This window comes from Lolium rigidum, chromosome 3, assembly GCF_022539505.1.
Source record: "Lolium rigidum isolate FL_2022 chromosome 3, APGP_CSIRO_Lrig_0.1, whole genome shotgun sequence".
In the NCBI taxonomy this organism is placed as follows: Eukaryota; Viridiplantae; Streptophyta; class Magnoliopsida; order Poales; family Poaceae; genus Lolium; species Lolium rigidum.
The window spans coordinates 126,145,639-126,213,495 of record NC_061510.1 but is presented as its reverse complement, the minus strand read 5'-3'; the positions used below and the strand labels follow the sequence as shown (position 1 = coordinate 126,213,495).

General features: G+C 43.4%; 5 protein-coding genes and 1 non-coding gene across 7 annotated transcripts; 3 read left to right on the top strand and 3 right to left on the bottom strand.

Moving 5' to 3' along the window:
* Window positions 1-954: 954 nt before the first annotated feature.
* Window positions 955-2,206, bottom strand: LOC124695487 (UDP-glucuronic acid decarboxylase 1-like). Its single transcript, XM_047228327.1, has 3 exons — window positions 1,628-2,206; window positions 1,212-1,359; window positions 955-1,052 (listed from the first exon to the last, which is right to left on the bottom strand). The coding sequence occupies exons 1-3, from the start codon at window positions 2,204-2,206 to the stop codon at window positions 955-957; spliced, it is 825 nt and encodes a 274-aa protein (XP_047084283.1).
* Window positions 2,207-2,466: 260 nt separating this feature from the next.
* On the top strand, window positions 2,467-2,540 carry TRNAR-UCG. The gene has a single exon. It is a non-coding gene; the product is annotated as a tRNA-Arg (tRNA).
* Window positions 2,541-3,515: 975 nt separating this feature from the next.
* Window positions 3,516-6,115, bottom strand: LOC124695486. The gene is made up of 4 exons (XM_047228326.1): window positions 5,192-6,115; window positions 4,917-5,114; window positions 4,493-4,841; window positions 3,516-3,954 (listed from the first exon to the last, which is right to left on the bottom strand). Exons 1-3 carry the CDS (start codon window positions 6,113-6,115, stop codon window positions 4,533-4,535), a joined length of 1,431 nt encoding a protein of 476 aa, XP_047084282.1. The 3' UTR covers window positions 3,516-3,954; window positions 4,493-4,532.
* A 42,687-nt stretch (window positions 6,116-48,802) lies between these two features.
* LOC124702295 (ankyrin repeat-containing protein ITN1-like) lies at window positions 48,803-51,745 on the top strand. Its single transcript, XM_047234420.1, has 4 exons — window positions 48,803-48,828; window positions 48,931-49,677; window positions 50,124-50,533; window positions 50,622-51,745. Exons 1-4 carry the CDS (start codon window positions 48,807-48,809, stop codon window positions 51,450-51,452), a joined length of 2,010 nt encoding a protein of 669 aa, XP_047090376.1. The 5' UTR covers window positions 48,803-48,806; the 3' UTR covers window positions 51,453-51,745.
* A 3,661-nt stretch (window positions 51,746-55,406) lies between these two features.
* LOC124695485 (ankyrin repeat-containing protein At5g02620-like) lies at window positions 55,407-57,979 on the top strand. The gene is made up of 3 exons (XM_047228325.1): window positions 55,407-55,478; window positions 56,197-56,533; window positions 56,618-57,979. Exons 1-3 carry the CDS (start codon window positions 55,407-55,409, stop codon window positions 57,904-57,906), a joined length of 1,698 nt encoding a protein of 565 aa, XP_047084281.1. The 3' UTR covers window positions 57,907-57,979.
* A 1,591-nt stretch (window positions 57,980-59,570) lies between these two features.
* On the bottom strand, window positions 59,571-67,224 carry LOC124702293 (DNA (cytosine-5)-methyltransferase CMT2-like). 2 transcript variants are annotated; one of them, XM_047234418.1, is made up of 20 exons: window positions 67,095-67,224; window positions 66,911-67,004; window positions 66,482-66,589; window positions 66,214-66,333; window positions 66,024-66,117; window positions 65,529-65,722; window positions 65,380-65,445; window positions 65,040-65,273; window positions 64,506-64,564; window positions 64,371-64,437; window positions 62,963-63,292; window positions 62,780-62,848; window positions 62,399-62,485; window positions 62,233-62,320; window positions 61,266-61,396; window positions 61,085-61,189; window positions 60,953-60,996; window positions 60,791-60,860; window positions 60,606-60,709; window positions 59,571-60,258 (listed from the first exon to the last, which is right to left on the bottom strand). In XM_047234418.1, the coding sequence occupies exons 1-20, from the start codon at window positions 67,166-67,168 to the stop codon at window positions 60,087-60,089; spliced, it is 2,310 nt and encodes a 769-aa protein (XP_047090374.1). In that variant the 5' UTR covers window positions 67,169-67,224; the 3' UTR covers window positions 59,571-60,086. The 2 variants fall into 2 exon arrangements, with proteins under 2 accessions (XP_047090374.1, XP_047090375.1); XM_047234419.1 differs by lacking the exons at window positions 66,214-66,333; window positions 66,482-66,589; window positions 66,911-67,004; window positions 67,095-67,224 and having other exon boundaries at window positions 65,529-65,605; window positions 65,691-65,722; window positions 66,024-66,106.
* Window positions 67,225-67,857: the final 633 nt, after the last annotated feature.

Here is a 67,857-nt window from a genome sequence, read left to right as displayed (position 1 = left end):
TGCCGGATCTAGGCACTATCGATGGTACACCCATGAAGTATACCCACAACAATCGGCCTCATCGGTGGGCCGAACAGCTGGAACAAGGATGGGCGCGCCCTATTCTGGGGGATCCGGGGCGCACCCTCGGTAGCGTTATCCGCGGCATCCGCAACGGCGCTCCAAGGTTGGAGACGCCGCCCTCACCGCCAGCGTCTCCTCGAGGAGGACCACCGCAATGGCAGCCGAGGAGGACCACGTACTCGTCCTCCTCGAACTCTTCTTCCTCAGGACCGGCCCGATCGACGCTGTCCTCGTCGTACCGCTCGGCGCCCTACATCGTCCCCAAACGGAAGGTGAAGGAGGAGCCGGCGACGCCCATCAACACGAGGCGTAGCGGCAGCGGCAGCCGGCGGCAGCAAGAGAGGCGTGGCGGCGCCCTCCTCATCCCGAAGCCGGAGGTGAAGGAGGAGCCGGAGGAAGAGTTGCAGGCGGCAAGCCATGTCCATCCGCGACTCCGACAAGCCGCTCGTGGACCTCACCGACGACGGCGAGGCAGGACCAAGCGGCTTGGTGAAGGACGAGCCCATCGACGAGCCCGACGAGCGCGTCAAGCAGGAGGTCGTCACCGACGACATGTCCAACTTCCGCCAGTACTACGATGGCTCCGGCCGCCGCAAGTACTTCTAGATTAGGTTTAGGTTTAGTTTAAATTTAGTCAAATTTCGTTCGAATCTATGTAATATATGCCAAGTTTGGATGAATCTGGGGATCGACGTCCCCCAAACGCGGCACGAACGAAACACGTCCCCAAACGCTCAATCCGGCGCGGTTTGGGGGACGATTTGGGGACGTGAGTGGAGATGCTCTAAATCATACACAATTAATACACGCTGATGGGTCCGGTGCAATTAATTTCAGGCAGCATATAGCCTTGCCAACGAGATAGTCTGTAGTTAGACCGAGACCCCTATTCTACAAGTGCAGCTTTACCTCAACGCCAGCACCACGATGGTAATCCATGGTGAGAGTTTCTGCTGTTCTTTTTCCCTCATCATAACAACTCCTAACACCTGCACATCACCACGAAATTACAAATCACAATGCAGTGGAGTTGGCAGACTAAACTGTGCAATAGTTGAAAGATACTTCTTGGCTTCTTGCATATGAAAAATGTCATCTCTTATATTCTGGAAAAAAAATGCTATCTCCTCCAGATAAAGTTAGCACACCTATTGGATTAACGTGGCCCCAGTAGCTCTCCTTCTGAGGGTGCTCTAGAGGATCACCATACACCTCACTGGTACTCGTGAGCAAGAACCGTGCCCCGACCCTCTTCGCCAGTCCGAGCATGTTCAAGGTCCCCATCACATTCGTCTTGTGCATCATCATCAGTTAAGGAACCCACTCGAAACAGAATGGCATCGAAACAAACAAGTTCAACATTCAGGCAATGCAGGGCACAACGTCCCAATTTTCCTTAGGTGGTTGTTTGACCTATCTAGTACCACTACTTCTCAAGAGATACTTTCCATATTCGCATTCCAATAGAGGAAACGAAGAGGAGAAAGACACTTTGTTCTACAAAACGTGAGAACATTCATTCATGTATAGTGCAAATACGAAATGGAAAAAAAAGAAAGGATATGATGGTCTTGATTGGGTTGAATTTGTAGTGTACGGGTGAGGCGGGGCATGCGAGGTGGTAGATCTGGTCGACCTCGAGGAGGATGGGCTCGACGACGTCGTGGCGGATGAGCTCGAAGCGTGGGTTGGCGAGGTGGTGCGCGAGGTTGTCCTTGCGGCCGGTGAAGAAGTTGTCGACGACGATGACGCTGTCCCCGCGGGCCAGGAGCCTGTCGACGAGGTGGCTGCCGACGAAGCCGGCGCCGCCCGTGACGACGACTCGCAGGGGCTTCTTGCGGACGCCGACCGGGAGGCGCCTCGCCGCCGCCACCGCCGCGTTGTTGGCGGCGGTGGTGGAGAAGAATGCGCGGGGGTTTCTGGTGACGGCGCCGTCGGCGTCGCGGGCGGAGGAGGCGGCGGAGAGGGAGCTGGGGTGCGGGGCGAGGGAGGGGTAGAGGAGGAAGAAGGAGGATGCGAGGAGGAAGCCGAGGAGGACGAAGAGGAGGCGGTGCTCGCGGACGAGGTAGGAGGCGAGGGAGCGGGTGCGGTGGTGCGCGCGGTGCTGCTTGCTGAGGCTCGCCTGCCGGTGGAGCTGCTTCATTGTCGGCGGGCGGCGGTGGCGGCGGATCCGCTCGCCGGCCGAAGCGGAGGGGGGAGTAGCGACTAGCGAGAGTGAGGAAAGGGGCGGGCTGAGGAGGCGGCACGTGTGATGTGGGGGCCCGCCAGACGGAGCAGTGGTGGCTTCTTCCCCGCAGATGCCGCACGTGCGTGGAAATGTTCTTTGCCGCTTTGTTCGTTATCACTTTCGCAGACCTGTAAATTACATGATCATTATCTAAACACGAAAATAGAAGACATAGTGACCGCATAGCGCAGTGGATTAGCGCGTCTGACTTCGGATCAGAAGGTCGTGGGTTCGACTCCCACTGTGTTCGCTTTTTCTTTTCCTAATCTTTTTTGCAAGCAGCAGTAGCAATTTCTGTTGCTTTTGTTAAAGTTGTGGAGGTGATCATGTCAAGTTGTCGACGTGTCGAACAAGAACGAGCCCTACGCAGAACGCTTCGGTACTCTGGGGCTACTGAAAACTGCAATGGGTCTTCGTTAGGTGGGGAACAAGAAGAATGTTCAGCCAAAAAGAACAAACTGGAAACCACTGGATTTAATCTTGACAGCAATGAGGGCACCTCCGGGTGTGGCAGAAGAAGTATAGCTAGGAAGCAAATAAAAGAGAGACGAAGACCGAAGATTCAGATAAAAATAGTCTTCAATATCAGCCAATTCTCAACTAAGTCAGTCGACGCATATAGTCTTCTTGGCGGTCTGTACAATGATTCGGCGACAGAGGCAGTTGGGCCCAAAATTATGCCCTCTATTCCCTGCTGATATTGTACCGACATCTCAGACCATGAAGCGCTGCTCCTTTTCTCAGTTCCCTGGTGAAGGACTCAATCGGGGACCGGAAAACAGTGATCATATCTTTGGGCATCGTCGTCCCCAATAATCATTTTTCTTTTGGGGAAACCATGTCCCCAAACCCCAATAATATCCCAACATTCAGCACTGTGTAAGAGCCTGGAGCCGGTCTCATCTCCAACTCCCCGACGCCCCTATGCTGTGCAATCAATCATACCTCACACCGTGGAGCAGCAAAGGAGCGATCTGTACTCTTCAGATCAACACATGCAGGATCACTCCATTGATGTCGGTGTTGGGGTTACATTAAGCATGCTTTCACTGTATACACATACTATATCCAAATCAGGTACCAGCAATCAGTACAGCGTGAGTTTTTCCAAGACAAGTATGACTAAACTCTTGACAGCAGTGTTTTTACCTAGGTGCATCCTATGTTCATCAGAAAGGGTGCAGTTTATACTTGAGAAAATTAAGAGAGGAAACCGAGAGCAGAATGAACATATCACAGCGCTAATTTGGTTCATATATATATAAGCATAAAGAGCTTAAGAGGGAACATCCGCTCCATCTGCTTTTGCCAGTGCGTCGTCAAACACTCGAAACGAACAATCGCAGGAAGCAACTGAAACCGTACGCTTAATTAGTATCACTAGCTTAGCCTTAGAGTACATGAATCCCATAACTGAATGGCATAGAAGCCATTAAGAAGTTCAGCAACAGAACACCACTTAGAGCCCTACATATATACATAAAGTTATAGAACGCTGACTGACGAAACATAACCTCAGTTAACTAGTTGAAGCAACAAAGCAAAATCCTAAGATCAGGTGCGGGACTGGTAGATTGTCATGGGAGAGTACGATATTTTTAAATCCACAGACGTAAGGATGTCAACAGACAACTTTCGCTGCCGGGCATCCACCGGCATCCACCCTGCAGAGGAGACAGATTGAAACAATCTCAGGTCAGTATTCATAATAGGCAAACCTAGAGTCATTGTCTGAGTAAACATTGTTTCTGTTGTTATTGTTGAAGGATAAAAGACAACTGCAGACGGCGGAGAGGAATACCAAAGTACTCATCCAAGAGAATTTAACTGTATCTAAATAACTAACTTCTAGTAACCCAGAAACTATCTTTTTGGTACTGAATTCAGATGGAAAATACGGAGCCATAACCAACAATTCAACGCAGAAGATTAAATAATACAAAAGTGTGACTAATTAAGGTACGAAGCCTGCACAAAACTATTCAAATTGTTTTTCGCTCACTACGCCATTCAACTTCTATGTGATGAAAATATGAGGGTTTGCATACACAAATACACCAGTAGGCACATTCTGCTAATAACAGGGGTACATCTGCCACACTTTAATATTATCATATCCACGAGACATTTGCAACCACGCTATAGACTTTGCACGACATGAAAATAACTAACAGCTTGATTTTAGATTTTGAGAAAACTTACGAGGATTATCAACTATATCCTTGTGGCATCTAGAAGCATGTTAATCAAGCCTGCAGAACATATACTCATCTGAGGTAAAAGAGACATAGAATTCGACGGGAGAACAATCCCTGAAGATATCGTATATTTTTCTGCGTCCAAAGTTACGCAGTGAGGCCTCATGTGACAGCTTGACAGTAATTCTTCTAAGCATCGGCGATCGTTTGAATATGAGTTTCAAGAAATCAATCTCGTGTTCGTCTCCTTCGAAGCCACTGATCTCCACTTCTTCAAGAGCAGGCAAGGAGATTGTTTGGGATCTCCAGTCCGTGGGCTCACATGGACAATCTGGTGGGCATACGTCTTCTGGCTAAATAAAAAAATTAATATATGTAACTTGTTACAAAATATATTATTGAGATACATGACCAGAGGAGAGAATTACCATTGATCTTTGTAGGAGGACCTTAAGTCTCCGCATAGAACTGCGAATTCGATTAATCCCAAGGAGTAGAAACGCGAGTGCTCCAAAAACATGCCCCCAAGTATCGAGATGTAACTCCAAAATAGAGAACTCGGCAATCATATGTTTATCTATCTCATGCGTAAAGTTCTCCACTTCACCTTGAAAAATAGGCCAGCTCTGAAAAAAAGAAGATATATCATCAAAATCTAGTTTACTTGAAACTTGCCGCAAATTGCGCAGGAAAGGGGACAGACGATGCAGGCATGAATGTGCAGCGACAGGGGCATCTCTGCCGCCGCCTGTAGGCTGAGCTGCGCGAGCCGCCAAAGACCAAACGCGATAGAGTGCCCGGAGAAACGGCAGTCCCACGAGACATTCTCCATCGTTGGTGCCAAAATGGAAATGGTGAGCTCCTGGTAGGTGTGTAAGGACATGGTCAATTGCTTTAGCACGGGGGCAACAATGGTTGCTTGGTTTATCCATGCCCCAGCCACGACAACTAGCTCCTGCAGAAAGGGTGAGTTGACCCTGAAGGCACCCTTATAGAAACAAACATCAGCGAGCCGGAGCGTGCGCAACCGGGGGCAGCAGGAGAGCAATGCACCGAAGTCGGCGGTGCAGCAGGACAGGGACAGCGACTCGAGCGCGGGGAACTCGACGCCGGCTAGGATGGTGGAATAGTCCCCGAAATTAGAAAGGTCCAGCTTCAGCACGATGGAGGTGGCGCGGTGGAAGCAAGGCAGGTCGAGGACGAGGCAACAGTCGACTAGGCCCGAGGGGAAGACCAGGAAGAACTCCTCCGGGTCGATCTGCGCGGCGGCGCGGAGCAACGAGTTGACTTCGGCGGAACCGGCCAGGTCCTCCTCGGAGATGGGCCCGCTCGGCTCGGGGAGGCAGATTTCGAGGAGGGAGATCGCCGGAGGGGGAGGAGGCAGGCGGGCGAGCGCCGGCTCGAGGGAGTAGAAGGGGAGGTCGCGGAGGACGATCCGGCTGAGGCGCGCCCAGAGGCCGCGCCACCGGCGGGAGAGGACGCCGGTCCGGGCGGCGGCGGCGGCGCATTCCAGGCGGGCGAGGACGAGGAGGAGCAGGTCGTCCGGAAGAGTGCTGATGAGGTCCGGCCCGCCGCCTAGGGCTTGCAGCCGAGGGGAACGCCGGCGAGGCCCCCATTTCAGCTGCATCGAAGCTGTGGAAAGGAAAAACCCGCCGTTCCCCTTTCACTGAACAGCAAAGCTACCAGTGGATGCTGTAACCACTGATGTACCGTACTAGTGACCTTTCTCATGCTCGTCATATTAAAATTCTGTCATATAATAACTGCTACCTTCGTTTTCTAAAATATATGCAATTTTTTGTGAAACATAAACTGATTTCTTAATTTTAAAAAAATTAGAACAAAGATAATAATAATTAGGCCAGCCCGAGCATATAGCCGGCTCAAAAAACAGAAATTATGAGCCCCGGGCATAACCACAACCGCGTCTATTTCCTCTGTTGTGATTATCATGTCTAGTTGCATTGGCTTCAGAAAACCACTTGGAAGCGACTTATGGCTTTTCATCAAAAGCTCATTATTTTGTTCAGCCACTAGTAACCAAAAAACAAGCTCATAATATTTTATGAACCTTTCCCACTATATTGTTGCTCAAACAACACATTTTAGGCGTGGAATGTAGAGTACGTTTTCTCTAATATTTCTTCATCACTGACTTTTTCTCTGCAAAATAACAATTGTGAAGTGATTCTAAACATGGTTGAACTGTATTTTAAAACAGTTTTATAATCTTGCTGCCTTAGGTGGAACTAATCATAACAAGCTTTAGGGACAGTCACTGTTTTTTATGACCATGCCTTTCTTTCAGCTTGTTCCAAAGAACAAGTGGATCATTATATGTAAGGTATTTAGCATTTAAAACTTTGTGGAGGTGGCGTCGAATAAAAATCATAGGATCGGCTTTATTTTGGTAGATTCTTCATTTCCTTCTTTGATTGTTTCACCAAACCCATTGGCATTTAAATAAATTTCAGCATCTAGTACCCATGTTAAGTAATTTATTTCAGCATATAGTACACGTTGGCAAGGATACAAGCAAATATTAATTCCAAGCCCCTAAATTTCAAAAAAGAAAAATCCCCTCAACACCTCCACCAACCTCAAGCGCGCAGGGACGGAGACAAGGGGGGACGAGGGGGGCTGCGCCCCCCCCCCATGCTCATGATTTTTCTTTCAATAAAAGCTATGTCAAATTATTATTTGTGTGATTTTAGCTAGTTCTGCCCTCCTCATACTAAGATTACCCACTTATACTTCATTCCTAGCTCCGTCCCTGCAAGCGCGTCTGTCGTTGCGGGGGTTGGCCGACAGTTGTGCTCCTCATTTCAAAGTCTTGTGTTTCATTTCCTTCTCTTGTAAGGATGTTCTTGTGAGGGGTTGTTTCACATAATACATATTGGCCTTTCCCGCAAAAAAAGAAAAGTCTCTTGACATTGTTAGCCAGTGCGTAGGCGCATGACACTGACAGGGGATGAGCTCTGCTGAAGCTGTCATGTTTCCTCTGTCTCAACCCCTTATCAGATCAGCACATGGAACGCAAACCACTGATTTTGTTCTTAGCGACCCGATCCTCGTGGTCTGGAGTCTGGACAGTGTACACGGACGTGGAAATGGATAATGATCTCGTAGCATCTTGTGCTACCACTTGAGTACGATAAGACCATCGATTCAATATTGTTACCACCGTTCATGTCCTGCAGACTGCAGTGCTAAATTTTGTTTGTGTCCTGCAGATTGCAGGTGGCTGCGGGACGGTGAGAGCGTTAAATTATGTCTTCGAGTGGCTGCGGCAGAGTGATAGTGGAGAGTGAGCGACCTCACCAACCGGCAGGTCAAGATGAACCAATGTCGTCGTCAGGACTCGGGATGGTGCTCGTGGCGACAGCCGCACATGTTGAGCGATGATGCCCGCATCTGCAGACGGAATGTGCAATGCTTCTGGACCATAACACGCCATTTACGTGGGTCATGATCGCACTTAATTAGGGCGTGTCTAATGTTATGTCTTAACATACTATCCACAGGTTTATGTCGGTTCGAATGTTTTCAAGCTAGAAGAAAAAAAGCAAGTAAGGAGAGTATAAAGAGCAAGGGAAAGTGAGGCAAGAGAAATGGTCATTTGGTCTTTGTTGAGCTCATCAATAATTGTTGGTTTTAGGTGTAAAAAAAATGCTATAGTTTCATCTATTCATACTTAGGTAGTTAGGTGGCTATACTGGGACGACATAAACTTACCGCTTCCATTGCTCGTGTTTTTACCTGCGAGGCCAAAATCGAGGTTCAACGCGCTATCGCAAGCGGATCGCGTGAGGCCGACGTTGGGTTGGGATTGCAGCACCACGGACAACGCGCAAGAGGAGAATGTGTCTGCCTCGGGCCCGGAAAGCGTCCACGCTTACTCTTCACCCAGCCGCCACCCCCGTGCCCTAGCTCGATCCATGGAGGATGCAGCTCGTGATGCTGACATGCTCGACGTCGCGGTCGAGGCGGCGGCGGTCGGCGCCGCGTCCGATGATGCAGTCACATATCCCGTTTCCCAGGTGACGGCTCGGCCACATGCACGCGGCCGCTCGAAAAAAGCCGGCATCCCCGGTGCGGCGGTCAAGCCAAAGAAGGGGCTCACGCCGGAGCAGAGGAAGAGAGCCAACCGCCGGGTGAATGTGAGGACCAAGCTAGCGGCCGCCCAACTCGCCCAAGAAAGGGCCGATGCATTGGCCAACACAGCCACAGTCTAGGTGTGCACGAACGCCAAGGCCCTAGCAGCCCAAGCGGCGCTCATGGTGAGCGGCCAGGCGCTAGCCAAAGCGTTGGTCACGAGCTGCGGCTCGACCGCATCCCAGTCGTCGATTGCGAGGAGCCAGGAACCGATGGTGTCGTTGCCTACTCGACGGTACCCCGGAGGAGGGATCCTCACGAAGGGGGGGAAGAAGTAGGGGCCATTGAGCGGAAAGCTTTCGGTACGGTGGTACGCGATTTACCCAGTTTCGGAACACTTGCTCGAGGATAGGGCCTATTGTTGCTTGTCTGGAATTATCTGGGCGCTTTCGCGTTGTTACAATGAGTTGTGGCTGTGCCTCTAGGACTCCCAAGATACGGCTTATACAGGCATCCGGATCTAGCCGGAATACAAGATGCCTAACTACGAAATATACATTGTAGTGCACGTCAAGAATCTACCTAGATTTAACTTGCCGTCATGGATCCAGACACTTCATGAGCCTCCATGGATCTGACTCCTGACTTATGTCGGATCCGGCTCCTGTTCCTGGACTGGACTTCCTCCATCTTCTATCAACAACAACTGGACCACCTGGTGGGCCATAAGCCACCACCATCAATACTGTGGACCACCCGGGCTTGCCGGCTCTAGACCATGGTGTAGTACACAAGTCGTTGACATAACACAAGTGAAACACCGTTCCACCCATATTACATCTCTCAGAGTGGTACAACAGAAACATATGCGAGTCCAAGGTATGTCTATAGAAGTACACACGAGCTGTTTACATAAGATCAACACAGCCTCCTACTTTACAGTGAGGTAAAACTTCAAATAAAGCTCCAGAAGAACGACTCGTAGTCTATCGGATTGCTAACTCAAGCTTAAGAGCTACTTGGCTTGCTATAGAAATCTAGCTACTTAGGTGCTAGGATTAGGGAAAGGTTCCCTTCTATTACTAGTCTAGGTTTCCATTATAGCTGATGCAGAAGTTGACTTCATTGACTTCTTTGACTGGATTCTTCATCTTGTTGCAGTTGACTCCTTTGTCTTCGAGTTCCACGGTAGTTTCTCCTTCGGTGCCTTGATCTAAGAAGGGGGTTCAAATGGGATAGAATGAGTACGAGCGTACTCAGCAAGTTCATATTAGGAAATAGGTGTATCATGCACTAGCTACAGCCATAGACCATAAAGTCATAGGCCAATGCAAGTTTTTGTAATCATTTCTTCAAAAGGTTTATTTTATTCGAAAACTATGCCCGTCGGTCTTCACAGGTTGACTAGAACTTCGTGGAGTTCCTTTCTGCCCGCGTTCGCAGCTTCCTTCCCGGAACAGGAGTGACAAGTCACAATTCTTGATACCCTCTGCAGAGGTGCGTTACTTTACCCCACAAGAGATCTTAACTTTGTTGCCGGCCGAGAGTATGTCCCCGTCCACACTTCCTTTGGTGTGAGGCCCGAGTATAAGATCCAAGCCAATCACTCGCCTTCTCCGCGACCCCGCAAACCCACCCTTTTGTCCAACCGTACACCTCCCAGTAGACTTCCCCCGATAATACGGCTTTACTCATGGTGTACTCCGGACAATCCATCATAGATCGTAGAGCCATCATCACTAATGGATGGGGATTTAAAAGGCTATCCCAACCTACGGCAGTGCCTCCAACACCCCGCCAGCTCTACCAATCCGTTGGCGTGCGAAGGGAAAAGATACAGGCTGACTTCCCAGAGCCATTATAGATCTTATGGATAACGCGATATGTACGGCGCTAGAATCACTGGACGGCATTGGTAATTAATCCTAGGGTGATATAACCCATGCAATAGAACCTCCACCATATCAACACATACCATGGTTCCATTGCCCACCACATAGTCATATTCATAATTGTAAAATAATACTTTGCTTTTCAATGCATGAGTGATAAGTATAGTACTTTGCATATAGTTTGATACAAATAATCAAATGACATGAGCAAGCGATGAACTTGCCTTTCTTGACTGCAAGAGTATGCAGGCAAAAGCTTCGATACGTGATAACTCCAAATGCTGAAATACCATCATCGTCCGGTAAGGACAATGTTTAAAGAACTGGCAAAGATGCTATAATGCATAATATGAGATGCAATCGTCCCGAGCGTAACCTAACCTCGATGATTTAATATGGATGAGTTGTAAAGATTTCTTTAGGGTTGGTTGCACTTTTAGAATGGTTCCCAAACAAGGTTCTTATTAGGGTTTGGTTATATTAGCATCATAATCAAGTGATATAAGACATCATAACAATCATATACATAAAGAATAGTGGTGGAATAATATATAAAGAACAGTTGTCAATTTTAAGTTCTACAGAACATGGTTGATGATTACTTATACTATACTTCAAAAGAATAACTTTTTAAGAACATGTTGATTAAGATTTAATGAGTATTTCAAAGAAGGATAGGGCTTCTAAGGTTTGATTGACATTTGTACTTCAAAAGAATAACTTTTGAAGAACTGGTTAGAATAAGAATATGAACTACTTTAGATATGAGCTAAGTGCTGTTAGGGTTTACTAATAGGACTGGTTGGTGTTTAAGTAGAAGTGATCTACATGTAGCAAGTATTAGTAGGTTTATTACTATGGTTTCTCCTAAGCATCATATCAAAGGATGGTTATCAAGGTGTTGCTATGAGTTAGGTTTTACTATGACTTCATATTTGCTTTACCAAATAATCTCTAATAGTTTCTAAGCTAAGTGGTTTATCATTTCCTAAGTAAGGTTTAGTTGGATAGGAACATGTGATGTGAATTGCTACACAAGGTTGGTACTAGGGTTTATCCTTATGGTTCTACTAGATTATGATGGTTGAGGTTGATCCTAATGGTGTGGTATATAGGATAGTGGTCAATGGTACTAATTCAATTAACAAGCTAGGGTTTCTACCTAGGTGATATTAGTGGATCATATAGGTTTTAATTAAGAATAGGAACATGAAATGATAATCTCAGGTGACTTGGTTTTATGCTAATGGATCATGATTATGCATTCATTGGTTACTTATCAAGGTTCTACAAGTAAAGTTGAAATTCACATGATCACATGTGATAAGCAACTAGGGTTTTAGAGTTACTACTAAAGTGTAATGATCACATGGGTTAAATCCTTAGGGTTTTAGGTTTGCAACTACTATGGATGAACACATGAAATAATGAGATCAATGTCTTACTTAAATTAAAACTAGGGTTTCTAAATTATGGTACAACTCCTAGAATGATAATTGATAATATAGTTGTGGTTACTAACTACTTTGAATTAAAATTAGTGATGGTTTTGACATTGATTAACTTCCACAAGAATTAATAATTAGGGTAACTCCTATTTAGGTTTTAATTAAGAATCAGAGTTTAATAATTGTTATTAGGTTTTAAATTATTTAATTTGTTAACTTAAGAATGTTTAAGTAAATAAGTTTTGATTTACCAAAATAATATTGGCTTATAATATTTTCTTGAGTTATTACTATTTAAAGAAAATAGAAAATAGTAATTTACAAATTAGGGTTTATGAATTACCACTAATAATTAATTTAATGTAAATATGATAAATAAAATTAATCCTAACATTTTACTTAGTTACTGAATAGATAATATTTAATTTTTATAACTTCACTAATTATTGAATTCAAATTGTATTTTGAATAATTGAAATGGCATAATTAATAAGGTTAAAAAAATAAGTAAATTTTTATTTTGACACACATTTTTGTTTTATATTTTATTTGAATAGAGTTTATTTTTGTGAACATTTTGATATATTATTCATATTTTTCTGAGTTGAAATGAATTTTCTATGATTTTGCAAAGTTTTAGCTATTTACTGGAATTTGAAATAAACCTAAATACTAAACATACCGGTTCATACCTAGCTATAGACACTGACGAGTGGGGCCAAGTTACACGTCAGGTGCCACGTCGGCAAGGTCTGGTCAAAATTGACCGTGGCCTTTGACCTCACCGGCGTTTAAACGCCGGCGGCTAGAGCACAGTGGCGCCGCCGATTTAGGGTTCCCCGGGATGCGTGGTTGGTACTAAACGAACGAGAAGAAGACAAGGAACACGATGGTGGTGATGGTTTGTCGAATAGTTCATCGGAACTTCGCCGGCAGTCATGTCCGCGAGCGGAGCTACTCCGGCCAATATACGAAATAATGCTAGGATGATCTTTAGGAAGCAAGAAATGGCTCAATCAACGCGCCTGCTCACCTTGATGCTTCCCAGATGCTCGACGGAGCCTGCCAGAGACGAGGACGACGACAATCTTCAATGTTCTACGGGATACCGATCAAAGGGAACGGTCGATTGGCTGCGATTGAGACCTCCTCTCCTCGATTCCTTCCACGAGGATGCTCCCTGAGACACGGCGCTTCTCCTCGACTACGCGGTGGACTTCGGGGTGGCTTCTATCGATGACTAGCCGGAGAACTGGCCGGCCATGGCGGTGGTTCCAGTGAGAGATAGAGAGCGATTGAGAGAGAATGGATGGGCGGCGAAGAACAAGGATTATACGGTGATGATCTCCAACTATTTATAGGCCGAGGGAAGCCCTGTGGCCTCGACACGGCGACGACCATGGTCGGAGAGGTGGCGGTCTCTGGAAGCTTCTAGCTGGCGAAGATATTTTCTTCCGCGGATAAGCTCGGACGCGAGAGAGGTTGGGCGTGAGTGTCTGGCGACGTCCGAGGCGTGCTTATCGTCGACGAGGATCGTGGCCTACTGGCGCAAGCTCGCTGTCGACGCCGGGGAAGACGACGGTCGTTTTTTCCTCTCGCACGATTCTTAAAGCAACCCAAACGGTAAGTGGCTTTGGGCTGGCTGATGCTGGGCTTGGTGGACGTGGTGGTAATGGGCTGCCACCAGGGTAAGTTTCCCTCCATTTCTTATTTCAAATTTTCATTTCTCCTTTTTATTTACTGATTTAAATTTGCTATTTGCTTTCAAATTTGAATTCTGTCTTATTTTGCAGGTCCTAAATTATTTGAATATCAAAACAATTTGATATTCATGCTTACTGTATAATGTTGTTGTTTAAACAAACATTTAGTATTTGATTAAAGTTGTGTTGTTGTGAAAGGTATTCAATATTTCAAGTTTATATTGGTTAAGTGTTTGTCTCAATTACTTTTATTTAGAAACCAAATATATTCCAATGGTTTGAAAATTTATAACCTCTGCATAATAAACTCATGATTAGGTTTTACTAGTACTTAGTAATATGAATTGTTTACATATTTTAATTATGACTAGGGTTTAGCAAATGGTAAAGGAAATGTGATTGGTTCATGATTTTATGTGAATAATGGTTCTTAGGGTTTAAGAATTTGATGATGCTTCATTAATTGAAGTATAAAATAGGCATGAGGCATGGCAGGGTTTTACTTATAATCCAAAGTGATACTTGGATTGAAATGCAAAGGTGATCTAGGGTTTTAGTTGTGATTACTCAATTCATACACAACCAATAATTAAGATATGAACATAAGCTTTGATTATGTTTTATTGGCTAGCTAGGGTTACTCTAAGGTTTGGATAAACAAAGTTTAGGTTTAATGCCCTTACTCCTTCATACAAGGCATGAGGATTGGTTTGGGGTTAACTACTAGTGATATACTTTTTATTTTATGTGATAGATGAGATCTAGTAATCATATGATTTAACTTATTATCTAGGTCTACAAGATATGATCATGCATTAGACAAGATCCACTCATTCCTCACTATTCCCTCTTTAATATTCTTCTCATCTCACTCATCCTAGATTCTTAGGTTTTATAATTAATACCAAGTTGTGATGATTATGGAATTGGTTTCCTAAGGTATTGCTATTGGAATAGGGTTCTCACCTCCAAGATCAAATAATGACTTGAACAACTAGGATTAGTACTTTTCTAATCTTCTTGTATGAACATGACTATGGTTAGTATTATAACTTCTCTCACTTCTCGGTGTCTTGGAATATCCTAAGGTCCTACTCAAGAGATGATGATATGATCCTTTAAATATATGGTTTGCCTAGGGATTCTACCTTGCAATCTTCTATAGCTTGTTCTTCAGGAAATCTGATAAACCTATATCTTGTGGTATGCCTCCACCTCCTAGCTTCTTCATCTTGATCCTAGCTAATTTACATAAAGTGGCTCTATGTGTTTGTTCACATGTATCATGCTACAAGATGATGAAATGGATGAAGGGTGTGGCTCTATTTATAGGCTTGGGCAAGCTATAGTATCATGACACATAAGTGGTGACTCTTGTGTTGGTTTGATGAGTAAGGTGCTTGGTTGTCATGCCCTCATCCATAGCAATCCTTTGAGCATGAGGTGGCAAAGCTTGGGAAGCAAGTCATGTAGATATTTTCATCCCATGTGGCATAGAGATTATCCTCTCATATGATTTATTTTTGGATAGCCAAGTAGCATTTGCTACTAAATATCATGTGGATGGTTTTATTATTGTGGATGAGTCATCATACCATCTTTGATTGGATTTACATTATAATATTGGTCAAAAGGTTAATGTTCAGGGTTATTTCTCAAGTTTGGATAGCTGGGGTTTGAATTCACCAAGGCATGATCATATGAGTTTCAAAATACTCATAGTTAATTTTATTCAAATGGTTTGGACTATAATTCGTAATGTAAATGGATTTAGTTTTATGATATTCCATGTATTTAATAAGTTATGATTTAAATAAGAATGTGTGGCTTTTATGCACTTTAGACCCCGTGGTTTACCTTATTTGGTAATAAGTTTAGAAGTGAATTACACACAAAGGTAGTTGCTAACTTTTAAGTGTTAATAAGTTAAAGTTTGATTCTTAAAGAATGTGTTGTTGTAAAACTAATTCCATTTGATCTAATCCATAGATCAAATCATATCTACCCAAAACAAGGTTTTAGCAAAGATCACAGTGAAGTTTATAGCGCTTGACTTGATGATCTACTTCGGTTCCAAGCAAGTCAAGTGAAACTTCAGTAACTGTGGTAAGTTTTATTTGAAAGCGCGAAAATCCCCCGGATTTTCTATGCATGAATGCAATGCACACTTTGGTGTTCTCTCATTTTATAGCCTCTAAACCTGGGATATTACAGCCTCTCCCCCTTAAACTGAACTTCGTCCCGAAGTTCGAACGCTCTCATGTTTCGGAACGTGGAACTGACTTGAACAGATCACCATCCTTCAACTCCATGGTGATCACACTATATATAATTGAATATATCCCTTGTCTAGATCCTTCATGGAGTCTTCTAATGTCTGGCACTGATACTTTCTTCAATTCTATGATTTCTTCCAACACTCTAAGCTTATAGGCTTACTATCCAAAAATTCTTGGATTAAGACATCTTATTGTGTTAATGGACTTTCCTAATAGTTGTGGTGACATCTTCTTATTTGGGTACTCAAAGCTTGGTTCTACCAGACTGCGGTAATCCAAATTGCGGTGTAATATGGCACTACGATTTACCAGCTGCGATACTCAAACCTTAATTTTAAAAGATTTATTTAAGGTAGGGTATTGTTTTCCCTTACTACCATAACGAAAGTAATGGTACTTGGTAAGGTATTACGATAGGGATGGTCCTGGTTGTTTAGTCCTACGAATGGATTAGACTCATTTAGTCCATCCAATCATGGCTTCTAGTTTTAAGCTAGTTATCTTCCTTTTGGTTCTTTAGGTTCCATGAAAGGAATCTTTCTAATAATCATTAGTTTTGGTATGGTCAAACCCTTCGGTCTTTTGTCTTCTTAGGCTTCGATTGTCCTCCGACATCTACTTCCTCCAACTTCATTAGCTTAGACTTACTTGAGCTCTTTTACTTCTGAGTAATTAGTAATTACCCACTCAAGTGAAGGTCTAACCCTTACTTCTTCGAGATATGAACCTCGGCTTCTGGTCTGACATCCTCCTGAGAGTACTTTGGTATGGATACATCCCAACAACCTTATAAAAATAAGATTGGACTTCCTCTCAGTTCAGACCTTTTTCTTTGTCTTTCATACTCCAAATAATAGCTTAATACTTCTCCTTCAGCCTTCCTCTCCCCCTTGGAGTTTACTAATGATCTTCAATATTCCTTTCTTCTAATCATTAAACTCCAAGGTTAGGTAGTTGGTCTAAGTCTAGTTTATATTTGTACCTTTCTAAGGTCTCACGAAGAATTCTTTGCGGTGTATCCACACAGTTGTGGGTATCCATTATGAATCCTCCAATTAAAAAATTTACCAGCTACGAGATACCAGCTGTGAAATACTAGCTGCGGAATCCCCCTTTCTTTTAGGTAAAGAAATGTTCAGGCTGTGGCTATCTGGTACCAGCTGCAGACTACCTAGTACCAGATGTAGCTTATTGGATACCAGCTGTGGGCTATATATGGTTCTAGTCAATATCTACCTACCAGTTGTGGCTACTTTTATAGTTTTAGTTAAGATATAACTCACTTTACATTCTTTCTCTTCATGGTTATCCTATATCAGCTGCGGTCTGATCATACCAGCTACGACTTCACTTGTCTATTTTCCTTCTTCCAGGGTTTGTTTTACAAGATAACCACTTGTTAACACTATGAAAATAGTATTGTAAGTGACTTCACTTGCATTCCCTTCTTCCATAATGAATATGGCTCTACTTCTACTGCTCCATATTCACTATTTTTCTCACTTTCATGGTACTTCCATGTTGAAATACTCCTTGATTAAGGATAAAAGTGAGTTTTGATTGGTCTTTCCTTTAGAGTATTGTGGTTGCTTCCCACAATTTGACTTCCTTCATCTAGTGAACCTTCATCTTTTCTTCAAAATCTCCAGAATTCGTCACTTCCTCACACGAATACCTTTACCCTCTAGACCTATAACATCAAGTAAGAGCTTGATATCGCAACATGCATTTGCATATCAAAGTCAAACTTCATGTATGGATCTAGTCAATCAATGAAAATCCAATAAAATCCAAGAAAATCCAGCTTTGTGCTTATAATACACATCCTTATAGGCCTGAATATAATAGTTGGGTAAGACATCCCTAAACATCAGGCTCAGATGTGTAGTATATAACACCACATAAGATAGGTTTAGGTCGTGATACTTAGCACGAATACGTGAATTTCTACTATTTGTCTCAACATTTATCTCAATTTCACATTTGCAATGAGACAACTTGAAACAAAATGGCCTGGGATAGTTGAAGTTAACCTAGTTTTCTTTGGAAGTACTAACAAAATAGTATACCATATATATGTGCTATTGAGGACTACTTCCTATAATACAATTAGTTCTAACATGTCTACTCTAAACACATGATTGTTTAGAATATACCACCTATAACTCTAGGATTTCTCTATGTGATATGCTCTAAATAAGCCTTCTTTAAATTAAGGACTATGGTTTTAACATACTTGGTACAGTTATTAGGATTTTAAGGCCTAAGCTTTCGAACTATTCCTTAAATCCTACTCCTCATCATACTTCTGTTAACTCACTTATGATGTTCTCCTCCCTCACATCATGATTCTCAAGTGAATCATATATGATTACCAACTCTACCATGAAAAGTAGACTTAAATACTCCTATCACTCTTCCTTACCTCCTATGATTGACTCATCATAGACCTATACTACCTTACATAACTTATCTCCTTTAGTTATCATCAGGTATTTGACATTTTAAATGACTCCTACATAACCATAACTAGCATTGGTATACTTCTTCCAATAGGATATCTTCCTTATGGTTGTATCCTCTCTTTGGACTACCATGTATTGTATACCAACTGTGGTCTACTACCACCCATTATCTTATGCTTCAATGGGGTTCTAGTTATTTGGAATGAAGCAAGATAACTAACTAACTTCACTTAAGAAAGATAGATAAGAAGGATTGACTCAAGTGTGTCAGGATTATTCCCAAGTGAATACCCATCTCAAGTCAAAAGAATATTTGGTTTAGCATAGTTGACTTAACTAATACACTGCCTATAGACACTACCAAACCTATAGGTCTCCTTTAAAGGGTTTTAATCCTAGGGTCAAAGCATTTGCTCTGATACCAGCTGTGGTGACTGTGGTGACCCAGTGTACCACTGCATGGTGTAGTACACAAGTCGTTGACATAACACAAGTGAAACACCGTTCCACTCATATTACATCTATCAGAGTGGTACAACAGAAACATATGCGAGTCCAAGGTATGTCTATAGAAGGATACACGAGCTGTTTACAGAAGATCAACACAGCCTCCTACTTTACAGTGAGGTAAAACTTCAAATAAATCTCCAGAAGAACGACTCGTAGTCTATCTTATTGCTAATTCAAGTTCAAGAGCTACTTGGCTTGCTATAGAAATCTAGCTACTTAGGTGCTATGATTAGGGAAAGGTTCCCTTCTATTACTAGTCTAAGTTTCCACTCTAGCCGATGCGAAGTTGACTCCATTGACTTCTTTGATTGGATTCTTCATCTTGTTGCAGTTGACTCCTTTGTCTTCGAGTTCCACGGTAGTTTCTCCTTCGGTGCCTTGATCTAAGAAGGGGGTTCAAATGGGATAGAATGAGTACGAGCGTACTCGGCAAGTTCATATTAGGAAATATGTGTATCATGCACTAGCTACGGCCATAGACCATAAAGTCATAGGCCAATGCAAGTTTTCATAAACATTTCTTCAAAAGGTTTATTTTATTCTGAAAACTATGCCCGTCGGTCTTCACAGGTTGACTAGAACTTCATGGAGTTCCTTTCTGCCGCGTTCGCAGCTTCCCTTCCGGAACAGGGAGTGACAGCCACAATTTGATACACTCTGCGAGGTGCGTTACTTTTCCCACAAGAGATTCCACCCCTTTTGCCATCCGCAGGGACTTGCCCCCGTTCACACTTCCTTTGGTGTGAGGCCAGGTATGAAAATCCAAGCCCACACCGCCTTCTCCGCGACTGCAAACCCACCCTTTTGTCCAACCGTACACCTCCAGTAGACTTCCCCCGATAATACGGCTTTACTCATGGTGTACTCCGGACAATCCCTCATAGATCGTAGAGCTTATCATCACTAATGGATGGGGATTTAAAAGGATATCCCAACCTATTGCGGCAGTGCCTCCAGCACCCCGCCAGCTCTACCAATCTGTTGGCGTGCAGAAGGGAAAAGATACGGCTGGCTTCCCCAGAGCCATTATAGATCTCATGGTCAACGCGGTTTGTACGGCGCTAGAATCACAGGACGGCATTGGTAATTAATCCTAGGTTAATATAACCCATGCAATGGAACCTCCACCATATCAACACATACCATGGTTCCATTTCCCACCACATAGTCATATTCATAATTGTAAAATAATACTTTGCTTTTCAATGCATGAGTGATAAGTATAGTACTTTGCATATAGTTTGATAAAAATAATCAAATGACATGAGCAAGCGATGAACTTGCCTTTCTTGATCGCAAGATTATGCAGGCAAAAGCTTCGATACGTGATAACTCCAAATGCTTGAAATACCATCATCGTCCGGTAAGGACAATGTTTAAAGAACTGGCAAAGATGCTATAATGCATAATATGAGATGCAATCGTCCCGAGCGTAACCTAACCTCGATGATTTAGGATGGATGGGTTGTAAAGATTTCTTTCGGGTGTGTTGCACTTTTAGGATGGTTCTCAAACAAGGTTCTTATTAGGGTTTGGTTATATTAGCATCATAACTAAGTGATATAAGACATCATAACAATCGTATACATAAAGAATAGTGGTGGAATAATATATAAAGAACAGTTGTCAATTTTAAGTTCTACAGAACATGGTTGATGATTACTTATACTATACTTCAAAAGAATAACTTTTGAAGAACATGTTAATTAAGAAATAATGAGTATTTCAAGGAAGGATTAGGGCTTCGAAGGTTTGATTGTCATTGGTACTTCAAAAGAATAACTTTTGAAGAACAGGTTAAATAAGAATATGAACTACTATACACAGGAGCTATGTAACTCTAGGGTTTACTATTGGGTTCATTTAATTTCACTAATAGGAACTAGTTGGTTCTTAACTTGGAATGGGTTTCTATATAGCAAGTATTGGTAGGTTTATTGCTATGGTTTCTTCTAAGCATCATATCAAAGGATGATTATTAAGATGGTTCCATAGGTTTGCTATTAGGTTTACTATGACTTTACAATTGCTTTACTAAGTAATCTCTAATGGTTTCTAAGCTAAGTGGCTTATCATTTCCTAAGTAGGGTTTAGTTGGATAGGAGCATGTGATGTGAGTTGCTACACAAGGTTGATACTAGGGTTCATAATTATGGTTCTACTAAATTGTGATGGTTGAGGTTGATCTTAATGGTGTGGCATTTAGGAGTGGTGATCAATGGTACTAATTCAATTTAACAAGTTAGGGTTTATACCTAGGTGGCACTAATGGATCATATAAGTATTAATCAAAAATAAAGGCATGAAATGATAATCTCATGTGAATTGGTTTTATGTTAATGGATCATGAGCATGCATTCATTGGTTGCTTATTAGGGTTCTACATGTGAACTAAATCTCCCATGATCACATGTTATAAACCCCTAGGGTTTTAGGGTTGCACTAATTTAGGATGATCACATGAAATAATGGGATCAAGGTTTTACTCAAATTGAAACTAGGGTTTCTAAGCTATGGTATAACTCCTAAAATGATAATTGATAATAGAGTTGTGGTTACTAATTACTTTGAATCAAAATTAGTAATGGTTTGACATTTTATTAATTTTCACAAGACTTAATAGTTAGAGTAATTCTTATTTAGGTTTAATTAAGAACCAGGGTTTAATAATGGTTATTAGGTTTAAAGTATTTAACTTGTTGACTTAAGATGTTTAAGTAAATAGTGGTTGGGCTACCAAAATGATATTGGCTTTTACTATTTTCTTGAGTTATTACTATTTAGAGAAAATAGAAAACAGTAATTTGCAAATTAGGGTTTATGAATTACCACTAATAATTAAGTTAATGCAACTATGATAGAGAAAATTAATTTTAACATTTTAATTAGTTACTGAATAGTTAAAATTTAATTTTGAAACTTCACTAATTATTGAATTCGAATTGTGTTTTAAATAAATGAAATGGCATAATTAATAAGGTTAAAATAAGTGAATTTTGATTTTGACACACATTTTTGTTTTATATTTTATTTGAATAGAGTTTATTTTTGTGAGCATTTTGATATATTATTTATCTTTTTCTGAGTTGAAATGAATTTTGTATGATTTTACAATGTTTCAGTATTTTTCTAGAATTTAAAATAAAGTAAAATGCTAACTGTACCGGTTCATACCCTAACCTAAGACACTGACTAGTGGGGCCGTTGACTAGGTCAGTTGCCACGATGGCAACGACCAGTCAACATCTGGGACCCCACCGCCACGTTGGCAACGTCGACGGGAAGACGCCGGCGACCAGTAGGCGACGGCGCCGCCGTTTTAATGCCCCCCAGGACGGCCTAGTGATATATTCCGACTCTCCTCGACTCGTTGAAGCTGATGGTGGTGTTGGTTTCGTAAGGGGATCACCGGAGCTACGCCGGCGACCATGTCCCGCGGCGGTGCTCTCCGGCGAAGTGGCTAAATGAGGCTACAGATGTCGATAGGATGCTAGAGAAGGATCTACAGACGCGCAAACTCACCCTGAATGTGATGGCGTGATCGGCGACGACGATGGATGACGGAGACGGCGAGGACCTCGCCATTCCCGGCGATCTGCTGCAAGGGGAAAACCCAAAATTGGCGTCGCTCCGAGCTCCCCTGGATGCGTAGCTTTGCCAGTAGAACGGCGACGTCGAGGCGCATCTCCTCGACCAAACGGTGAGCTCCGGGGTGGTCTCAATTGACGGCTAGCCGGAGAAGGACTGCCGGTGATTTTGGTTGATTGAAAGAGATAGAGATGGGCTGAGAGGAAATGAAGTGGCGGAGGCGAACAAGGCGTGCACGGCGATGCTCTCCATCTATTTATAGACCAAGGGAAGCCCTATGGCTTCGACACAGCGACGGCCATGGTTGGAGAGGTGGCGTCTCTGGAAGCTTCTAGCTGGCAAAGATCTCCTCGTCCGCGGATAAACTCGGACGCGAGAGATATTGGGCGTGCTTCTGAGAGGTCTGGCGACGTCCGGGCAAGCTTATCGGCGAGGAGGTCGTGGCCTACTGGCGTCGCAGCGCTGTCGACTCCGTAGAGGAAGACGACGACGACGAATGACCTCGCACGAATCTTAAGGCAATCGAAACGGTATGGTGGTGGTGGGTCGACTTCGTTCGCGAGCTGGCTTGTTCTGGGCTAGCTCCTGGGCTGCTACTGGGCTGCTGAGGTCCACCAGGGTAAGTCCTCCTCTCTTCTATTTCCTTTTCATTTTCTGTTTTTATTTTCTGTTTTTTAATTTTGTTATTTGAATTCAAATCTGATTTCTATTTTGTTTTGCAGGTTCTAAACTATTTGAGTATCAAGATAACTTGATAATCATGCTTACTGCATGGTTTTGTTGTTTAAACAAATATTGTATTTTGATTAGAGTGACACTTTGTGAGGTTTAATTAAAATGGAAATGGTTAAGATATTGATCTCCATTCTTTTATAATTTTGGAACCATTTCTGTTTAAATGATTTGAAAATTTAGAACATGTGCATGGTGAATATGTTATATTATTCTAGTGCTCATTCATAGTGATTACTCACATACAATTTAATTATATCTAGGGTTTAACAAATGGAATAGGGTATGGAATTGGTTCATGATTTTATGTGGAGAATTATTCCTAAGGTTTTAAGAAAATGGTTAATTAAACTCTATAATTACTAATCTTGCTTAGCAACTTCCAGCTTGGATTATACTTGTGATCCATGATACACAAGTTAGGGCATATCATTTTATGTGAGGTGGATCCTATGTGAAAGGGTTTAGGGTTTTTCATACTCTTCCTTAAATTGCAATATAAGTAGGCATGAGGCATGGCAGGGCTCTACGTATGATCCAAAGTGATACTTGGATTGAAATTCAAATGTAGTTTAGGGTTTTTATTTGGGATTACCCATGGAATACACAAGCCAGAATTGGGTATAAGTATAAGCTTTGATTATGTTTTATTGGCTAGCTAGGGTTACTCCTCCATACAAGGCATGAGGATTGGTCTGGGGTTAACTACTAGTGATATACTTATTATTTTATGTGATAGATGAGATCTATTAATCCTATGGTTTAACTTATCATCTATATCTACAAGGTATAATCATGCATTAGACAAGATCCACTCATTCCTCACTAATTCCTCTTTAATATTCCTCTCATCACACTCATCCTAGATTCTTAGGGTTTATAATTAATACCAAGTTGTGATGATTATGTAATTGGTTTCTTAAGGTATTGCTATTGGAATAGGGTTCCCACCTCCAAGATCAAATATTGACTTGAATAACTAGGATTAGTACTACTCTAGTATTCTTGTATGATCATGGCTATGATTAGTATTATAACTCCTCTCACTTATCAATGTCTTGGAATATCCTAAGGTCCTACTTAAGAGATGATGATATGATCCTCTAAATATATGGTTTGCCTAGGAATTCTACCTTGGTATCTTCTGTAGCTTGTTCTTCAGGAAATCTGATAAACCTTCTTCTTGTGGTATGCCTCCACCTCCTAGCTTCTTCATCTTGATCCTAGCTAGTTCATATGGAGTGGCTCTATGTGTTTGTGCCCATGTATCATGGTACTTGATGAGCAAATGGATGAAGGGTGTGGCTCTATTTATAGGCTTGGGCAAGCTCTAGTATCATGACACCTAGGTGGGTGACTCTTGTTTTGGTGGGATGAGTAAGGTGCTTGGTTGTCATGCTCTCATCCATAGCAATCCTTTGAGCATGAGGTGGCATAGCTTGGAAAGCAAGTCATGTAGATATTTTCATCCTATGTGGCAAGATCATTATCCTCTCATATGATTTATTTTTGGATAGCCAAGTGGCAATTGCTACTAAATATCTTGTGGATGGTTTTATTATTGTTGATGAGTCACTATATTATATTTGATTGGATTTATAGTATAATATTGGTGAAAAGGTGGAAGTTGAAGGTTAATCCTCAATTTTGGATAGTTGGTGTTTGAATTCATCTAGGCATGATCATATGAGTTTCAAAATACTCATAGTTAGTTTTATTCAAATAGTTTGAACTATAATTTGTAATGTAAATGGATTTAGTTTTATGATATTCCATGTATTTAATAAGTTATGATTTAAATAAGAATGTGCGGCTTTTATGCACTTTAGACCCTGTGGTTAACCTTATTTGGTAATAGGTTTAGAGGTGAATTAATTTACACACAAAGGTAGTTGCTAACTTTTAAGTGTTAATAAGTTAGAGTTTGATTCTTAAAGAATGTGTTGTTGTAAATCTAATTCCATTTGATCTAATCCATAGATCAAATCATCTCTACCCAAAACAAGGTTTTAGCAAAGATCACAATGAAGTTTATAGCGCTTGACTTGATGATCTACTTCAATTCCAGCAAGTCAAGTGAAACTTCGAGTGATCGTGGTAAGTTTTATTTGAAAGCGCGAAAATCCCCCGGATTTTCTATGCATGAATGCAATGCACACTTTAGTGTTCTCTCATTTTATAGCCTCTAAACCTGGGATATTATAGCTTTGTGACCCAGCGTACCACTGCATGGTGTAGTACACAAGTCGTTGACATAACACAAGTGAAACACCGTTCCACTCACATTACATCTCTCAGAATGGTACAACAGAAACATATGCGAGTCCAAGGTATGTCTATAGAAGTACACACGAGTCTGTTTACATAAGATCAACACAGCCTCCTACTTTACAGTGAGGTAAAACTTCAAATAAAGCTCCAGAAGAACGACTTGTAGTCTATCTGATTGCTAACTCAAGCTTAAGAGCTACTTGGCTTGCTATAGAAATCTAGCTACTTAGGTGCTAGGATTAGGGAAAGGTTCCCTTCTATTACTAGTCTAGGTTTCCATTATAGCCGATGCGAAGTTGACTTCATTGACTTCTTTGACTCGGATTCTTCATCTTGTTGCAGTTGACTCCTTTGTCTTCGAGTTCCACGGTAGTTTCTCCTTCGGTGCCTTGATCTAAGAAGGGGGTTCAAATGGGATAGAATGAGTACGAGCGTACTCAGCAAGTTCATATTAGGAAATAGGTGTATCATGCACTAGCTACAGCCATAGACCATAAAGTCATAGGCCAATGCAAGTTTTTGTAATCATTTCTTCAAAAGGTTTATTTTATTCTGAAAACTATGCCCGTCAGTCTTCACAGGTTGACTAGAACTTCGTGGAGTTCCTTTCCTGCCGCGTTCGCAGTTCCCTTCCCGAACAGGGAGTGACAATCACAATTCTTGATACCCTCTGCAGAGGTGCGTTACTTTACCCCACAAGAGATCTTAACTTTGTTGCCGGCCGAGAGTATGTCCCCGTCCACACTTCCTTTGGTGTGAGGCCCAGTATAAGATCCAAGCCAATCACTGCCTTCTCCGCGACCCTGCAAACCCACCCTTTTGTCCAACCGTACACCTCCGATAGACTTCCCCGATAATACGGCTTTACTCATGGTGTACTCCGGACAATCCATCATAGATCGTAGAGCCATCATCACTAATGGATGGGGATTTAAAAGGCTATCCCAACCTACGGCGAGTGCCTCCAACACCCCGCCAGCTCTACCAATCCGTTGGCGTGCGAAGGGAAAAGATACAACCGACTTCCCAGAGCCATTATAGATCTTATGGATAATGCGATATGTACGGCGCTAGAATCACCTGGACGGCATTGGTAATTAATCCTAGGGTGATATAACCCATGCAATGGAACCTCCACCATATCAACACATACCATGGTTCCATTGCCCACCACATAGTCATATTCATAATTGTAAAATAATACTTTGCTTTTCAATGCATGAGTGATAAGTATAGTACTTTGCATATAGTTTGATACAAATAATCAAATGACATGAGCAAGCGATGAACTTTCCTTTCTTGACTGCAAGAGTATGCAGGCAAAAGCTTCGATACGTGATAACTCCAAATGCTGAAATACCATCATCGTCCGGTAAGGACAATGTTTAAAGAACTGGCAAAGATGCTATAATGCATAATATGAGATGCAATCGTCCCGAGCGTAACCTAACCTCGATGATTTAATATGGATGAGTTGTAAAGATTTCTTTAGGGTTGGTTGCACTTTTAGAATGGTTCCCAAACAAGGTTCTTATTAGGGTTTGGTTATATTAGCATCATAATCAAGTGATATAAGACATCATAACAATCATATACATAAAGAATAGTGGTGGAATAATATATAAAGAACAGTTGTCAATTTTTAAGTTCTACAAAACATGGTTGATGATTACTTATACTATACTTCAAAAGAATAACTTTTGAAGAACATGTTGATTAAGATTTAATGAGTATTTCAAAGAAGGATAGGGCTTCTAAGGTTTGATTGACATTTGTACTTCAAAAGAATAACTTTTGAAGAACTGGTTAGAATAAGAATATGAACTACTTTAAATATGAGCTAAGTGTTGTTAGGGTTTACTAATAGGACTGGTTGGTGTTTAAGTAGAAGTGATCTACATGTAGCAAGTATTAGTAGGTTTATTACTATGGTTTCACCTAAGCATCATATCAAAGGATGGTTATCAAGGTGTTGCTATGAGTTAGGTTTTACTATGACTTCATATTTGCTTTACCAAATAATCTCTAATAGTTTCTAAGCTAAGTGGTTTATCATTTCCTAAGTAAGGTTTAGTTGGATAGGAACATGTGATGTGAATTGCTACACAAGGTTGGTACTAGGGTTTATCCTTATGGTTCTACTAGATTATGATGGTTGAGGTTGATCCTAATGGTGTGGTATATAGGATAGTGGTCAATGGTACTAATTCAATTAACAAGCTAGGGTTTCTACCTAGGTGATATTAGTGGATTATATAGGTTTTAATTAAGAATAGGAACATGAAATGATAATCTCATGTGACTTGGTTTTATGCTAATGGATCATGATTATGCATTCATTGGTTACTTATCAAGGTTCTACAAGTAAAGTTGAAATTCACATGATCACATGTGATAAGCAACTAGGGTTTTAGAGTTACTACTAAAGTGTAATGATCACATGGGTTAAATCCTTAGGGTTTTAGGTTTGCAACTACTATGGATGAACACATGAAATAATGAGATCAATGTCTTACTTAAATTAAAACTAGGGTTTCTAAATTATGGTACAACTCCTAGAATGATAATTGATAATATAGTTGTGGTTACTAACTACTTTGAATTAAAATTAGTGATGGTTTTGACATTGATTAACTTCCACAAGAATTAATAATTAGGGTAACTCCTATTTAGGTTTTAATTAAGAATCAGAGTTTAATAATTGTTATTAGGTTTTAAATTATTTAATTTGTTAACTTAAGAATGTTTAAGTAAATAAGTTTTGATTTACCAAAATAATATTGGCTTATAATATTTTCTTGAGTTATTACTATTTAAAGAAAATAGAAAATAGTAATTTACAAATTAGGGTTTATGAATTACCACTAATAATTAATTTAATGTAAATATGATAAATAAAATTAATCCTAACATTTTACTTAGTTACTGAATAGATAATATTTAATTTTTATAACTTCACTAATTATTGAATTCAAATTGTATTTTGAATAATTGAAATGGCATAATTAATAAGGTTAAAAAAATAAGTAAATTTTTATTTTGACACACATTTTTGTTTTATATTTTATTTGAATAGAGTTTATTTTTGTGAACATTTTGATATATTATTCATATTTTTCTGAGTTGAAATGAATTTTCTATGATTTTGCAAAGTTTTAGCTATTTACTGGAATTTGAAATAAACCTAAATACTAAACATACCGGTTCATACCTAGCTATAGACACTGACGAGTGGGGCCAAGTTACACGTCGGTGCCACGTCGGCAAGGTCCGGTCAAAATTGACCGTGGCCTTTGACCTCACCGGCGTTTAAACGCCGGCGGCCAGAGCACAGTGGCGCCGCCGATTTAGGGTTCCCCGGGATGCGTGGTTGGTACTAAACGAACGAGAAGAAGACAAGGAACACGATGGTGGTGATGGTTTGTCGAATAGTTCATCGGAACTTCGCCGGCAGTCATGTCCGCGGCGGAGCTACTCCGGCCAATATACGAACTAATGCTAGGATGATCTTTAGGAAGCAAGAAATGGCTCAATCAACGCGCCTGCTCACCTTGATGCTTCCCAGATGCTCGACGGAGCCTGCCAGAGACGAGGACGACGATAATCTTCAATGTTCTGCGGGATACCGATCAAAGGGAACGGTCGATTGGCTGCGATTGAGACCTCCTCTCCTCGATTCCTTCCACGAGGATGCTCCCTGAGACACGGCGCTTCTCCTCGACTACGCGGTGGACTTCGGGGTGGCTTCTATCGATGACTAGCCGGAGAACTGGCCGGCCATGGCGGTGGTTCCAGTGAGAGATAGAGAGCGATTGAGAGAGAATGGATGGGCGGCGAAGAACAAGGATTATACGGTGATGATCTCCAACTATTTATAGGCCGAGGGAAGCCCTGTGGCCTCGACACGGCGACGGCCATGGTCGGAGAGGTGGCGGTCTCTGGAAGCTTCTAGCTGGCGAAGATCTTTTCTTCCGCGGATAAGCTCGAACGCGAGAGAGGTTGGGCGTGGTTCTGAGTGTCTGGCGACGTCCGAGGCGTGCTTATTGTCGACGAGGATCGTGGCCTACTGGTGCAAGCTCGCTGTCGACGCCGGGGAAGACGACGGTCGTTTTTTCCTCTCGCACGATTCTTAAAGCAACCCAAACGGTAAGTGGCTTTGGGCTGGGCTGATGCTGGGCTTGGTGGACGTGGTGGTAATGGGCTGCCACCAGGGTAAGTTTCCCTCCATTTCTTATTTCAAAATTTCATTTCTCCTTTTTATTTACTGATTTAAATTTGCTATTTGCTTTCAAATTTGAATTCTGTCTTATTTTGCAGGTCCTAAATTATTTGAATATCAAAACAATTTGATATTCATGCTTACTGTATAATGTTGTTGTTTAAACAAACATTTAGTATTTGATTAAATTTGTGTTGTTGTGAAAGGTATTCAATATTTCAAGTTTATATTGGTTAAGTGTTTGTCTCAATTACTTTTATTTAGAAACCAAATATATTCCAATGGTTTGAAAATTTATAACCTCTGCATAATAAACTCATGATTAGGTTTTACTAGTACTTAGTAATATGAATTGTTTACATATTTTAATTATGACTAGGGTTTAGCAAATGGTAAAGGAAATGTGATTGGTTCATGATTTTATGTGAATAATGGTTCTTAGGGTTTAAGAATTTGATGATGCTTCATTAATTGAAGTATAAAATAGGCATGAGGCATGGCAGGGTTTTACTTATAATCCAAAGTGATACTTGGATTGAAATGCAAAGGTGATCTAGGGTTTTAGTTGTGATTACTCAATTGATACACAACCAATAATTAAGATACGAACATAAGCTTTGATTATGTTTTATTGGCTAGCTAGGGTTACTCTAAGGTTTGGATAAACAAAGTTTAGGTTTAATGCCCTTACTCCTTCATACAAGGCATGAGGATTGGTTTGGGGTTAACTACTAGTGATATACTTTTTATTTTATGTGATAGATGAGATCTAGTAATCATATGATTTAACTTATTATCTAGGTCTACAAGATATGATCATGCATTAGACAAGATCCACTCATTCCTCACTATTCCCTCTTTAATATTCTTCTCATCTCACTCATCCTAGATTCTTAGGTTTTATAATTAATACCAAGTTGTGATGATTATGGAATTGGTTTCCTAAGGTATTGCTATTGGAATAGGGTTCTCACCTCCAAGATCAAATAATGACTTGAACAACTAGGATTAGTACTTTTCTAATCTTCTTGTATGAACATGACTATGGTTAGTATTATAACTTCTCTCACTTCTCGGTGTCTTGGAATATCCTAAGGTCCTACTCAAGAGATGATGATATGATCCTTTAAATATATGGTTTGCCTAGGGATTCTACCTTGCAATCTTCTATAGCTTGTTCTTCAGGAAATCTGATAAACCTATATCTTGTGGTATGCCTCCACCTCCTAGCTTCTTCATCTTGATCCTAGCTAATTTACATAAAGTGGCTCTATGTGTTTGTTCACATGTATCATGCTACAAGATGATGAAATGGATGAAGGGTGTGGCTCTATTTATAGGCTTGGGCAAGCTCTAGTATCATGACACATAAGTGGTGACTCTTGTGTTGGTTTGATGAGTAAGGTGCTTGGTTGTCATGCCCTCATCCATATCAATCCTTTGAGCATGAGGTGGCAAAGCTTGGGAAGCAAGTCATGTAGATATTTTCATCCCATGTGGCATAGAGATTATCCTCTCATATGATTTATTTTTGGATAGCCAAGTGGCATTTGCTACTAAATATCATGTGGATGGTTTTATTATTGTGGATGAGTCATCATACCATCTTTGATTGGATTTACATTATAATATTGGTCAAAAGGTTAATGTTCAGGGTTATTTCTCAAGTTTGGATAGTTGGGGTTTGAATTCACCAAGGCATGATCATATGAGTTTCAAAATACTCATAGTTAATTTTATTCAAATGGTTTGGACTATAATTCGTAATGTAAATGGATTTAGTTTTATAATATTCCATGTATTTAATAAGTTATGATTTAAATAAGAATGTGTGGCTTTTATGCACTTTAGACCCCGTGGTTTACCTTATTTGGTAATAAGTTTAGAAGTGAATTACACACAAAGGTAGTTGCTAACTTTTAAGTGTTAATAAGTTTAAGTTTGATTCTTAAAGAATGTGTTGTTGTAAAACTAATTCCATTTGATCTAATCCATAGATCAAATCATATCTACCCAAAACAAGGTTTTAGCAAAGATCACAGTGAAGTTTATAGCGCTTGACTTGATGATCTACTTCAGTTCCAGCAAGTCAAGTGAAACTTCGACTCATCGTGGTAAGTTTTATTTGAAAGCGCGAAAATCCCCCGGATTTTCTATGCATGAATGCAATGCACACTTTGGTGTTCTCTCATTTTATAGCCTCTAAACCTGGGATATTACATTGCCATACCCATGAAGTATACCCACAACAGACGGTGTTCTGGTTCTCAAGGGACACATTGCCTGAGTTCGGTGAATCTTCCCCGGCCACGCCGTCACTCCCGAACATCGACCTCAACGCCTCGATGAGGGGCTCTCCAGGGACCGGGTAAAGAAAGCCCTCGGACGATGACCCTGTCCTCCGCAACCTGCTCGAAAAAATGCGACCCTCACCGGTTTGCCCTCGCACCCGGTATGAATACATTTTTCGCGCCATTTGATGCCTTCATCGAATTAGTAGTCATAACCCAACCCCATGACATGTGTGGCAGTCCTACTATGATGGCGACGAGACCAGGGAGGCCACCATGGCAGACATGATCAATGGAGAGGGCGGCACCCGGATGCAACATGCCCCCGAAGGTGGCACCGAGACACAATGTGATGCCACCCAAGGTGGCACCTAGGCTGCCCCTATCTCCATCGACGAGGTCCCCTTGTTCGAGAACGAGCAACCTCAAGTCACCAAAGGAGCGTCTCGTAGAACCGCAACTTCACCGACCTTGAGGATGTGTGCCTTTGCGAGGCATGGATGGAAGTTGGACAAGATCCAATCTATGGCACCCAACAAAAGGGTGGCACATCTTGGAAGAAGATCCACAACTTTTTCCACGAGCATAAACATTTGGTCGATAACTCTTTTGTGAGCGACCGGAGTGAACCCTCGCTCGCAAAAAGGTGGGCGTGGATCCAAGAGTAGGCCACCAAGTTCAACACCGCCTACGACAATATGAAGAAGCGTAAGGTGAGTGGACTTGGCGTTGCCGACTTGATGACCCAATATTGGGTCAATTCAAGGTTGCCAACGATCTAAAGAACTTCATCTTGGTCTCAAGGATTGCCCTTAGTGGCACGACCTATATGCATCCTATGACGCCAACATGCCCGACGAATCCAATGTCATCGATGTTGATGGCGAGGCCCCAAGTGCACCACTGAAGAGGCCAAGAGGGCGGACCAGCTCCAAGGCGGAGGCCAGGCGAGATGCCTCCTTGCTAGCCGTGATGGAGACGATCAAGACGCTTTTTTTCTGACAAGGAGGTGTTGAGCAAGAAGAGGGACGAAAGGAAGCGGCGGGAAGAAGAAGAGACCATCAAGAACTACTACGAGATACAAACAAAAAAAAACTCGCGATTGAAGAGATCAATGCTCGTGCGGCCCCAAAGAAAGTGTATAACAAGTAAAAGGAGTTGGAGATCATCCTCAGCGAGGAGGCCAAGATCATGGAGACCACGGTGATCGACGACATGGATCCTACTCACTGGGAATGGCTCGAGAAGAAGATCTTTTTAGCTTGGATATGTGATTCGTGTGTTAATGCTTTTGAAAGTCTAGTGCGTCCACATGTTGTATTGGAACTCCTTATGTTGCAATTTCGATTTCTATCATTTTTCATAAATTGTTAGCTACTTATTTGTACCCGGCAACGTTAAATACGCAATTTTTATGCGGCCACGTTAGCCTTATTAACTTTTTTTGAACTGTACACCCGTAGGCATACATCATTTGTATTCATACGTCAAGGAAAACATGATACAGACTCGTACAAATACAAAGACAGAAAAGGATACAAACGGATCTGCTGTTGCAACCAAACTAAGGAGAGGACCCTCAGAGCATCTCCAACAGGCGCGCTAAAAGCACCGCGCGGCAAAAAAACCTGAAAGTGCATGGAGCCCCCATGTGTGGTTTTGGTAATTAATGACAATCCCTATGGACTAATGTTTGCATTGAGTTATATTTGTAGGAGTTGTTCATAGGCAATGCTTGAACCATATGTTGGCTTCAAGGTTGCAATAAGAATAAATTGATGAAGGATATCAAGTGTCAAGTATGTCTTGAAGATAAAGATGAAGTGAGCCCTCAAGTTATCTTAAGACATCAACATGATGAAGAATGAAGAAATGAAGTGCAAGTTCAAGATGAGCCAACTCGAAGAGATCATATGCTTGAAGCTTGCCATCCATATGGTGTTCATGGATTTGAGAAGATGCGTCGAAGAAGAAGCTCTCCCATGGTGGATTATGGGGGAGCAATCTACAAGACTTCGTCAAGCAAGCACAATCAAGAAAGGCGTTCCATCTTGTTGCGGTCAAGACCATCATCATCAAGCTCAAGTGGTATGCGCAAGGTTAAGGTTTGCTCTTGATAGGGTTTCTTTCTCACCGGTCTCATGGTGTAGTTGGAGACCGGTTCATAGTTTAGTTGCCGTACTATCAAGAGGGCTCTCGAGTGAGTAACTCGATCGTATCGTTCGCAGAGAGCTCAAACCTTTGCATCCTTGCATCATCTTTCTTGGTTGTTATTTAGATCTTATCCATGTGATGTTTTAGAGCTTGTGCTTATTCTCATGACAAGCTCTAGTTCATCGAAAACGGATTTTGCATAGATCACTTGTTGCGTTTTCGAGTTTGGTGATTTTCTCGGTTTCTCATGTTGAGGTATTGCACCTCTAAAAATCATAGAAAATCACCCCCCACTGATTTCCATATTGGGTAGCTCTTGTTGTCCTCTTTCCAACAAAATTAGTTTCATCTCGTTCTGATTCTTCAATCTCAAGATATTCGCATTTCCATATTTGAGTTTAAAAGAAAGAAGAAAAAGAGAAGAAAAGGAAAGAAGAGGAGGGGTGGTCGCCGGCCGGCGGTGGTGCGGGCGGTACCACCGGCCACGCAGCGGCCGGAGCCTCCGGGCTTGGTACCGCCCGTGGTACCGGGGAGCCAATTGTGGCTCAGTACATGTGCCAGGGAGGTTGGAGCCCCGGCGGTACCTTGGCCGGTACCCCGGCCGGAGGCTCCGGCCTCCCCTCCCGGCCCGCGCGCCCCAAGCCTCGCCGCGCTGCTCTACCATGGCCGGTAGTACCGGCCCTTCCTGGCCGGTACCTCCGGCCTCCCCCTCCCAGCCCACAGCGCCTCCAACGGGCAGAAAAATAGGGCCTGTTATTTAAGCCCCTTTCTCTCACCTTTTTGGGTTGCTTCTTCCTCCTCTCTTCTCAAGCCTCTCTCCATCATTGTTGCATCTTGAGAGCTCCTCCTCTTCCCCAATCTCTCCATGATTCTTGCTCAAATTTGAGGAAAAGAGAGAGGTGGTCTAGATCTATATTTGCACCAATCAAATTCCCCTCTTTGTGAGGGAATCTCTAGATCTAGATCTTGGAGAGAAATTTTGTGTTCCTCTTCTTATTGTTCTTCCTCTCTTATTCCCCCAATAGCTTTAGTAGCTTTGTTGGAATTTGAGAGTGGAGGATTTGGACATCTTTGTGGTGTTCTTGCCATTGCATTTGGTGCATCGGTTTGAGTTCTCCACGGTGATTCGTGGTGGTGAAAGTAAGAAGGTTGTTACTCTTGGTGATGAGGACATCCCTACCTCACTACTACCTCCGTCATTAACAAATGAAGATGAACATCTTTGTGAAGCTCAAGTCCAATGAAGTTCGGATTGGACCAATTACAAGAGCTCGTGCGAAGCTACTTAAACAACAGGTGAACTTGTTTCTAAACGATACTTTGATTGATGAGAACTTTATACTCGCCTAAGTCCTATTACTTATGTATCATCGGGTATCAAGAGGAGACAAGCATCGCACGAGGAGAGGAGCAGTTGGACATGAAGACGGACGTCAAGAGGGCCGTGAAGGCTGGACATGGAGCTGGACATGAAGATATCTCATGGACGCGCGAGGGAGGAGCGGGCGGAATGCGCGAGAGGAGAAGAAGAAGTCCGGGCCGGTCCAGAGCCCGGTCGGGACCGCCCCCGAACCGGCCAGCCCGGTCCTCGGCCCGGTCGACCGGTCGTAAACCGGCCACCAACCGGAGGAGCGTATCGTACCGGACGAAGCCGGAAACCTCGCAGTTTTCCGGTTTCCGACCGGTTGACCGGACCACCAACCGGACCGCCCGGTCCACGGCCCGGTTGACCGGACCACGAGACCGGACCGCCTGGTCCACGGCCGGTCGGACCGGATCCCGGACCGGACCAGTCCGAGTCCGTCTCGACCGGATCTATTCGGGTCGGTTATTTTTGTATCTTTTCGACCAGAACTCGTCCCGGACACCTATATAAGTGCCCGGGACGCCCCCTAGTTGCTTTAGACCACGTTTAAGATAAACCCTAGTTCTTAGTTGTTTGCTCGCAAAACTATTGAATTCCCTACACCATATTGCTTGGATATTGTGTAGATTCTGTTTAAGTCTTGTGTGATCTGCTTGTTCCATTGGGAATTAGACGGTTGCAACTTACCGCTTCGTGGTCGGCGGCTACGTGCGCAAGTGTGTGGAGTTGCGAATATCTTGCGGGGTTGAGAGCTATTGCATTGGCGACGAGGACCAATCGAGAGATCTCGTTGCGTCATACAAGTTATCATCCACTACATCGTCGTGTTTCTCCGCTGCCATCGCCCCGTGATCATCATCACCACCATTGCTTATGCGAGAAGATCGGGCCACCCCTTATCATCTTGGTATCGGATTTCCAGATTTTCCTCGGTAAGCCATCCACAATCCACCCCATAGTTGAGTTGTGAGTGTTTTCCTATCCAGAAAAAGCCATAAAAAGTTAGGGTTAGGGTTTGCCATAGCCTTAGATTGCACTAATTTCAAGTTTTAGTTGCTTTTCGTAGTTGTTTTTGCGTACCTTTTTATCTTTCTTCTAGTAGAATTGTTAGGGTTTGTGTTTTCTTTTCATCTAGTTTGTCATCTAGAGTCAGTTTTTGTTTCCTCCGAGTCCACATAGCATACAGTGTGTTTGTCCAAACCATAGCTACAGCCTTTAGATATACGTGACTAGGAACTTCCCCAGAAGAGACTAGTTTTACCGCTCGACAGGCTGCTCATTAGGGTTTTGGTGCTTTGCATATCTTGTTGGCCGTGTTATCAAGGAGTTGAGTCAAAAAAAAAGAGAAAATTGAAAAGAAGCAAAAAGAGCTACATAGCTGCGTGTGTTATACAAAAAGAAAAATACAAAAAGAGAAGTGTCGTGCTAGTTGAATCAAGTGAAAGGCCTAAGTTTTCTTTACTGCACCTGTAGTTGAGCAATCTTGTGCCTGTCTCGTTGAGCTTTGCTAGCGTCTTTCTAGTGCATTGCAATCTTTTTCCTCCATATTGTTGCATTGCCCCATTATATCGCCTTGTGTGAGTATCTTTGGTTGTCTACGGTCAGCGCTAGAGCTTGTTATTGGTGCAAATAGGTAGCCTACCTACAGCCCCACATATATCCTGCTTTGTCGTGTGATTGTTCTTATACCCTTGATATTCGCTTCGCTACATCCGTGCACTAGTTGTTACTACAAGTGGTAAGCAACACTAATTTACTTTGGAACGGTAAGATTTCCTTTTCTTATCGGTTTTGAGTGAGTTGTGAGAGTACCACCATATATTTTTGATTTAGTGCACTAACCTACTAATCATGTCTGCTAGTGATAATAAGATTGTTAATCAGGAAAACAAGAATTCGGCGAGATATCATCACATGGAGGGAGTATGAAGCTCTTCGTAACGAGATGCGACGTGAATTCCGCACTAAGGATGATGAGCTTAAGGGTGCGAGTTGACGAGATCAAGCAGACGTTGGATGCTACTAATGTCACCGTCACCTGGATTGGCTGATCAAATGACCGATATACGAGCGCAATCTTGCCGATATGCGCCTCGCTATTGAGAATTTGACTGCACACCAACAACAAGACGATGATGAAGATCCTGAGCTTGAAGATGACGCACACAATGCTCGTGGTGCGCCTCGTGGTCATCGTCCGCGTGGTTGGGCTCCACTTGGCCGCAATGGTCGTGGGCAAGATGAAGAAGATGGATTGGGTAAGCCCAAGTTTTCCATACCCAAGTTTGAAGGAGGAGCTGATGTTGAAGAATATCTCACTTGGGAGCTCAAGATTGAGAAGTTATGGAGCTTACATCCCAACTACTCGAAGATAAGAAGATCAAGCTTGCTTCTTCGAATTTGATGGTTATGCATTACGTTGGTGGGATTCTTTGATTCGTAACCGCGACGAAGATGGTGCACAACCTATTCGTACATGGCGTGCTATGAAGGAGGTTATGACTTCTCGTTTTGTGCCTACAAATTACATGCGGAATATATTTGATAAGCTAACACTTTTGAGGCAAGGTGTGAAGACTGTTGATGAGTATTACATGGAGATGGAGATGCTTATGCAGCGTGGTCGTGTCCGTGAGTCTCTAGAGATGACAATGCAGCGTTTTCTCAATGGATTGAAGTATGATGTTAAAGGCATTGTTCGTCATTACACCTACACCAATATGAATCAATTGTTACATCATGCAAGAGAAGCTGAATCACAGTTGGCTGAAGAAGCAAAGGTTAAAGGACGTGCTACGGGAGCTGGGCGTTTTACACCCCGCGCGCCCTCTACGGCGCCGGCACCTTCGACGCGCTCTGTTCCTTACTCTACTCCGCCTAGCAAATCGGTCTCCAATATATCTAATGCAAAGAAGTCCGAATCTGCGGCAAGTACGAGTGGTTCTGGTGTGTCTACAACGCGCAACCGCGATATGCTTTGCCATACATGTGGTGGCAAGGGTCACTTCAAGAGAGATTGTCCTAACCGCAAAGTCATGTTTATCAATGAGGACAATGAGTATGAGACTGGAGATGATGTTGATCCAAATGCTCCAGGACGATGACGCCTATGACACTGATGGTGAAGATGCATATCCTTCGATGCTCGTACCATTGTTGTGTCGCAGCGTGCTCTTAATGTGTTGCCTAGTGCATCTACTCGGCGCTGCAATTTGTTCCAAACCAAAGCTTTGGTTGGTCCTGACAAGGCTTGCAAGGTCATTATTGATGGCGGGAGTTGCCGCAATTTAGCAAGCAAGGAGTTATGTACCAAGCTGAAGTTGAAGTACCTACCGCACCCGCATCCATATTATATTCAATGGTTGAGCGACAATGGTGAGATGAAGGTAAACCATATGGTGCGTGTTGAGTTTGAGATTGGACCGTATAAGGATTGCATTGATTTTGATGTGGTTCCTATGACGGTTTGTCATCTCTTATTGGGTCGGCCTTGGCTCTATGACCGTTCTGTGCAACACAATGGCCGAGCCAATACATATCACTTGGAGTACAAGGGCAAGAAAATTAACTTACAGACCTATGTCACCACAACAGATTGTCAATGAGTCTCGTCAGAAGATTGAAGTGAATTTGGAGGATGCACCTCTAGATAGGCGAGAGAATTGTAATGTCGTGAGTGATATAACGAAAAGTGAGAGAGTGAATTCCTTAGTTTCATTAGCCACCAAAGAAGACATGAGAGAATTTAGTGAGGATCCTACGGCCATGCCTCTTGTGCTTTTGTACAGGGGTACGGTTTTGGTTTCTAACGACATGACCCCTCTTCCTCTTGGTGTTTCTAGTGTTTTGCGAGAATTCGGCGACGTGTTTCCGGAAGAGGTACCCGCAGGACTACCACCATTGCGAGGTATTGAGCATCAAATTGACTTGATTCCCGGAGCATCGCTGCCCAATAGGGCGCCATATCGCACTAATCCCGAAGAAACGAAGGAGATACAGAAGCAAGTACAAGCGCTACTCGACAAAGGTTATATCCGCATAAGCCTTAGTCCTTGTGCTGTTCCTGTTATTCTAGTTCCTAAGAAAGATTGTACTTGGCGTATGTGCGTAGATTGTAGAGCTATAAACAACATTACTATTCGATATCGTCATCCTATTCCCCGTTTAGAGGATATGCTAGATGAATTGAGTGGTGCCGCTGTGTTCTCTAAAATTGATTTGCGTAGTGGTTATCATCAAATTAGGATGAAAGAAGGGGATGAGTGGAAAACCGCCTTTAAAACAAAATTTGGTTTATATGAGTGGTTAGTAATGCCTTTTGGTTTGACTAATGCACCTAGCACTTTCATGAGACTGATGAACCATGTTTTGCGTGATTTTATTGGCAAATTTGTGGTTGTGTATATTGATGACATATTAATCTACAGCCGCAATGAATCTGATCATATTATACATATTCAACATGTTTTGCAAGTGTTGCGTGATAGTAAACTCTATGGTAATCTTGAGAAGTGCACATTTTGCAAAGATAAGGTCATATTTCTGGGTTATGTTGTCTCTAAGCATGGAGTAGAAGTAGATGTGTCTAAAATTGAAACTATTCAAAATTGGCCTACTCCCATGAATGTGAGTCAAGTTAGAAGTTTTCATGGTCTAGCTGGGTTTTATCGCCGTTTTGTGCCCAATTTTTCTACTATTGCTGCACCTTTGAATGAATTGACTAAAAAGGGTGTTGTCTTTGAGTGGGGCGTTGCCCAAGATCATGCTTTTGATGAACTGAAACGATTGTTAACTTCGCACCGTTGCTTGCACTTCCCGATTTCAATAAGCAATTTGAGATTGAATGTGATGCTAGTAGTATTGGAATTGGTGGTGTGTTGATGCAAGAGGGTCGCCCAATTGCATATTTTTCTGAGAAACTTTCCTGGTGCTAAGTTGAACTATCCAATATATGATAAAGAATTGTATGCTTTAATTAGAGTTCTTGAGGTTTGGCAACATTATTTGTGGCCAAAAGAATTTATCATACATTCCGATCATGAAGCTTTGAAATATCTCGAAAGCCCAATCTACTTTGCATAGGCGTCTTGCTAAGTGGGTTGAGTTCATTGAGTCTTTTCCGTACATTATTAAGCATAAAAAGGGAAAAGATAATATTGTTGCTGATGCTCTATCTAGGAAAACTATGCTATTAACCCATCTTGATGTTAAAATTCCTGGATTAGAGGTGTTATGTGATTTATATGCGACTGATCATGATTTTGCTGAACCGTACCGCTTGTGTGTTATGGGTAAAGCATGGGAAAAGTATCACATACACGATGGGTTCTTGTTTCGAGCTAACAAACTATGTGTTCCAGAATCGTTCAGTGCGTTTGCTCTTATTGCGGGAATCGCATGCTTGGAGGTTTGATGGGTCACTTTGGGCGTGAGAAGACGCTACTCATGCTCGCCGATCATTTTTATTGGCCAAAGATGAGGCGGGACGTGGACAGGTATGTGAAGAGGTGCATTACTTGCAACAAGTCCAAGTCCAAGCTGAAGCCTCACGGTTTGTATACTCCGTTACCGCACCTACTACACCTTGGGAAGATATTAGTATGGATTTTGTGTTGGGTTTGCCGCGTACTAAAAGGGGCCATGATTCTATATTTGTGGTAGTGGACAGATTTTCTAAGATGTCACACTTTATTGCTCGCCACAAAAGCGACGATGCGTCGCATATTGCTAACCTCGTTTTTCGGGGAGATTGTTCGACTACATGGAGTCCCGAAGACTATTGTTTCGATCGTGATGTGAAGTTCATGAGCTACTTCCGGAAGACACTTTGGGGAAAGCCGGGGACAAAGCTACTGTTCGGTACTACTTGTCATCCCCAAACCGATGGTCAAACTGAAGTGGTGAATCGAACCTTGTCACAACTGTTGAGATCCATGATCAAGAAGAACCTGAAGGAGTGGGAAGAATGTTTGACGCATGTGGAGTTTGCTTACAACAGGGCGGTACATTCTACCACGGAGCTGTGTCCTTTTGAGGTGGTTTATGGTTTCAAACCCATTACTCCACTGGACTTGTTGCCTTTGCCCATACATGAGAGAGTTAATATGGAGGCATCCAAGAGGGCAGATTTTGTGCGTAAGATCCATGTGAAGACTAAAGAGTTGATCGAGAAGAAAGGCAAGAGCAATGCCGCAAGGATGAACAAGAAGCGCAAAGAGATGTTGTTCAAGCCTGGTGATATGGTCTGGGTACATTTTCGCAAGGATAGGTTCCCGAAGCTGCGGAAGTCTAAGTTGAAGCCTCGTGGTGCTGGTCCTTACAAAGTGCTTGCCAAGATCAATGATAATGCATACTCAATAGATCTTCCAGAGGATGAGTTTGGTGTCAATGAATTCTTTCAATGTTGCTGATTTAACACCATATGACGGAGAAGACCTTGGAGCGTCGGGGTCGACGCCTTTTGAAGGGGAGATGATGAGGACATCCCTACCTCACTACTACCTCCGTCATTAACAAATGAAGATGAACCTGCCGTGAAGCTCAAGTCCAATGAAGTTCGGATTGGACCAATTACAAGAGCTCGTGCGAAGCTACTTAAACAACAGGTGAACTTGTTTCTAAACGATACTTTGATTGATGAGAACTTTATACTCGCCTAAGTCCTATTACTTATGTATCATCGAGTATCAAGAGGAGACAAGCATCGCACGAGGAGAGGAGCAAATTGGACATGAAGACTGGACGTCAAGAGGGCCGTGAAGCTGGACATGGAGCTGGACATGAAGATATCTCATGGACGCGCGAGGAGGAGCGGGCGGAATGCGCGAGAGGAGAAGAAGAAGTCCGAGGCCGGTCCAGAACCCGGTCGGACCGGCCCCGTGACCGGCCAGCCCGGTCCTCGGCCCGGCCGACCGGTCGTAAACCGGCCACCAACCGGAGGGAGCGTATCGTACCGGACGAGAACCGGAAACCTCGCAGCTTTTCCGGTTTCCGACCGGTTGACCGGACCACCAACCGGACCGCCCGGTCCACAGCCCGGTTGACCGGACCACGGACCGGACCGCCGGTCCACAGCTCCGGTCGACCGGATCCCGGGACCGGACCAGTCCGAGTCTGTCTCGACCGGATCTATTCCGGGTCGGTTATTTTTGTATCTTTTCGACTGTAACTCGTCCCGGACACCTATATAAGTGCCCAGGACGCCCCCTAGTTGCTTTAGACCACGTTTAAGATAAACCCTAGTTCTTAGTTGTTTGCTCGCAAAACTATTGAATTCCCTACACCATATTGCTTGGATATTGTGTAGATTCTCGTTTAAGTCTTGTGTGATCTCATTGTTCCATTGGGAATTAGACGGTTGCAACTTACCGCTCGTGGTCGGCGGCTACGTGCGCAAGTGTGTGGAGTTGCGAATATCTTGCGGTGGTTGAGAGCTCGTTGCATTGGCGACGGGGACCAATCGAGAGATCTCGTTGCGTCATACAAGTTATCATCCACTACATCGTCGTGTTTCTCCGCTGCCATCGCCCCGTGATCATCATCACCACCATTGCTTACTGAGAAGATCGGGCCACCCCTTATCACTTGGGTTCTTGGAACCCTAGACGGATTCTAGACCTTTGTGGTGATTTGTTGGGAGCCTCCAATTAAGTTGTGGATGTGTGCCCCAACCTTTGTGTAAGGCCCGGTTTCCGCCTCGAAGGAAATCCCTTAGTGGAACCGTGACCTAGGCCTTTGTGGCGAGGGTCACCGGAGATTTAGGTGAGGCGCCTTCGTGGCGTTCGGTGTGTGGTGTGAGTACCGCATCTTGGGGTGAGGCCTTTGTGGCGTTGGTGTGCATCGAGCAACCACACCTCAAGGTGAGCCTCTTGTGGCGTTCGGGAGCACTAAGCAACCGCACCTCTCCACCGGAGATTAGCACTCGCAAGAGTGTGAACTCCGGGATAAATCATCGTCTCCCGCGTGCCTCGGTTATCTCTATACCCGAGCTCTTTACTTATGCACTTTACCTTGTGATAGCCATCGTGCTTGAAGTTATATATATCTTGATATCACATACTTGCTTGTATTGCTTAGCATAAGTTGTTGTTGCACATAAGTGAACCATTGCTTAGAATAAGTTGTTGGTGCACATAGGTGAACAATAGTATATAGGCTTTGGGCTTGACAAAGTAAACGCTAGTTTTATTCCGCATTTGTTAAGCCCATCTCGTAAAAGTTTTAAATCGCCTATTCACCCCCCCCCCCTCTAGGAGACATCCGTGTCCTTTCAAAACCGCCGTTTTGGCGCGCGCGGACGCTGCCGCGCTGCTCCAGCGGACGCGGGAAAACGGCGCGCGCGCTAAATTTTTTACCGCCCGCGCGCTTTCGCGCTATCCCGCGCGGGAAATCTGGCGCGCGTGTTGCCGCGCGCGCTATATAGACGACACACGCGAAAGCGGCAACTGGCACTCCACCCACGCGTCTTCCTCCCGCGCCCTCTCTCTCCCCGCCGCTCTCCCTTCCGCGCCGCTCCACCTCCGGCCGTTCCTCGTCGACGCGAAGATGCCGCCGCGCCGCCGCTCGTCCTCCGGCTACCGCGGCGTCCGCGCACGGCCGAGCAGCCGATTCGACGCGGAGATCCGCTCCGGCGACGAGCGGATCCGCCTCGGCACCTTCGACACAGCGCACGAGGCGGCGCGCGCCTACGACGCCGTCGCGTGGCGGCTGGGCCGCAGCCGCCGCGCGATGAACTTCCACGACGTGTTCACGCGCGAGCAGGCGGAGATGCTCGCGCCGCCGCCGCCGATGATCACGCGGGAGGAGCAGCCGCCGACAGCGGGAGCTGGAGCGGCGCTCGGTCATCGCCGAGCGCGACGAGGCGTTCCGCGTCGAATGGGCGCGCCGCTTCCGGAGGACGTCGCCGCCACGGCGGCCTTCTACGCGGAGAAAGAGAAGAAGGAGGAGGAGAAGGCGGCGCCGAGGCGGCAAAAAAGCTTCCCGCGAGAAGCGCCGCGCCGAGATCGCGAAGAGGAGGGCGGCGAGGGCCGCGAAGGCGGCGAGGAAGGCGGAGGAGAAGAAGAACGGCGCAGGGCCGTCGACGGCCGTCGTCTCCTCCTCCTCCTCCTCCTTCGAGTGGACGACAACGCCGGTGTCGGAGACGACTCCGAGCAGCTCGGACTTCAACTGGGACTCCTCCGAGTAGAAGTTTAATATGTGTCGCATTGTATCGTCGAACTTTTATAATATATTCGTATGTTCGATCAAATTTTCATAGTTTGTTCGATTTAAATTTTCAAAAAACGGTCGGATTAGCACTTTATACCGCGCGCGCTGCAAAATAGCGCTCTGCGCGGAGGTGCGTTTTTCGCACAGCAACGCGCGCTGCAAAATAGCGCCTCTGCCACGGGCAAATTCGCTAACACGCACGCTAACAGTATACAGCGCGCCGAATCGCACGTTTACAGCGCCAGATTTTACAGCGTCTGTTAGAGATGCTCTCACTAGCAAAGAAAAGTAAATCGAATCCTAGAGTCCTCCGCGTGAACCATGCTCGCCAAGCAAAGATGTCCTTCGTCGATGCCAAAGCCGAAGCCGGCACCGGATCAGGAAAGTATCGCCGACGAAGCCTATCCCTGAACCTGAAGAAGCCCCTTGCACATAGGCGTTGATGAGCCGCAGTGTTAGCCTTATTAACTTGGGAGGACGCGTAGCTGCAGGGCACCTATCCACGTACGCACGCACTCTCCGGTAAGAGGTGTGTACAACAGAGAGGGGCGCGTGCAGCTTATAAAAAGGAAGACAAAGATGGAGCACATGTACGCGCGTTGGCCCATTTCTCCTATCGCCATGCCAAATGCGTGTCTGCGGAGTGAAGGCGGGGGCCCAGTCTTCTTTCTTTCACCAAAACGAGGATTGCTTCCCGCGGAGTACCGTCCTGCCACTGCACTACACTTTCTTGGACCACATTTTGCACGTAGTGTTACTTTTTACAGATTATACTCCCTCTTTACTATATTACCTTGTGCTCTACTTTCGGTTAATCTAAAAAAATTAACTTTAGTCAAGTATATATATATACACAATTAACATCTATAATATCAAATCATATTATTAGAAACATCATGAACTACACATTAGAGCATCTCCACCGACAGCCCCCAAATAGGCGTCGCAGGGGCATCGGCACCTCCGTTTGGGGGACGTGAGGACGCCGACACTGCATCCTCTATTTGGGGGAGTTATTCCCACACCGGCGTCTCCAACACGGCGGCCCCGATAGATGTTTTGAATTAAAATCATAAATAAATGTATAGAAAAATTGAATAAGAAACATTTTATTCCACAAACTAATACATAATTGGGAACGTGGTTTGCGTGCACCTCTGCCGCGGCCACGGCAACGACCACGGCCGTGATCTCGGCCTCGACCAGACATGGTGTCGTCTTTTCAGATGGTGGCGGCTAGGGTTGGGGAGAGAGACGACAGGGTTTGTATGTGAGAGGGACGATGAGAGGCGACCCTTTTTATAGGCCGGAGGGATGCGGGGGAGTGGTGGCGCTCATTAATGGCGGCATGAAGAGCAAGGCGCGCGCGACGGGACGGTTTGCTACGCGTCTGCGAAAACTGCACCGCCGCTGCGTCCCAATAACTCCCGCCGCGAGGTAGGTGACGGTTAGGTTAAAACTGAATGAGCCGCTGACACGTCGGCCCCGCCATTCGCCGCTGGCGTCGACTTTTGGGATGTGTGGCTGACAGGTGGGCCCCACGCCCAAAATTTTCAGCCTCGCGAGGCGCCGGCGCGCCCGATTCGCGCCCTTGACGAAGGGGCAGGCACGGGGTTGCCGGCGATTCTATTGGGCTCCAAAATTGGCCGACACCGTTTGGGGCGCACCGGTGCGAGCCCATTTTCGCTCCATGGCCCCCAAAAAAGCTATCGGGACCGCTATCGAGGGCGTCGGTGGAGATGCTCTTAGCACTTCGTTTGTGGGTGTAGATAAATCTCAGCCAACCGAATGTTGTCTCCAAAAAATTTTAATACTACTTTTTCTGTGTGAAAATTGTCGTGCAACATGGACCATTTTAAAGTCATAACCCACTTACGACTAGAAAAATACAGTTGCAGCTAGATATTCAACCAGTTACAACGCAATTTCTTCAGTTAGAACCCATTTACAGCTAAAATGTCTGAGTTGCAACTCTACTTGTAACTTATATGACGCAAAATCGTGATGAGAATTTTTGGACTTGACTGAGCACTAATTAATTCGCGGCTAGCAATTTCGCCTGTATTATGCATCCAAAACTGCAGCTGGTGATATTTTCTCTTATGCTTACTCAAACTTGCAAATTTTTATTTTGAGTAAAGCTAAATCCTAGTATTTTGCAGAAGAGGGAGTACATGATTTTAGAGGTAACAAGTGAAAATAGTTCTTTAAAAGATAAAAGTATGTAACTACACTTTCATTCATTCTAAGAACATGTTATTTCAACGAGGATGCTGAGAAGAAACATAGATATATATCGAGATTCTATTTATGTTGACTCTAAGAACAATTTTTTTCTTAGATGAGCAATTTCGGAAATACAATTCGGCTCCCAAAAGCATATGCCCCTACAAGCAAAAATGATGGTGTGAATGTCAAAAAAAAATACAAAAAAATAGGCATGTACATGTTCGTGTTCCTTATTTTTCCCTAAAAGATTTGTAAGGGCCTCTTGAATCATATATATATATATATATATATATATATATATATTATTGGAAAACTAGAGAAAATTGGAGGAAGAAGTGTTTGATAGCTTAGAGAAAACAAAATACCTCTACTAAGAGGTTTTGGTGTATGAAAATTTCCCTCCAAAATAGAGTGTAAATGATTCCCTTGAAAAACATTCGGAGGATTTTAGTCATGCTAATTGAACCATCAATCACAGAAAGAAAAACTCGGTGGATCCAAATCCTAAAAGAATTCTTTGAATCAAAGGAACCCTACAAGAATTTTAACAGAGTGTTTGAATCAATGAAAAATGGATCGAAAATAGAGTGCAAAGGAGTTAATCCCTAGAACATTTCCCAAAAGATCACAATTTTTTAAATGAAATGACCCGCGTAGGAAAAAGATCATAAGAATCAAACCATCCAAAACTCTATGAAATTCCTTTTCATCAAAGGATCCCTAAGCATTGTCCAATATATGCATGTGCATGTCACTCCCCATTAAATTCGAACGGAGGTAGTATAAACTTCCAAAACAATGTACAAATAACTCAACATTTCAATCCTTTCACTCGTGCTCTTGGGAAACCTTGACAATTGACATAATAAAGATTGCCTTTCTGAATCAGCTTGACTAGGTGGCACCATGTCATCATCTTTGATGAGAGAAGAAACAAAGGATCATGGACCAAATGTTTGCTCGAGGAAATCCTTAAGCAACAATGATGTTCCGCGGACATAGCATCGGCAACAACACATCTCGTGCGGACTTAGGGTGTTCCAATTGAATCTTATCGGTCGGTTTAAGGCAGTGATCAAAGCATGTCGCACAAAGAGGTGTGAATCGCCCGATTAGCGTCAACGGTTTATGAGGAGCATAGTTGTTTGGCAAGAGATGACAATATGAAATCAGGAGATTGCGCGCATCAACATGAACATAAAACCACACCGATTTGATCGACGGAACAATTTAAAGAAGAGCGGCGTAGTGGTAGACTAGCCGTGTCGATTGAATTTCATAATATATGTGATTTTAAGTAGATGTGATTTGAAAACATTCACAAGGATATAAAGCATTTTCTCTTCAAAATCAAGCACATGATTGGATTTTAGGAGTATATATGGGATGTGATTTGATCTTGAAAATAATAGATGTGATTTGAAAACATTATAAAGGCTTTTTTCTCTTCACAAAAAAACAGAGGATGTAGGGCCTCTGACAGAGTATCTATCTAGTGCATAGTTTTCAGTTATTGGGGGGCGACAGGCCCTTGAGCAAAACAGAAGGAGATAATAATTCATGACGGAAAGCGACAAAAGGCGGCCATATGCGAATGCGGAGCGCACCAAACCAAACCGGAGCCAGATAAACAAAACCAAACCCAGACTGGGCAAAACTGAAAGCAATCGCAGGCGGGCGCTTCATCGATTTCATTCCATCACACAACCAAACCAACCAGAAGCGAGACCGCGACGCGAGCCCGCCTCGACACCCGTCTCCTCCCTCGCTCGCGATTCGATTCGTCTCTGACTCTCCCCACCTCCCGTTCGTCGCTGCCCCATGCCGGCCTGACCCCCGCCCGCCGACGACGCCGCCGCCGCCGCCGCCATGGCCGTCGATTCCGACAGAGGTATGTGTCGCTGGAGTGATTGATTTGTTTGATCGGGCGTGTTTTTTTGGTGATCGTGCTGGCTGACGATTCATCCATTCACCTGTGTTGCGTTTGCTGCAGGTGAGGGGGATTTGGAGATTGGGCTGGCGTCGCCGGGGTCGGAGGGCGGGGTGTCGCCGCTGGGGAGGCGGGCGCTCGAGTCCTGCCTCTCCGGGAAGCGCCTGGACCAGTCGCAGTCCTCGCGCCTCTCCCGGCGGCCCGGCCTAGTCATGTCCAGCTCCGGGAAGCGGCTGGACCAGTCGTCCTCCCCGGCGTCCCCCTCGCGCCCGGTGCTGGTCATGTCCCACTCCAGCAACCGCCTCGACCACCACCCCTCGCCGTCGCCCGCCTCCTCCCCGACGCCCTCCAAGGGCCCGGCGCTCGTCATGTCGCGCTCCAGCAACCGCCTCGACCACTCCCCGTCCCCGTCGCCCCGGGCCGCGCCGCCCGTGCTCGTGCTCTCCAACTCCGGGAAGCGCATGGACCGCAAGAAGTACGTCAAGCAGGTCACCGGCCGCCACAACGACACCGAGCTCCACCTCGCCGCGCAGCGCGGGGACCTCGACGCCGTGCGCCAGATCATCGCCGAGATCGACGCGCAGATGACCGGCACCGGCGAGGACTTCGACTGCGAGGTCGCCGAGATCCGCGCCGCCGTCGTCAACGAGGCCAACCAGGTCGACGAGACCGCGCTGCTCATCGCCGCCGAGAAGGGATTCATCGACATCGTACTCGAGCTGCTCAACCACTCAGACAAGGATAGCCTTGCCAGGAAGAACAAATCGGGGTTCGATGCGCTGCACGTCGCCGCAAAGGAAGGACACCGAGGTGAGCATGCACACTTCTTCAGACACTGCATAAAACCACCACTTCCCATTCTAGTGGAGCACATATTTACTACTACTTCATGGTGAGCTACATGGTGTTGTAGACTGAATCTCATACGAGTAGTTGAATTTGCATGACGAATAACTACTATATGCTACTTTGGTTCTTACTTAAAACATCACCAAGGTTGTTTTTGTTGTTGTTATCCTTTACACCCAGATTCCAAATAGTATGTGTTTACTTTTTTTTTATCTACTCTTTGATCAATCTCCATGAATCCTATGTCAGTAGTTAGTTTTAAAATCGGCATGCTCTTATGCGGCCTGTCAGTACCTACACTAGCTAATGAGCAAGCATTAGTTCATCATTCACGTTTTTTTTTTCATCTTTACTCTATACATTTGTGCCACAGATTAAGCTGGGCATCTGACTGACATTGCTCATAGATATTGTGAAGGTACTCTTGGACCATGATCCATCCCTTGGGAAAACCTTTGGCCAATCAAACGTTACTCCTCTGATAACAGCGGCGATCAGAGGCCACCTCGAAGTAGTGAACCTTCTGCTCGAGCGAGTTTCTGGGCTGGTTGAACTATCAAAGGCGAACGGCAAGAACGCGCTGCATTTCGCTGCCCGTCAGGGTCATGTTGAAATAGTTAAGGCTTTGCTAGAATGCGATCGTCAGCTTGCTCGGAGGACTGATAAGAAAGGACAGACTGCTTTGCACATGGCAGTTAAAGGAACAAGCGCCGGGGTTGTTAAAGCACTTGTCAACGCTGATCCGGCCATAGTCATGCTACCTGACAGAAATGGCAACTTAGCTTTGCATGTCGCCACCAGGAAGAAAAGATCAGAGGTAACTCTTCTTTTCTCTTCCATGTTAAATCTAGTGCGCAAGCGTAGTAATTTTTGTTCTTGTTCTTACACACTTGTGTCTATTGTAGATTGTGAATGAGCTTCTGCTTCTTCCGGACATGAACGTGAATGCGCTGACTAGGGATCGCAAGACTGCGTTCGACATTGCAGAGGCCCTTCCGCTATCAGAGGAGTCTGCAGAGATCAAGGATTGTTTATCCCGTGCTGGTGCAGTGAGAGCAAATGATCTGAATCAGCCCCGTGATGAGCTCAGGAAAACAGTGACTGAGATCAAGAAGGATGTACACACTCAACTTGAGCAAGCCAGGAAGACCAACAAAAATGTATATGGCATAGCAAAGGAGCTGAGGAAACTCCACAGGGAAGGCATCAACAATGCGACCAACTCCGTCACAGTCGTGGCTGTCCTCTTCGCTACAGTTGCATTTGCTGCAATATTCACCGTGCCAGGCGGCAACAACGAGGAGGGCGTAGCGATAGTTGTGCATGCGGTATCCTTCAAGGTCTTCTTCATCTTCAATGCCATCGCTTTGTTCACATCATTGGCAGTAGTGGTGGTTCAGATAACACTTGTTAGGGGTGAGACCAAAGCAGAGAGGCGAGTGGTGGAGGTGATCAACAAGCTCATGTGGCTGGCGTCCGTCTGCACCACCGTGGCATTTATATCCTCATCTTACATAGTGGTGGGTCGGCGCTTCAAGTGGGCGGCGATCCTGGTGACGGTCATCGGCGGGGTGATCATGGCCGGTGTGCTTGGCACGATGACATACTATGTGGTGAAGTCCAAGCGCACGCGGTATATCAGGAAGAAGGTGAAATCGACGAGGCGGAGCGGCTCAAACTCGTGGCAGCACAACTCGGAGTCGGACTCCGAGATAGACCGGATATACGCCATCTGAAGATGTTGTTTCCGGTGGATGGATTCAGAGTATTTTTGGCAGTGACACGACACGACACGGATGTAAAAAAGGGATGCCACTCGCTATAGACAGCTTGACCCTGGAGGTGCTATGGGTTTATTGTATACATTTGAATAAGCTGTTGTGAACTGTTATTCTCTCGTTCCTGGATTAGCAGGAGCCAGGAGCCACGGGTCTTGTTGTATAGTGTATACTAGTACTTGAGATAGAATGGTCTTCAGAATACGAATGCAGCCTGTGCTGTGCTCCCTATGCATGGCTGGCTTTCATCAGATTTCTCTCTACTTTTCATTGTCTTTTCCTTTTGTTAATAGTACAGTGGTAGCAGAATAATATGTGTATTTAGCACTCGGTTGTTCCTTGTATATCTTGCTCTGCCTGCAATGCCGTCTGGAACAACCGAGAAGGTTCTAGAAGCATCTGCTAATCCTGTAGTGTGAAGACATGGGGCTCCTTTACTATTCCTATTCCACGGCACGCGAGAAGTGCAAGATTTTCCATGTTCTCTTCCTCCGGACAGGACAAACCTGGAGTGGTGATAACACCCTAACATGTCGCCGCGATAGAGACTGGCGATCAAAGAAAAGCTTGACCTCAACTTGGTCGCCGGGTAACAAAGGAGAAACGTCACCAGAGGATTAGGTGGTTCTCCTGCGTGCTCCAGATCAGATAAGAGTGGACTTGGTTGACTTGTGATTCAGTGTGGGTTGCGTATAACTGATATGATCTGCTTGATATTAGTACTGTAGTATATTTCCTCTTATCGAAAAATACTCGGTGACTCTGTGCATAAGTTGATCGACCATCTAGTCCCTTGGGGGGCATTCGATAAAATCGATTGATCATCTAGGCAAGTTAAAAGGACACCTGATTGCCCCATCAAATCCGAGTCGACAGATTGGGGCTTAATCATGAGTAGCAGAGTTAGCTGCCATGGTCTAGGTTTCAGAAAGGTTCAGAAGAAGAAAGCCCTGCAGGGACCAAAGGCAACAAAAGCTTCCACGAGTGAAGCTGAGGCCAAAAGAGAACAACTTTACAGTTCTTGTGGTTTTTTGTTGCCCATTACTTCGCGCTTAAGTTGAGAAGATGCATGGAGGCGGCGGTGCGCCACCAGCAGGAAAAGAGTTCACTTTGAGGCTTTACGCATATACGAATCTCGTAAAGCTCTGATGTAGTGAAGTGTAAAGGCTGTGTCCCGTAGAGTCTAAAACCCTTGTGCTCGCTAGGACTCTACGGATCTAAATCAAAGGTTGGTACGTTAACATCGTTTGCAAGTTGCATGGCCTGTTTATTTATCTCTGGTACCGTGGTACGGTGTGGATGGTGAAACTAACTGTAAAACGACATCAATTCCTTTGGCTCTCAAAGCTCCGGTGATCTCTATCTATATGAAATTAGATTTACAACTGCGTTTAAAACATATATAACATTTGCAAATACACTATGAATATACAAAGTGCCGTGAATAAATACATTCATTTCTGAGCTGCACAAAAGAGTTCTGTAGACTGATTATAATAGTATCAACCAACAACACTATAATTTTTTTCCAGCACAGATGGGGCTTCCGATATGAGAGGTGAATTAAATGTCTTGCTTTATATGAAAAAAGTTCTTAGATGAAAACTCTTATGTATGTTCATTGCTTTGACCATTGTTTGCATTTGGTAGTTGTCTCCGTTACTAGTTCTTATCCATCCATTCATGATTTTTTTAGTACATCATCACGATTGTGAACACATCAAGTGCATCCTGCAAAACAAGAGATGTGCTTAAGGAAGAACATCATCAACATATTATGGATATACTTGATAGGGGTGATTTATTTCGATAATGGGTGTTTTATTACTTAAAAGGTTTAAGTATTACACTTGGCCTCTGCATAATTAGGATGCACATAGCCGCACACAAACCACACTCCAAAAACTAAATAGCAAGTCCAAAATAACAAAATATCAAGGTTTAAGCTTGATAGGGGTTAAAGAGGCTTGAATCAAGAAGCAAGTCTCACTAGGCGCGAGGATACTAGATGGGGTTCACATTATATAGCTTTGCTTTGTTTGCACCAAATGTGGTTGGGAATTCGTGAGGTCAGTGATGAGAGCCATGGATTGACCCAAGCACCGGTTTGATAGATAAAATGGGAATTAAAATTTATTTTTATTTTAACGCTTATGATAAAGTTGTCTGCCACAGGAGATGAGCTTTCACATGTTTTGCAAAAGAAAGATCTAAGTATTGTGCATGGAACAGAATTAATTAGTGATGTGAAAGATTAGTTGGCCTCTATAAGAGAATGTGGTTGGGATGACTTTTTGATGAGGTCCAAAAATTTTGCATGGCGAAGGGTATTCCAGTTCCACATATGGATGAACAAATACCATATAGGTGTCGTTTGAGGCTTGATGGGATGATCTACACTAACATTCATTTCTAAAAAGTTGAGATATTCCATGTTGTCGCTGGCAAGATATGTGTTGAGATGGACCATCACTTTTGTGAGGCATCTATAGAGGTATTAAACAACTTTTCGTGCTTTAGTCGGAAGAACTCTTTCTCATCGTTTGATGTGGACAAGCTTGTTTGCTTATCTTAGAATTTATCATGTGGATTTCTCTAATGGTGATTGTCCAAGCATAAGAGGCCAACTTGATACATTCACCGTGAGAACCATTCTTCCTTTTTCTACTTCCATAAATCTTGAAAGTTTGTCAACAAAGATGGTTGAAACAGGGAAGCATTTGGTCTATCTATTGGTCTAAGCTTACCAGTTTGTCCTTAATGTTACTAGTGTCAACTGCATCGGTTGAGAATGCATTTTCGGTAATATAGATCATTAAGTACAAATTGTGTAACAAGCTCAAAAATGAATGGTTCAATTACTTGATGATATGTTAGCTATTTAGATAACTCGGTGTTGGTGTTATTGCTCAACAATTTCAAGCCATGAAGAGGAGGAAACATTAACCTCGTAGACCTAGGGCTAATTAACACATCATTCGTATGTAGATAAAGTTGATTCACTTATTTTTTGAATGGAGGTTGTATGATTTACTAATTCATCTTTTTTTAATCTTGTAGAGTCTCTCCGTGGTTTCATTTGGACATTCCAGTTTTTATTGTCGATCGTCAGAGTTTCATTAATCTTTTGGAAGTTTTCTTGTAATTTCTACCATTTTTATATCTAATATTAACACATATGAGCATTTAAATGTGTTGTGAACTTGTGAACTTATGAACATTCGAATGTGGTATGAACTTCTGAACATTCGAATGCGGTGTAAACGTGTAACGTATTGTATTCGTGTTTCTGCACTAAAACTATTGTGAAAAACAATATTTTCTCCATACAATGCTTGTATTTACCCGAAAAAATTGTCTGCCCCAAAATACGTTGACATGTCCTAATCGAGATTGTGTGGCGCACTAGTCACTGGATGAGGGCTGCAATGTACTAGCTTGCTGCGTCAACGGTCAGCGACCAACTTTGCTCCGATTCTTTTTCAAAGTTCCCATTGCTCCAATTGGTCACCACCAAACCAAGAACCAGCAAATAAAATGCAAGGGAGATTAATAGAGGCCAATCACGCTGAGCAGAAACTGGAATCGATAGTCACCTAACCATGCGTGCATCATCACCAACTGCTTATAAACGATATCGAGAACAAAGATATGAATACGTACCGCGACAGTTACGTATCCGCGTCACCGCTCACGATTAGTCCAGTCAGTCGCTCTCTTAATATAGACACATGAAAACAAATGAAACCGAGCGAAAACGTTTCTGAAAAAACAAATGAGCTAAGATTCCACTCGATCTGTGGCTGGCTGCTCATCGATTGATCCAATTCGAAATTATCATAATCGATCCTGTTCCTGCCTCCTCCTACGACATACTCTGCTGTACGTACGTGCGGATCGACCGGCGGCCCCATGGCTCACATGGAGGCGCAGAGCTCATCACGCCTGTATGTTTTCTTTGTTCTTCTTGCCAATGCCAAGCATGTGGGCACCCAAAAAATTCTTATTCATGGGGTCATGGCGTTAGGGATTCTGCTATATTGTAATGCGATTCTGGATTGCAACCATGTGGCTGATTCCTGGACCTTTCTTTTGAGACGATTGATCGATTCCCTTTGCGTTCCTTTTTCCTATGTGGCGTCGCCGCCGATGGCCTCTTGTAGGGATTAGTGGGGAATGGAAAGACGGATCATCGTCAGAGGTCGCATTACATATAGCCTTTCGCGATTGCCATTGCGATCTCTCTTTTCTTTTAGATTTTATAGATGTGTAATTCCATTGGTGCATTGCAAATGAAGGCGCCTTTAACCGTGTAAAAAGACGGATTAAATCGATGAAGTGGGGAGGGGCATCTGCACTGGCATGGCACTATGTAGCTGGTCACATTTTACAATTGTTTGGTTCATACTCGCTTTTCTTCCCCATCGAACTTTCTCTTTTGGCCTTCTCTACCTTTTTCTTTGGTAGATTTTATTTAGCTCCAGAAGTAAATCAAGTAATGGGGCTAGAATCGATAGGGTAATCTGGTAGGTGAAATTCATGCAAGTGGGCAGAAAAGAATGGTGGGAATGGACGAAGAATGGCCGCTAATCGTGTTATGGCCTGATGATGGAGTCTCGTGTTCATTCAGTCCTCTTGTTGCTGCAGGGCTTGCTGCTAGCTGCTGCTACCTCGTCTTGACGCGCCTCTGGTTAACTTTAAGTTAGAGGCAATGGACTCGCCGCGGGCGGCGACGCGGCGCAAGAAGATGACGAAGCAGCTGACCGGCAAGCGGGACGACACGGCGCTGCATGGGGCTGCGCGCGCCGGGCAGCTCGCCGCCGTGCGGGAGACGCTGTCGGGCGCGGAGCCCGAGGAGCTGCGCGCGCTGCTGTCGAAGCAGAACCAGGCCGGGGAGACGCCGCTGTTCGTGGCGGCAGAGTACGGGTACGTGGAGCTGGTGAGCGAGATGGTCAAGTACCACGACGTGGCCACCGCCGGCATCAAGGCCCGCAGCGGCTACGACGCCCTCCACATTGCCGCCAAGCAAGGGGATGTAGGTACTGCTGATCGCTTGTGATTTTCTGTGGATCGTGTCGTGTCAATGCGAGTGCGACAGGCACTGACCAACTGATGGGTTGCAGAGGTGGTGAAGGAGCTGCTGCAGGCCCTGCCGGAGCTTTCGATGACGGTGGACGCGTCCAACACGACGGCGCTGAACACGGCGGCGACGCAGGGGCACATGGAGGTGGTGCGCCTGCTGCTGGAGGTGGACGGCAGCCTGGCGCTGATCGCGCGGAGCAACGGCAAGACGGCGGTGCACTCGGCGGCGAGGAACGGGCACGTGGAGGTGGTGCGCGCGCTGCTGGAGGCGGAGCCCAGCATCGCGCTGCGGGTGGACAAGAAGGGGCAGACGGCGCTGCACATGGCCGCCAAGGGCACCAGCCTGGACCTCTTCGACGCGCTCCTCGCCGCCGACGCCACGCTGCTCAACCTCCCGGACACCAAGGGCAACACCGCGCTGCACATCGCGTCCCGCAAGGCGCGGCACCAGATCATCAAGCGGCTGCTGGAGCTGCCCGACACGAACCTGAAGGCGATCAACCGGTCCGGCGAGACGCCGCTGGACACGGCGGAGAAGATGGGCAACGGGGAGGTGGCCGGCGTGCTGGCGGAGCACGGCGTGGTTTCGGCCCGCGCGCTGAGCCCCACGGGCGGGGCCGGCAACCCGGGGCGCGAGCTGAAGCAGCAGGTGAGCGACATCAAGCACGAGGTGCACTCGCAGCTGGAGCAGACGCGGCAGACGCGGGTGCGGATGCAGGGCATCCAGAAGCGCATCAACAAGCTCCACGAGGAAGGGCTGAACAACGCCATCAACTCCACCACCGTGGTGGCGGTGCTGATCGCGACGGTGGCGTTCGCGGCCATCTTCACGGTGCCCGGGGAGTACGTGGACGCGGACAGCCTGGGGCCCGGGCAGGAGCTGGGGGAGGCCAACATCGCCCACGAGACGCCCTTCATCATCTTCTTCGTGTTCGACTCGGTGGCGCTCTTCATCTCGCTGGCGGTGGTGGTGGTGCAGACGTCGGTGGTGGTGATCGAGCGCAAGGCCAAGAAGCAGATGATGGCGGTGATCAACAAGCTCATGTGGGTGGCGTGCGTGCTCATCAGCGTCGCCTTCCTGGCGCTCTCGTTCGTGGTGGTGGGGAGGACGGAGCGATGGCTCGCCGTGGCGGTCACCGTCATGGGCGCCACCATACTGGTCACCACCATCGGCACCATGCTCTACTGGGTCATCGCGCACCGGATTGAGGCCAAGCGCCTGCGCAGCATCAAGCGATCGTCGATGAGCCGCTCGCGCTCCCACTCGGGCTCTGGACTGTCGGAGCACGACTGGGTGGACGAGGAGTTCAAGAAGATGTACGCAATCTGAACAGCATTCAAATTAAATTACCCTGACGATCGAGTAGGCAGGCACGCTTGAATACACTCACGAATGCTAATCACATCTCTTCGATCGGTAGCTCCGAGTAAATACGTGTCACAATGGTTCGCCAGTGTGTTCTGAAAGCGTAAGGGAAGGGCACGTCTACATCTCATCATCTCATGCGATTTAGATTTAAGTAAATCTCGGACACTGATATCATCGAATCTCAGATATAACTTGGTTTCAACTTATGTGCAACTCATAGATCATCATGAATCTTGAAACAAATTCAATATTGTGGATATTTTTTTAACTCACTAGCAACTAGGAAAACCGCAGTTGCAATCCACTCAGCACAAATCACAAGACGAATACAATAGCTAAGGAACCGATTGAGACATAACAAAAATCAAGCGACTGACTTCTAGCAAATCTGCTAAATGAAATATTGGTGGACACTGGGAAAACCGATGAACCTGAATCGATAGTCAATGGCGAGAGAGGAGGGAGGGATAGCAAGAAAAAAGTATTAGGAAAATTCAATTTTTTTAGGCGCGGGAAAATTGTACGAGTACTTATAAATTTCAAAAAAAAAACCTGGAAGAAAAAATCACTGCACGTAGATGACAACTGCGTCTATGTTGGTGTGAAATTTGATACTTGAATACGTTTATTTGTGATCTGTTATGAGCTCTTGGTATCATGGTAATTCATGGAATACCAACATACTAAGCATTTGCATCCTCGCGCTTGTTCATAGTTTTAAATTTATATAATATAAGAAACACTAATTGATAGTTGAAATGGCAAGATTGGAGTGATCAATCCTTGAGATTAAACACATATACTAGTCAATGATAACGTGGAAGTGGATGTTTTGAATTCATCCTAAGAAGATGGGTTGTCTCCCGGTTCTTATTTAAAAATCATACTATCATATATTTAAATTTAGATAAATCTTTAACATTTTTTTATGAACGCGAAGAGAGTATGTACATGTAAATACTAAAAACGGGACATGTCCTTCCAGATTGAGATGCATTAGATGAAGACCTACTCTATTGTGTACTGAAGCTTCATGTTTCATCAAGAATAAAACAAACACAATGAAAATTTAAGCACCGTCACTGATTCACTGTACTTATTAAGGATGGCAATGGGTAGGGTGTGGTCAGGATAGAAAAATACCATACCCATATCCATGGGTATGAAAATTTACCCACACCCATACCCAACAGATACCCATACACATTGGGTACCCAACAAATAGATTAAATAGTACACAAGTTGTTCATAAATTTATATTCCTCCCAATATTTGTACTTCCTCTGGTTTTTTTAAAAAGCTTCGTAACTTTTCTAGATACAGATAAATCAATAGCTAAAACATGTCTATATATCTTCGTATCTAGACAAAGTTAAGAAAGTTTTTTAGAAACAAAGGAGTTATGAAACATGCCTAATGTCCAAACTGTGAACCTTTCCTTTGTGTCATATGTTCGTTTCTTGGTCTGGAAAAAGACATGTCAAATCATGCTAGAATTCTCGTCAAATTTCGTGCTTACAACGCGGATAGCCGGATGAGTGCTGTAGTGGCAAAGAGTTAAACTGAAAAAGGAATGACCATATAGAGGTTGCCACTTAGTTGGTTGATTCAAAGAAGCTACTACATCCAGAATACAACTTGCAGTACATTTATTGAACTACTTACATAATTATTTTTGGTATGTTCACTCCCTGCTAAAAAATCTCAAATACAAACACCGACACATCAGATGATGTACATGCATTTTATTCCACTGACTACCGAACATGTCTATACATACATTCTTTCATAGTACAACAACAAAGTCTCTCTCGGCCCCAAACTTAGCCAGAGACCTTACTGGAGCCACCTACACCTACCTCCCTATGTGAGTTTCTAAGGAATACATGGAACTCTTTTACAGTACAACACAAGGTTCTCTCTGGAGAAACCTTACTGAGCCACTTATACCTGTCTTCATCAACTTTTAAAAAACTAGTGAAAATGTTACAAGATACAACATGTCAATGGAACGAATCAAGAATTATTTTAAAATGGGCATGACCTATTGGATATTCACAACCCTAACGATATTCACGACCATGAATCGCACGACCCAGCTTTTCTAGCAGAGAATGAACAGACAGATGTGGGTAAACAAGTCAACCGTCCACTCTGGAATATGTAGTATCTTCTATATTATGGGAGAACGCAAACTTGGGTGGTAGCGCCATGAGGGGATCATTTTCAATCTTGTTCAGATAGGCCATGGCCAAAGAATACCCAAGTGCACGGCCAACAGGTACGGCCACGGCATTTCCAATTTGGCGATACCTGCAGCCAGGTGTGTCACATGTTAACATTTGTGCTACAGGTTGGAAAAATTGACAATACCTAAACATTATGTGCTTTTCTATACATAATGAGAAATTGAAGTACTCAAACGTTTAGGTGGGAGTATAGGTCCTGGGTCGTCACAGTGCTAAGCACTAAAGAGATAGCAATGGTTAGGCTTAGGTCGTGGTGTGCTTGTGTTTTCTGTTGGTGCGGACCTGTTTGCTTCTTGCAGATGTGCTGCTCTTGTTGGCCTTCTAAGGCCTATTGAATTCTTTTCTTAATATATGTACATAAAGTTCTACAGCATGTTCAAAGCCTACATGAAAAAAAATGAGAACAATTACCTGTCTTTGACTGTTCCACGGAATCTGTAGCTATCAGGAAAACCTTGCAATCGAGCACTTTCACGAATAGTGAGCAGTCTGTCCTGTGCAGGATGTATCAAGGCCTGAAACATACTCTCTTAGTTTCTTAGGTGATATTTAAAATCATGGGCTAAGTAAATAATGAAGAAAGAATCGTAAGTAACCTGCATACGAGCATTTGGACACGTCAGCACAGTTCCAACTACCTCATCCCACCATAATCGGCCGAAAGGTCTAAAACGCATCATACAAGAAACAGTTCAATCAGAAACAGGAAGACGTATCTATGAAACAACAGTGTACTTTTAAAACCAATTGAAACCAACCTTAAGGATTTACCATCCTCATACGTTAGTATACAATCAAGCACCTGAAAAAAGAAAATAAGAATCACAACCTGGTGGTTTTTGTTTTAAATTGCACATATAGGGAAGTATGGTGCATCTTAAGCATCTTACCAGAGGACGACCAGATGGTAAAAGCACTCTATCCTTTGTTGGGTCTAATTTAGCTACATTGTCCGGACCAACTACAACTCCCGGAAGGTCTCTAAAATTAGCTCCCTGGAATAGGACTGGTGAGATTGAGAGGAATGTCTTGTCTAAGATGAAATCTGAGCATATAAGTGTCTTGCCAAACCTTTTTCTTGGGAATTTGCAACACCCTTAAGTAGTTGTCATTACCAAGTGCCAACGGCCGATGATCATACAATTTTGGCTTAGCTTTTTTTGACTTAGCTTTTGCAACATGAGATTTAGGACCCTGCACTTCTGCACACATAAGAGATTTATGCGAGAGTTTCATGCACAATTATGATGAAGTACCATCAACAGACTTGGTCAGTGCTAAATAAAAATTACAGAAATTATGTGAGGAAGCAAAACAAGTTTTCTTCTAATATTAGCTTATTACATCCCACGTGTCAATACTGGAGTAAGACAAATGGATATTGTTTGTACTCAACAGTCCAAAGGGAAAATATATAGTACAAGAACTCCAAGGGACACACCCAAACCCTAGACTGCTGGTAAAATAAAAACAATACCCTTTAGCACCACCCCTTCTGCTATCAATATTTTTTCAACTGAATTTTACTCCCTCCGTCCCATGGAACTTGTCTGAGGTTTGTCAAAATTTGGATGTATCTATATGCTATTTAGTGTCTGGATACATCCAAATCTAGACAAATTTCAAACAACTTTCGTGGGACGGAGGGAGTATTTATTATCCCTGAGTATTCCCCACCATTAGTACTGAATATATTTCGTTTTATGCAATACAACCCTGGGCCCTACCCTCCCCAACTGATCACGAAGTAAGCTTCTGAGAGTGTAGTTGTGCAGGGATGACTGCGTACCGTGGCATGGTGGATATGTACATTATCTGGACGACTCGACTTGACCCTCAAGTCGCATCAGACTTGCCTAAACAACCGTAAATCTTCCAATGTCAACAACTCGCGTTAAAAGAAAACATTAGGCTAAGCCTCATGCTGTCTTCCATCCGTTTTCTGGCCTAACACTGCGCGCACATAGTGCTGGCCCCACATGGTGTCGGGAATGATAAAACTACAAAGCATACAAGACATTAAAGTTTAGGTACCCACCAGATTTAAATGTTCGAATGTATCTTTGGTACTCTGTTTGAGGGCCCTTTACATATGCCATTTCATCACGACTTTCTTCGTTTCCCACCTACAAAGGTGTACAACAGCTTATGAAAAAAAAGGTTATTAAAATTAGAGGTTTAAGATCTCTAAGATTGTCAATTACTTTTGGAAGATCTGAAAGAATGTCCTCAAGGACAATTGGCTTCGCTAGTTGCCCTTTCGTGCTGTCAGACCACCCAACCAAATTACGCTACAAGATTTAAAAAAAAAAGTGTCACAATTGCACTAGAGGTCAAAGAATACTCTGCATCAACATGTGGAAATTCCCAGATGATGGATATGCAAAACAAGCAGATTACAACCCACAGAATGAGTGTAAATATACGAGACAGTACAAATGCAAGAGAAAGCATGTTCTGACTTATAACAGGATAATGATGTGAGATACAAAGAACGAACTGACACCCTTCCATATAAATGTATGGGTAAGGTGGGAACACGCTATATTTTTATCACAAACCAAATTCAGCCAGTTAACATTTACCTCAAAAGCCAAAGGGCAACCATTCTTCACAATCGCTTCATGTGTAGGCAGAGGAAATGGGGGCAATTTCTACATAGTAAAATTGGTAATAAGGTAACACCAAAGTAACTTTCCAATATCAGAAGATGAATTTGCTAGTAAGGCTCTCTCTGTCATAGTTCCCCAAGAAAAGACTGTACTTGCCTCCTCAGGATGACAGCCCAACAAAAATACACGCATCCGAAATTGTGGAAGACCATAACATCCAGCAGCCATGATCCCCAGTTTGGCTTGGTAATGCATAGAAATTAGGCGACTTAAAGCATATTTTGCAAGTGTCGCGTCAGCAAACTTCAATATATCAAGGACGTTTTCCATGTAGACATATTTGGGCCTCAAAAATTGCATGACATCCATAAAGACAATAATCTGCATGTTCTTCTCACACTTAAATGGTGCATCGAATTCTCTATTGCGGTTGTAGCCACTAATGCCTTGGCATGGTGGACCCCCGCATACAACATCAACATCACCCTGAAAATACACATAAGCAAAATATGAAAATAAACATTAACCAATGAGGCCATAGCAGGCATGTGTAATATCTAACTACCAGTATTGATATGAACGACAGAATTTTCCATGGAGTGAATTGATTCAATACATGGGCTTGAATACCACAAGAATTGTAGTGTTGTAATGTGATTATTGAATTGCATGCACCGGTTCAACCAAAAGTTCGAACTGATGGAGAAGGACGGGCAATATATTTCAACATGCATTCACCTGCCAGTTCCCCTAAAAGTTCAAACTAATAGAGAAGAGCAGGCAACATATGTCAATTATTATATAAGTGCAGTTTAAAAGCAATAATATGTCATATTTATCTTAAAATTTTCCTTTCTAACCCTAAAGTACGGAACGAGGCTGCTTTTCAATCCAAAAATGTTCTAGATTGAATGGGGAGGACAAAAGCTTTCTAGATTGTAACCTTGAAGTATCAAAGCCGTCTAGCAGTTTTCACCTCGACTAGTTCTAGGGCAGTTGTTACAGACAATGATGCAACATATATGTCACATTACCCAAGACATCCAGAACGGTTCACTCTTCGCCCTCTGAGTTACTCCTTTCACAGAATTTACTGTAAAGGTTAAAAAATTGGAAGTTTTGGATTTCATAATCATGCTCCCAATTATTTATATGCTCATTTATCAACTACTAACAAATCTACAGATTGCAGCCAGTATCTATAACCATTATTACAAACTCAGAGAGATGTGCCACGCGCCTGGTATAGCTTTGATGTGATACACATTATGATGGATCCCACATGGAATGAAGAATTGATGTCATTTATCATTTATTTAAAACATAACATCGCAGCACAAAGAGATGCATAGCCACAAAGGACAATTCTGCATCATGTCAAAATTGCATAGTTTAGGTCTTGCAATGTGGCCTTGGATCTCTATTCTGGAGGTCACTGATTGAACTGGACTTGAATTTGTATCAATATTCGGTTTCCTTTTTTTGGGTGGGGGGTTAGTCTAGTAGTATCATATACTCAGTAAACTCAGATTCACCAAAGCCGACTCTGAAGAATAGCACTCACAGGAAGTGGTAGTATCTTCTGCTTATGACCCTCAATAACGAAATCCCTAATTGCATCAGTGCAGTTCCTGCATTAATAAAGTCGAACAGTTCATATTACGTGAAATGGATCGTGGTAAGAATAATTTTTGCATACCCTAATCCTTCAATTGGCTCCCATGTGTCATCATTAGGGCCATAACCCTTCCAACGGACCTGGATACATATTGCGTAGTAAAATAGCACGTTTAGTTCAGAATAAAAGCGATATATGAACAAAAAGAAGAAAAGTATGTGATCTACGCACAAATGAAAGAGCATGCTAGGTTAAGGCAAGAGAGTGAACTTATTTGATAATCTGAATGCACACAAGGAAATCAATATGTTCTGTCATGGGTACAAAAATTAAAGTATTTGGTGGCCTCTTCAAGAAGTATGACTATTCAGGGCCCCCACCATAGTGGAGGGTTATTTATAGGGACTAAAGTGACCTATAGTGTTATCTTCTAGCCTAGTTTGGACTGAACCTAATGAGGCCTGTTTATCCCATCGAAAACACAACAAAATAGTGCAGGAGTAATTACTGTTAATTCGATCAAAAAGGAATTTAGGGATTTGGAATTTCTGCTTGTGCTGATAAATCTGACAGGTGATTACCATAAATGTAAGGAGGAAACTAATCATTACAAACCTTAAAATATAAGCACCGTTTTCTGACATTATTGAGATCACCATAGCAAATATCAACTAGCTTCCATACTTCAAGCTCTTCGGGAGGGACTGAAGACTCGTCTGGAATTCCATTGCTGGATTCTGGTAAAGCATCAGCCTGGTCCTTTACTTCACTTTGCCTCACATATTGTTTGCATAATTTTTGCCATTCTTTCAGCAATTCAAGGAAATCGTCGGTAGTTTCATTCCGGACCTATTTAGCAGAATGTCAGTGTTTAGACATGGGCCAGAAAAATAGCATTAAAACTCTATTGAAAGAAAATATAGCATGGGCCATGAACTGATTAAAGTCATAGTACCCGAGTTTCTGGATGATTCAATCTGAAGCTTTCACATGCAACTTCATCATTATCAACAGCCCATCTCTGTAATCAATGAGCAAAACATTCACAAAGCATGCACTCTTACTAAGTTATAGCACATATAATATGTCGTGTAACAGAAGTACCGTCACAAGATTCACACCACCAACATTAGCCCCAAGACAAAGTCCAGTTGACATTCCACCACAACCGCAGTAGAGATCTAGCAAAGAGAGATCCTTCTTATTTGGTACAGGAGACTTTTGCTTCTTACTGAAGTCAACCTTTTTCATATTGATACTACTTACGTGACTTGACTGCAATTTGGCATGCATATCTCCTGCATTTCGTAAAACAAAGTCATAATGCTGAGATAAGCTCATAACAATAATAAAAACAGAAGATACAGCAAAAACTACACAAAAAAATTACAAAACCATATATTTTGAAATTTCAGAAACTATGACCAGAATGAAAATGATAATAATAATGATAAATCTGAAAACTACTTGGAACAAATGCAAAATGTTGAGAGCAGCTTTCAAATATAAGCCATGATTGGTTGGCATTATAAAGCATTTCCCGTCTCTTTCATTCAGAGTATAGCCATGTATGTATCACTGTTGTTTGAGAACACAGACCCATTTCCAAGGTAGAGAAAGTACTGTAGTCCGGAGAGTACTTCATGTCATAGTAATATTGGGATGGAGATATCGACTTTGACTCTTTATCAACCTGTAACATAAACAAAAATTCATACTTCTCACTGGAAAAAAATTCAGCATACCAGTCATTACACGAAAATATCTAAGATGCAAGATGAAGCCATACACAAGGAGAAACTTGCACAATTGAAATTTTGGAGACAATACAGTCTAGTGAATTGTCATCCTTCAGATCTGAGTAAAAGAGCCTCCTTGGGTCATGAGACTGTGCTTGGTTTTCCATGATCTGAGAGATCGAATAAGAAGTCGAAAGCATGGTTAGAGATCCTATGACATAAACCTAATCTCACTATAAAGTTTCATAGTTATAACATGAAAATGGTTCTTCAAGACATGTGTAGCTCTCCGTCAAACAGCAAGGCAACATAACTTACCGTGTCTTCAGCTCTGAAAAACCATTGCACTCTGCAGTAACGTTCACCGGTAACTGTTTCAAAAAACTCGAGTATTCTGCTTATGTAATTTGGTTTTCCTTCTGGACCCTGCAAAAAATCAACCCTGTTAGGGTTGTACAACAAGTGTCTGATACCATGGTAAATGTTCAATACTATAACGAAATAGCAAAGTCATGTTAGCTATACTTCACAGTCAAGCATCAGTTCTAGATAAACGTAGATAAAGATTCTGCAAATAAAATGTGCATGAACTTGATCACTTAGATACAACACTCAAAAAATGGGAAAAGGATATATAAGACTGATCACTGAGTAATATTTTCAGATACTTGTTTGAAACATTTAATGAGTTAAAAATCCATGAAAATGAAGAGGCACAAGCCATAAAGATACATATAGGAAACTCACTTTCACAAATGCACAATCTCCAATGCAAAAAGTAGATCCAGATATGCTGGCTTGCAAATAGTGACATTTAACTTCCAAGACAGCATCGGCAGCACTGTAATGTAAGGTAGGATGTATTGGTGTTAGCCTAGTAACAGGAGTAAGTTAATCAGAAAGCAAAAAAGATAACACATTGTGTGCTCACTTTGCAAGCAGTTGGATATCGCTCCTCATATCCTTCAAACAGAGAAACGACAAACACAAAAACGTTACTTGCATAAAACTCAATTGTTACAAATACAACATAAGGTAGACTATAAACTTGTAGTATGTAGTAGTACAAGAATTAACAAATTTCATATAAAAATACAAGAACTACAGAATTTATGTAAGAAGCTACTCCCTCCGATTCATATTACTTGTCGCTAGTATGGATGTATCTAGAACTAAAATGTGTCTAGATACATCTATATTAGAGACAATTACTACGGATCGGAGGGAGTATAAACTACGTAGCCAACATGTCTGGGAAACCCTTATTACAAGATTTCGCTATTGTCCACACAGAGAAATGGTTAGTTTCTTCCTGTTTTTTCATAAAATTTCTCCTTAGTTCTGTGTTTCCTACACAAGTAAATCCTTCATTGGATTGAACTTTATTTTTTTGAGAAAACACAAAGGTTGTTACTCGTTATACTGAATAGGTAAAAATTGGGCTGAACCTTCATCTAGTCAACCTCACTAGTGATGTCTATCCAGATTTAAGAACTTTGTTCACTTCTGTTACCATATTAAACTCAATATCCATTGTTCAAACCGTTGTTTAAATTTATTTGTGACTCCCGTGTCCCTAGCTGGCTAGCTGCATACAAGATAGACTTGCAAAAACGAATGATCAAGGATTCAAGGGTCCATTTTCTGGGTTTGAAATTAAAATACTTTCTCATTCAAAAGCATGGTGGCTTCCA

Coding starts and splice junctions, on each gene's coding strand:
- LOC124702293 (XM_047234418.1), bottom strand. CDS start 67,168: ATGCAAGTAACGTTTTTGTGTTTGTCGTTTCTCTGTTTGAAGGATATG. Junction 65,446..65,528: donor GTGGTGTGAATCTTGTGACG/GTACTTCTGTTA, acceptor CATTGATTACAG/AGATGGGCTGTTGATAATGA. Junction 62,321..62,398: donor TTCTTTCAGATCTTCCAAAA/GTAATTGACAAT, acceptor ACACCTTTGTAG/GTGGGAAACGAAGAAAGTCG.
- LOC124695487 (XM_047228327.1), bottom strand. CDS start 2,206: ATGAAGCAGCTCCACCGGCAGGCGAGCCTCAGCAAGCAGCACCGCGCG. Junction 1,360..1,627: donor TCAACCCAATCAAGACCATC/ATATCCTTTCTT, acceptor ATGATGATGCAC/AAGACGAATGTGATGGGGAC. Junction 1,053..1,211: donor GGGCCACGTTAATCCAATAG/GTGTGCTAACTT, acceptor GGTGATGTGCAG/GTGTTAGGAGTTGTTATGAT.
- LOC124695486 (XM_047228326.1), bottom strand. CDS start 6,115: ATGCAGCTGAAATGGGGGCCTCGCCGGCGTTCCCCTCGGCTGCAAGCC. Junction 5,115..5,191: donor TGCACATTCATGCCTGCATC/GTCTGTCCCCTT, acceptor TCTTTTTTTCAG/AGCTGGCCTATTTTTCAAGG. Junction 4,842..4,916: donor TCCTCCTACAAAGATCAATG/GTAATTCTCTCC, acceptor TTTTTTATTTAG/CCAGAAGACGTATGCCCACC.
- LOC124695485 (XM_047228325.1), top strand. CDS start 55,407: ATGGCTCACATGGAGGCGCAGAGCTCATCACGCCTGTATGTTTTCTTT. Junction 55,479..56,196: donor TTCTTGCCAATGCCAAGCAT/GTGGGCACCCAA, acceptor GTTAACTTTAAG/TTAGAGGCAATGGACTCGCC. Junction 56,534..56,617: donor CGCCAAGCAAGGGGATGTAG/GTACTGCTGATC, acceptor GATGGGTTGCAG/AGGTGGTGAAGGAGCTGCTG.
- LOC124702295 (XM_047234420.1), top strand. CDS start 48,807: ATGGCCGTCGATTCCGACAGAG. Junction 48,829..48,930: donor GGCCGTCGATTCCGACAGAG/GTATGTGTCGCT, acceptor CGTTTGCTGCAG/GTGAGGGGGATTTGGAGATT. Junction 50,534..50,621: donor CCAGGAAGAAAAGATCAGAG/GTAACTCTTCTT, acceptor TGTCTATTGTAG/ATTGTGAATGAGCTTCTGCT.